This window comes from Theropithecus gelada, chromosome 3 (genome assembly GCF_003255815.1).
Source record: "Theropithecus gelada isolate Dixy chromosome 3, Tgel_1.0, whole genome shotgun sequence".
In the NCBI taxonomy this organism is placed as follows: Eukaryota; Metazoa; Chordata; class Mammalia; order Primates; family Cercopithecidae; genus Theropithecus; species Theropithecus gelada.
In genome coordinates, this window is record NC_037670.1 from 108,522,807 (window position 1) to 108,583,754 (window position 60,948).

At 38.6% G+C, this 60,948-nt stretch overlaps 1 protein-coding gene across 2 annotated transcripts; it reads left to right on the forward strand.

The window, feature by feature from the left end:
• The first annotated feature begins 29,486 nt into the window (after window positions 1-29,486).
• Window positions 29,487-60,395, forward strand: PON2 (paraoxonase 2). 2 transcript variants are annotated; one of them, XM_025378549.1, is made up of 9 exons: window positions 29,487-29,937; window positions 40,323-40,393; window positions 48,768-48,823; window positions 52,774-52,939; window positions 53,471-53,597; window positions 55,148-55,348; window positions 58,204-58,285; window positions 59,018-59,146; window positions 59,770-60,395. In XM_025378549.1, exons 1-9 carry the CDS (start codon window positions 29,801-29,803, stop codon window positions 59,926-59,928), a joined length of 1,128 nt encoding a protein of 375 aa, XP_025234334.1. In that variant the 5' UTR covers window positions 29,487-29,800; the 3' UTR covers window positions 59,929-60,395. The 2 variants fall into 2 exon arrangements, with proteins under 2 accessions (XP_025234334.1, XP_025234335.1); XM_025378550.1 differs by having other exon boundaries at window positions 53,507-53,597.
• Window positions 60,396-60,948: the final 553 nt, after the last annotated feature.

Below are 60,948 nucleotides of genomic sequence, written 5' to 3' on the forward strand. Positions count from 1 at the left end.
GGCTAAAGTGAGCTATGATTGCACCACTGCACTCCAGCCTAGATGACAGTGCAAGACTATGTCCCAAAAAAAGAAAAAGATGTAAAGAAGAACAAAATGTAAATTTTATAACTGAAAAATACAATAACCTAAATTTAAAAACACTTACTAGGTGGGCTCAATAGCAGACTAGAGATGGCCAGGAAAGAATCAGTGAACCTGGCAGCCTCTCTGAACATATCCTGGTTTGGGGGCTGCCCAATGGAAAAAAGAAAAAAAAAGAAACTTTAAGACAAATAAACAGAAAGTAAATAAACTGAGCCCTATACACCAATGAGGTAATACATCTAACATTTGTGTCATCAAAGTTCTAGAGGAAGGGAAAAAAGAATGAGGACTGAAAAATACTTAAAGAAATAATGGCTAAAAACTTTCTAAATATGATGAAAGACACAAACTTAAATATTCCAGAAGCTGAGAAAACCCCAAACACAGTAAACCCAAAGAGATCAACACCCAAATACATCACTGTCAAAATTGTGAAAACTTAAGACAAAAGAAAAAATCTTGAAAGCAGTTAGAAGAAAATGACAATACCTACAGGGCAACAATGTTCAAATAATAGTAGATTACTCATCAGAAATCATGGGGCCAGAGGAAGTGGTATAATATTTTTAAGTGATGAAAGAAAAGAACTATCAACCCAAAACTCTATATCCAGTGAAAATATCCTTCAAAAATAAGAAGAATCAATATATTTGAAGACTTAAAACAACAAAACAACAACTAAGGGTATTTATCACCGGCAGAATAAAAGAATAGCTAGAAGAAATTATTTATAGAGAAAGAAAATGATAACAGAACTAAGAACTTAGTTCTGTTGCAACTAAGAACCTCAGATATGAAGAAAGATGTAAAGAATAAATATAAGTCTAATAAATAATTTTTTTCTTTGTGATTTAAAAAATGTGTTTAATAGTTCAAAGCAAAACTTACAATGTCTGCTTTGGTTCTCAATGAATGTAGAATATTTTCAGACAACTACAAAGGGAGAGAGTAAAGTGACCTAAATGGTGGTGATGCATCCATATTCCACTGGAAGTAGTAAAATGTTGATAGTAGTAGACTATTAATTGTAACCCTTAGGACAATGGCTTAAAAAAAAAAAACTGTGAAGCGACACACTCAAGAGTTATATTGTAGATAAATCAGAATACTAAAGAAATGCTCAAGTAGCTCACAAGAAGACTGGAAAGGAGAATCAGAGAGATAAAAAACAGAAGAAACAAACAAAATAAGTTAAAAAATGGCATCCATATATTCTAAAATATTAATCATTACCTTAAATCTAAATGGTCCAAAAATACCAATTAAAAGACAACAATTGACGAAAGGATTTTTTAAAAATGACCAACTATATGCTGTCTACACAACTCACTTTAAACATAATAACATAGGTATGTTAGAAGTAAAAGGAATAGAAAAAGTTATACCATGCAAACAACTAATCAAAAGAAAGTGGAAGAGGCTATGTTAATACTAGATGAAGTGGACTTCAGAACAAAGAAAATTACCAGGGACAAAACAAGGCATTACATAATGATAAAAAGGGTCAACTCACTAATAGAATATAATAATCTTAAATGTATATGTACCAACACACACAGAGCTTCAAAATACATGAAGCAAAAACTTGCAGGAATGAAAGGATAAACAAATCTACAATTATAGTTGAGGACTTCAACAACCCTTGGCTAAAAATTGGTAGAAACGCTAGACAAAATGTCAGCAAGAAGTTAAAAGAATTGAACAATATCAATTAATAAAATCTAATTGATATTCATAAGAACACTTCACCCAACAACAGCAGAATACACATTCTTTTTAAGTATGCATGGAATATTCACAAAATTCCAGGTCTTAGATTATAAAATAAACCTTAACAAATTCAAAAAAATTGAGATCATAAAAAGTATGTTGTTTGATCGTAATGGAATCAAACTAGAATAGAACAATAGAAAGATATCAGAAAAGTCTCCAAACACTTGAAAATCAAACAACCTATGTCTAAATAATTTGCATGTCAAAGAGAAAGAGGTTAGGGAAAGGGGGGATGACAGAATGGTGGGTTGGTTATAAAAGGGCAACACAAGGGTTCTTTGTGGTGTTGGAACTATTCGGTATCTTGACTGTGATGGTGGATACATGAACCTACAAAGGTGACAAAATTGTTTAATATTTAATACACACACACACAAGCACACATGCAAATGAGTACAAGTAAAACCAGGAAAATCGAAATAATATCAATGGCTTTTATTAATGTCAATATCACGATTGTAAAATTATACTATGCTTTTGTAGAATACTATCACTGGGGGGAATCCGGGCAAAGTATATAAGGACTATATCTCTCTATATTATTTCTTAACCACTGCATGTAAATCTGTGGGATGTAGCTAAAGCACTGCTTAGGGGAGATTTATAGCAATAAAAAGCTCATCCTTTAACCCAAGTTGCCACTAATTTTTGCTCAGAAAGCTCTGACTGCAAAACCATGAACATATTAGCTGTATTAGTTGTATTCTAGACAAATAGATCATAGATTTAAATATGAAATGTAAAATTATACAGCTTTCAGAAGAAAGTGTAGGTGAAACTTTTGGTGATCTAGGGTTAGGTGACCAGTTAGACATGACATCAAAGGCATGAGTCATAAAAGAAATAATGAATTATAGTAGGTCAAAATTTAAAATGTTTGTCTGCAAAATACACTACAAAGAGGATGAAAAAAGCCCAACACTGGGATAAAATATTTGCAAATTATATATCCAACAAAGCCCTCGAATCCACAATATGTAAAGAAAATTCTAAGCTCAACAGTGACCCAAACAAGCCAATTAGTAATTGTGTAATTAGAAGGATGTGAACAGGCACTTTACCAAAGGAGATATGCGGGTGGCAAATAAATACATCAAAAGCTATTTAACAGCATTATTATACTGGGCAGAATAATGATCTCCAAAATATTTCCACCTCTTAGTTCCTAGAGCCTGTGAATATGTTGTCTTACTTAGCAAAAGGGACTCTGGAGATGCGATTGAGATGAAGATGATCCCAGTCCAATCATACGAGTCCTTAAAAGGTGACAACGTTTCCTGGCTGCAGTCAGACATACGTGAAAACAGAAGAAGGCTCAGAGCGATGTGATATTGCTGGCTTTGAAGATGGAAGAAGGGGGGTCACAAAGCAAGCAATGCTGGGAGCCTCTAGAAACTCGAAAAGGCAAGGAAACAGATTTTCCCCCTAGACACTCCAGAAAGAAACACAGCCCTGCCTATGCTGTGATATCAACTCAGTGAGACCTGTATCAAACTTCTGATCTACAGAACTATAAAATAATAAATTTGTGTTCCTGTAAACTGCTAAAGTTGTGGTAATTTGTTATTGCAGCAATACAAAACTAACACAATTAGTCATTATAGAAATCAAATAAAACCATGATGAGATACTACCACATGCCTATTAGAATAGCTAAAATAAAAATTACCGACAGTTCCAAACACTGGAGAGGATGCAGAGAAACTGGATCTTCATCAATTGCTGGTAAGAATGTAAAATTATAGGCTATGATAAATAATTTTGCAGTTTCTTAAAAAGACTAAACATGCAACAATCACAAGACCCAGCAAGTACACTCCTGGGCATTTATCCTAGAGAAATGAAAACAAATGTTTACACAAAAACTTACAAAGAATATTTATAACAGCTTTATTTGGAATAGTTGCAAACTGGAAACAATCCAAATGTCCTTCAATGGATAAATAAACTGTGGTATACTCGTACTATGGAATACTTCTCCACAATGAATAGAAACAAAATACAAATATATGCAACAACTTGGATGGATCTCAAGAGTATTATTCTGAGCAGAGAAAGTCAATCTCAAGGGAGTTAAAGACTCCCTTGAGACTCCAGTTGCATAACATTCTCAAAGTGACAAACTAAGGGTATGGAGAACAGATCAGTGGTTTCCAGTGGTTACAGTAGGGGGAAACGTATGACTATTAAGGAGTAACATGAAGAACTTTATTTGCGGTGATGGAACAGTTCTGTATCCTAGTTGTGGTAATAGTTCTTTGAATCTGTGTGATAAGATGTTATAGTACTGCCTCTCCATAAAAGTATATCCAGCATTATACATAATACCCAAAAAGTAGAAACAACCCAAATATCCATCAGCTGATGAATGGATACCCAGGTGTGGCATATCAATACAATTAAATGTTATTTGGCAATTTAAAAAATTGTGCATCCATGTTGTGTATGAAAAGGAAAAGGAAAAAAATGAAGTACCGATATGTGCTACAACATGGATGAAAACATTAGGCAAATCTACGGAGACAGAAGGTAAATTAGCAATTGCCTAGGGCTGGGGGGTGTGGAATTAAGACTAACCACCATTGGGTACTGGTCTTCTTTTGGAGTTGATTAAAATGTTCTAAAATTAAATTGTATTGATGATTGCACAACTCTGCGAATATACTAAAAATTATTGAATCATACACTTTAAATGAGTGTATTCATTGGTATATGAATTGTATGGCATATGTATATGAATCACATCTCAATAAAGCAGGTTTTTTTTTTAAGAGAATGTATATAAAAATTGATGGAGAGTCAGGTGCAGTGGCACATGCCTGCAGTCCCAGCTACTCAGAAGACTGAGGTAGGAGGATCCATTGAGCCCAGGAATTCAAGTCCAGCTTGGGCAATATAGTGAAAACCTCATCTGAAAAAATAAAACTTAAAAAAAGGAAAGAGAAAGGAGAGAGGAGGGGAGGACAGGGGAGGAGGAAAGAGAAAAGAGAGAGGAGGGGAGGATAGGGGAGGAAAGGGGAGGATAGTGGAGGGGAAGAAAGGGGAGAGGAGAAGAGGGGTCGGAAGGGAAGGGAAGAAGAAAGGAAGATGGGAAAAAAGGGTAAAAGGGTAAAAGGGAAGAAGGGAAGAAGAGAAGAAGGGAAGAAAGGAAGGGGGAAACCCTGGTGGAACCTGAATGAAGTCTGTACCTGGGCTGGGCAAGGTGGCTCATGCCTGTAATCCCAGCACTTTGGGAAGCCAAGGCAGGCAGATTGCTTGAGGCCAGGGGTTCGAGACAAGCCTGGCCAACATGGCAAAACCCCCATCTCTACTAAAAATACAAAAATTAACCAGGTATGGTGGTGCACGCCTGTAATCCCAGCTTTTGGAGAGGTTGAGCCATGAGAATAGCTTGAACCCAGGAGGCGGAGGTTGCAGTGAGCTGAGATCACGCTACTGCACTCCAACTTGGGCAACAGAGTAAAACTCCATCTCCCAAAAAAACAAAAACAAAAACAAAAAAATAGTCTGTACCTGAATTAATAGTATTTGTACCACCATGAGTTTTCTGGAGAGTACATAGAAATTCTCTGTACTATTTTGTTGCTTCCTGCAAATCTTAAGCTATGTCAAAATAAAAACGTTATTTTCAAGAAAATGGTACTGCTCGATGCACATAAGTAAAAGATATTTGAAATAGGATGGAACCTTGGAGCCTCAGGACAATGAAAAGAAAGATAGTGTGGTTATTAGAGTAGGAACAGACAAGAAGGTCAGCCACCCCATGCTTCCTTCTGCGTAAAGCAACGAGCAAAAGTGGTGCCCGCCTTTAGGCAGCAGTAACAAATGTAGGGCCCTCAATTGGAAAGGAAGGACTAGGGCCTTTAGAATAATGGTCACTCTCAGGACAATGAGGAGTATCTAGCCCAGAGACTAACTATAGGTACCCCTCAACCAGCAGCCTGTTCTGCCTCTTCCCCAAAGCAGCCAGCCACAGTCTGCTGGTCCACTCCAGCATCACTTTAAGAGTTTCTTCCATAAGCAGACTGGAGTGAATAGATTGAGCTTTCTTAGGACGGGCTGGCAGGGCCTCCCAAATATAAAAATGCACGCATGAATAATCGAGGTCAGCCAGCATCACGAGAGAGAGGCACCAAATATGGAAGAATGAATACACAAAGAAAGTTAATAGAGTAGGCAGCACTGGACTTCAGAAACACATCATCACTTCTTTCAACACATATTCCTTGAGCCTCTCTAATGTGTACTGGACACTCTTAATTTTGAGGGACACTGCAGTAAACAAAACAGGCAAGGTCTCTACCATCATGGACATTGCAATTTACTGATTGAGACAGGCAATGAAAAACTAAGCAAAACAAAATATCTGTAGGCAAAAAGTATTTTGGACAAAAATAAAGCATGGTAAGTAAGGGGTTGCAGAAAGAGAATACATATAAGGATATGAAGTGCCACTTTGGGTAAGGTAGCCAGGGAATCCCTCTCTGCTGAGGAAATGATTGTTAAACAGAGACCTGAAGAATGTGCCAGATCTAGCTCCTATCATCCAGGGGGAGACCACGGCAGCAGGGCTAGGAACAAGTGTGTGTGCTTGGAGGCTTTGAAATGTTGACCACAGCAGGGAGGCCAAAATATCTGGAGCAGAATGGGAATGAAGGAAAAAGGTCAGAGAATTCACGGGGGGCCCTGTCATATAGGCCATTCTCGGCCATTATCAGGACTTTTGATTTTATTCTAAGTTTAATTAATATAGTATGTTCCAAGAGACACAAGAGAGTGTTTTCACCACCAATTCTTTTAAAAGAATCAACCAGCAGACCGGGCACAGTGGCATACGCCTGTAATTCCAGCACTTTGGGAGGCTGAGGCAGGTGGATTACCTGAGGTTGGGAGTTCGAGACCCACCTGGTTAACATGGGGAAACGCCGCCTCTATCACAAAATTAGCTGGGCGTGGTGGCAGTCACCTGTAATCCCAGCTACTCGGGAGGCTGAGGCAGGAGAATCACTTGAACCTGGGAGGCAGAGGTTACAGTGAGCCAGCATGGCACCAGTGCACTCCAGAGTGGACGAGAGAGTGAGACTCCATCTCAGAAGGAAAAAAAAAAAAAAAAAAAAAGAATCAACCAGCAATCATGCAAAGTAAAGGTTTCATTTTTGAAATGAATCATTCGATAGATGAGTAGAATAGCAGATGGGACACCAAAAAAAGAACAAATTAGTGAGCTGTGCAAAAAAAACCAAACAAACAAAAAAAACCATTTTTTCTCAGAATACAGGACACACACAATAAAAAGATGTAAAGGAATAAAAGGAAGAAGACTTAAATGACCCATCTAGGAGATCCAAGTTTATTTAATACAAGTGTTGAAAGAGACTATTAGAAAAGTTCATTTAGGAAAAATGAAGATGGAGCAACAATATTCAAAACAATATAAATATAAACAAACGCTTGAATTTTCATTAAAATCTTTAATTTATAGAAAACAGAAAAAACTCTGTACCTAATAAAGATACAAATACTTATCAAATAACCATAGATCATTATAAAATTTGATCATATACTATACCACAAAAGAGGTCTCAACATTTTCAGAGAACAGTCATGATACCAATCATGGTTTTGAATCTTATTGCAACAAAATTTAAAACAAATAAATCGATTCCTTTTTTAAATTCCATGAATTTATAAATAAAAAAATATTCTAAATAGTTTGAGTTAATAAAATAAAATACCATTTTACATCCACCAGAATGGAAAAGGGGGAAAAAAAAAACCAAGTATGAAAGAGTGTGGAGGGGCCGGGCGTGGTGGCTCACGCCTGTAATCCCAGCACTTTGGGAAGCCGAGGCAGGCGGATCACGAGATCAGAAGTTCGAGACCAGTCTGACCAACAAGGTGAAACCCTGTCTCTACTAAAAATACAAAAATTAGCTGGGTGTAGTGATGTGCACCTGTAATCCCAGCTACTCAGGAGGTTGAGGCAGAAGAGTCACATGAACCAGGAGCTTGCAGCAAGCCGAGATCACACCATTTCACTCCAGTCCAGGCAACAGTGCCAGACTCCGTCTAAAAAAGAAATAAATAAAAATAAATAAATAAAAGTATGGAGGGCAATAGGAATTCTCATAAGCTGCTGATGGGAATGTAAGTTAGCACAGCCTTTTTTATTTTTATTTTTTTCGTAGAGACAGGGTCTCGCTCTGTTATCCAGGCTGGAGTGCAGTGGTGCAATCACAGCTTACTGTAGCCTCAGCCTCCTGGGCTCAAGTGTTCCTCCTGCCTCAACCTCCCCGTAGCTGGGACTACAGGCACGTGCCACCAAACCCAGCTTTGTGTGTGTATGTGTGGAGATGAGTGGGTTTCACTATGTTTCCCAGGCTGGTCTTGAACTTGTAGGCTCAAGTGATCCTTCCACCTTGGCCTTCCAAAGTGCTGGGATTACAGGCGTGGGTCACTGTGTCTAGCCAGCACAGCCATTTTGAAGAACAATTTAATATTATCTAGTATAGTTGGAGATGATTGTACCCTAGACTTACTCTTAGGTATATATCCTAGGAACTCTTGGTAAAGAAACAAATGGACACTTGAATAAAAATATTCCTTAAGGTATTGTTTCTAATAATAAAAGTATAAAATCTGCTTAAAGGTAAGTCAGTAGCTAAGCAGATTAATAAAGTATAGTAACTTCATAGAAAGTAAATACTGTATGGCCTATATATATCAACTTAAAAATAGTGAAATCTCACCAGGTTAGATACACTGTAACACTTACTTAAAGATCATAAACATTAAAAAAAACATAGTGCATTGTTTATGAATAAATTCATGGAATAAAACATATAAATTCTGGAAAATGATTACCTTAGGAGGGAGGGGGAAATGGAATGGGGTAGTTTAGAGGGGACTTCAATTGTATCTATATTTTATTAATTTAAACACTAGGGTGGGAACAAACCTTTTAGAATGTAAGCTTCTCTCAAGGCTATTGACTGAGTAGCTAAATCCACCTTTACAAAGACTTTAGTATCGGTATCTGAATACAGTAGTTCCCCTTTATATGTTGGGGATATATTCCAAAACCCCCAGTGGATGCCTGAAACCTTGCATAGTACTAAACACAATTGCTGTCCATTGGAATGTTTCTTTTCATGTTTTCTACCCACAAATTTAACACCTTTTCCATCTTAACTAAGCACTTATATCACACACTGTGGTCATAACTTTCACTGTTTGAGGTGCAACAGCAAAATCGGCACAAATTTTTCTTTCCTTCTTCACAATTTCATGGATAGAAGATTTTTTCTTAGTGTAGATCTTAGCAACCTCAGCATATAGTTTTCTTTTGTCCTTAAGTTGAGAACTTAAACCTTTTCACATAAAGAAAGCAGTTTACAGCTTCTGTTTGGCATAACCGAATTGCTAGATCACTACCCTTGCACTTTGAGGCCATTATTAAGTAAACTAAGGGTTGCTTGAAAACAAGTACCATGTTCCCACCACAGTTGATGTGAGAACTAAAAAGGTTACTAGGTGGCTGATGGGTGGGTAAATAGACAACATGGATAGGCTGAACCAAGGGGTGATTCACATCCCAGGCAGGATGGAGCAGGACAGCTCGAGATTCCGTGATGCTACTCAGCATGATGCACAATTTAAAACTTATGAATTGTTTATTTATTTATTTATTTGTAAGATCTTGCTCTATCACCCAGGCTGGAATGCAGCAGCACAATCATAGCTCAGTGCAGCCTGAAACTCCTGGGCTCGAGCAATCCTCCCACCTCAGCCTCCTGAGTAGCTGGGACTACAGGTGCATGCTACCATGCCTGGCTAAGATCTTTGTGTAAAGATGAGGGTCTCGCTTTGTTGCCCAGGGAGGTCTCAAACTCCTGGCTTCAAGCAAAAGTCTTTTCTCGGCCTCCCAAAATGCTGGCATTCCAAGTATGACCCACGGTGCCCAGCAAAATATTTAGAATTTTTAAACATCTGAATCCTTATATGTCAAAATTTAAAGGATGTGGCTAAAGCCATATTTACAAATTTTTAAACTCAAGAAACTGAAAATTAATGAACCAAGGTTCAACTCAAAAAACAGAGAAAAAAGTAGAATAAATTCAAAGAGAATGGAAAGGAACGTCAAAGCTGAAGAGGAAAATTTAATGGCTTATAACAAAAGAGAACCAGAGATGATCAACAAGCAAAACTTAATTATTTGAACAATATTTTATTATTATTTATTTATTTTAGAGCTCAGTCTCACAAGATTGAAAAATCTTTTAAAGTAGATAAACCTTTGGTCATACTGTTGAAGGAAACAAGAGAGAAGATAAAAGTAAATAGTATCAGTCAAAAAATGGAATGAGGCCGGGCACAGTGGCTCACACCTGTAATCCCAGCACTTTGGGAGGCTAAGGCGGGCAGATCACTTGAGGTCAGGAGTTTGGGACCAGCATGGCCAACATGGTGAACCCCTGTCCCTACCAAAAATACAAAAAATTAGCTGGGCATGGTGGCGCACATCTGTAATCCCAGCTACTCGGGAGGTTGAGGCAGGAGAATTGCTTGAACCCAGGAGGTGGAGGGCACAGTGAGCTGAGATTGCATCACTGCACTCCAGCCTGGGCAACAAGAGAGAAACTCTGCCTTAAGAAAAAAAAAGAAAGAAAACAGAAAAAAAGCCATAATCAAATCCCCATCCAACACAAGGTATGAGGTCCAGATCTGCAAGGCGCAAAGAAAATTACCTATATATTTTCCCACAAAATCAAAAGAGAAGGAAAGATAAACGGTCACTTTATAAGGCGAATATAATCTCGAAACAGAAACAAGGTAAATACTGCCCAAGAAATAAAATTAAGAGGCCAATCTCACTTAAGAAAATAGAGATAGGTTCTTATCTCTATTATCATTATATGCCAAGATGATAACCTATTATAAAAAAAACTGTATATGTAATTTGCCATGTTAGGTTAAAGATAAAGCAATATGATCATGCCAAATAAGGTAAGTAAAACTTGGGGCAGAATTCAACATTTATTTACACTTTTTATTTTCTTTTTTAGGTAAAATAAAGAAACTTACTTATTAAGGAAGGGCTCCCAGGACACCAGTAAGTGAATGTGAAAAGGTCAGGAAAAGGGAAGAAGTTGAGCAAGGGTGTGATTTCATGTGAAGTCCCAGCTTCAGCCTGACCTTAGGGGAACTCTGGAGCATAAACTACTCTTAAAAGTATACTCTTCCTCGAGGTAAGGAAGCTGGACTTTTGGACTCCCAAAGCGGTCAGTCTCTGGCCTCAGGCCAAGGGAAGTGGTAGAGTAGGGCAGAAGGTCTGGTGGCCAAAGGAGACATAAAACTCCCAGACACTGCTGGCCCTCCAGAGGGGCTGAACTGGCTCCAGTCCAAGGAAGATGCCATCCTTTAACTGCAAAGTGCTTACCTGGGGACTGGGCCCACAGAGGTGTTAAAAGATACCCATGAGGATCTGGGTGGCACACCAGCTTCCATCACAAGCTCCATATCCAATACTGCCTGCTCTCCGCTGGTATTATGGGTCTTTCATCATGTTCTGTTGCAAGAGGAAATCAGTAATATCTTTGGAAGTCCCGAGGTTCACTTTTCATCATTGAGAGACACACCATCTTCTTCTAGTGAGTAGAAGTGGTTGTCTTTGAATGCTTCTGTAAGATTGAGCAGCCATCCTAGTAGAAGATGACCTAGATGATTTGAAAGCTGCACAGGGCCTTTAGTTCAGTGATTTTCTGAGACAGGCATTGGCTAACAGATATAGTGAGTAGATTTCCAGAGGCCAGACATTACAGAGAATCTATCTAGGTATTCCTGAAGTCCATCATTTAACCAAGCGCAGTGGCTCACACCTCTAATCTCAGCACTTTGGGAGCTCCAGGTGGGAGGATCGCTTGAGTTCAGGAGTTCAAGACCAGCCTGGGCAACATAGTGAGACCTTGTCATTACAACATTTAAAAAATTAGCCAGGCATGGTGGCACATACCTGTAGTCCAAGCTACTTGGAAGGCCGAGGTAAGAAGATCGCGTGACTTGAGAAGTTGCAGTGAGCAATGACAGCACCACTGCACTCCAGCATGAGCAACAGAACAAGACCCTGTCTCAAAAATAAATAAGTAAATAAATAAAATTTTTAAAAAGTTCATCATCCTCTTCCTTGGTCTTTGGCTGGATTTTCCCAGAAGAATTAAGCCAGAAGTTCTCAAAAGTCCAGGAATTATTTGTTCAGTATTTAGCTTAGTGGTGTCTTCATGCATTCATCCTCTAATACTCTTCCTTTCTTCGTGTAGATCTGAGTTTCTTACCTATATCATTTTCCTTCTCTCTAAAGAACTTGTTTTAACATTTCTTGCAAGGAAGGTCTACTAGCAACAAATTCTCCCCTTTTAGCTTTTTTGAGAAAGTCTTTATTTCTCCTTCACTTTTGAAAGAGAATTTTGCAAGGTACAGAATTCTAGGTTGGTAGGGTTTTTTTCTCACCTCTTTAAATATTCCACTCCACTCTATTCTTGCTTGCATGGTTTCTGAGGAAAAGTCATGTAATCCTTATCTTTGCTCTTCTATAGGTAAGGTATTCTTTTCCCCTCTAGCTTTTTTTTTTTCCAAGATTTTTCTTTATTTTTGTTTTCTCAAGTTTAAATATGATATGGCTAGGTATAGATACATATATATGTGGATATATATGTGTGTGTGTATATGTGTGTGTGTGTGTATATATATATATGTGTGTGTGTGTGTGTATATATATAGGCTTTTATCCAGCTTGGTGTTCTCTGAGCTTTCTGAACTGGTGATTTAGTGTCTGATATTAATTTGGTAAAATTCTCAGTCATTTATAGCTTCAATGTTGTTTCTGTTCCTTTCTCACTTCTGATATTACCATTATGCATATTTTACACCTTGTGTAGTTGTCCCACAGTTCTTCGATATTCTAATCTGTTTTTTTCCCCCAGTTTCTTTTTCCTTTGCAATTTCAGTGTTGGTTGTTTTCACTGTCATATACTCACACTCAGAGATTCTTTCCCCAGCTGTGTCCAGTCTACCAACATGCTCATCAACGGATTCTTTATTACTGTTACAGTGTTTTTGATCTCTGGCATTTCTTTTTGATTCTTCCTTATAATTACATTTCTATGCTTACACTATCCATTTGTTCATTCATGTCATCTAGTTTTTCCCATTAAAGCCCTTAGCATATTAATCATAGCTTTTAAAAAATTTATCCTCTGATAATTTCAATGCTCCTGCCATAGTTGACTCCAGGTCTGATGCTTGTTCAGTCTCTTCAAACTACATTTTTTGCTTTTTAGTGTGTCTTGTAATTTTTGGTTGAAAGGTGTACATGAGGCACTGGATAAGAGGAACTGTGGTAAGTAGGCCGTTAGTGATATGGTGGTAAGGTGTTGGGGGCAGAAAATGGTTTTACAGTCTGAGTCTTTTGGTGAGCCTGTGCACTTAACCAGCATTTCTCACTTTTTCCCTCGACTTACGTGGAACAGGATGACTACAGTAGAGCTGTCACTGGGTATTTTTCTTCCCTCAGGTAGGTTAGGCTCTGATGAAACCCAAGTAGGTTAGGTTTTCGTGAAATAGTTTCTTCTGAGGTCACACGTTGTAAAGAAGGGTAGAATGCAATGAAGTATTTCAGAATGGTTCCTTTTTCCCTCCCTCTACCAAAAGCAGGAGGGGATTTTTCTCTGATACTCACTATGAAGACTTGTCAGAGCTCCTGGAAGTGAAATTCACAAAAGCGTGGGCATCTCCCTATGACTGGCTTTCCCTGGGGTTCGTAAACTGTCACACTTGACCTCACTGCACCACCAGCAATTGTAATTCAGGCGTTCCTACCCTGGCATTGGTCTGGAGATTTTTGGATGGTCTGGAGATTTCTGCTCTTGGGTTTCTGCTCCTGTAAGTTGTGGTGACTCTTTGTAGTTGCCTATTTCTCTAATTGTGAGGGTGGTAGATTGCCCTGTGACCTGACTTCTCTGATGGATCTAAGAAGAGTTGCTGATTTTTCAGTTTGCTCAGGTTTTTATTAATACTTCTTGTTAGAACACAGTGGCAACTTCTAAGTTTATATGCCCTATACTTTATCTTTTTAAACAGTCTTAGCATAGTAAGTATATAAGGAAACTTCTTTAACTTGAAAAAAGATATCTATCGAAAAGTTAGCCCAGGCATGGTGGTGCATACCTGTAATCCCAAGACTTTGAAAGGCCAAGATAGGAGGACTGCTTGAGCCCAGGAGCTTGAGACCAGACTGGGGAACATAAGGAGATCCCATCTTTCCAGAAAAAAAAAAAATTAGCCTGGCATGGTGGCACCACATATGGTCCAGTTTGAGCCCCAGAGGTTGAGTCTGCAGTGAGCTGTAATTGTGCCACTGCACTCCAGCCTGAGAAACAGAGCAAGACCTTGTTTCAAAAAAAAACAAAACAAATACAAAAAAAATTTTCAACTGCATTTAATGATAGAACTTCGAAAAAATTACAGTTTACATAATTGTTTCTCTTTTTACTCATATTCAATGTATCCTGGAGGGCTTAGTAATGCAGAAAAAAAGGGATACAGATATAAATACTGGAAAAGGAGGAAGAAAACTCTTTATTTATAGAAATATAATTTCCTACTAGAAAATACAAAGGAATAAACTAACAAATTCTTCAAAGTACAAAGAGAGTTCAGTAAGGCTATAAGATACAAGATCAGTTTTTCAAATAATATATTTATATATTAGCAAAACCAAAGTAGAAAATAAAAATTTTAAAGTATCCCTTTCACATAAGCAACAAAACCACAAACTAATTAGAAATGAAATTGATTTAAATTATGTGTAGGCCAGGCACAGCACCTCACACCTATAATCCCAGAACTTTGGGAAGCCGAGGCAAGAATATCATTTGAGGCCAGCAGTTTGAGAGTAGCCTGGGCAACAAGTGAGACCTCATCTCTACAAAAAAAAAACACAAATCTTTTAAATTAAAAATATATATATGAGTAAGATGTTTCTGGAGAAACTATGAAACTTGGTTGAAAGACATCAAAAAGACTTGAATAAATGCGGTTGTATTTAATATTTTATTAGAAGTCCTAACCAATGAAAAGAGATGGAGAAAACTAAGTATAAATTGTATAAAGAAAGATTTAGAATTGGTCTTCTTGCAGTCAATACTATTGATTGCTCAAGAAATTAAAGTGAATCCAAGAAGATACTGGCAAAATGTTTTCTTGAATTTTCAGCAACAGAGCCTAGATGTATAATTTACATGTAAAAATTATCTTTTCTATATTATATCAGTTAATTACCAGTTAGAATATATGTCAGAAAAAAAAGTTATTTCCTATTTGTAGTGCACCCCTGAAATTCATGTTCACCCAGAACTTCAAAATGTGACTTTATTGGGAAATAGAGTCTTTGCACATATAATTATTTAAGGATCTCGAGATAAAATCATCCTGGACTTAGGATAAGCCCTAAATCCAGTGACTGGTATCTCTATAGGAGAAAAGACATGAAAATTTTAGGGACACAGGGAGGAAGGCCATGTGAAGATGAAGGCAGAGATCGGAGTTATGCAGCCACAAACCGAGGAATATGAGGAGCCAGCAGAAACTGCACAAGGCAAGGAAGAATCCACTTTCAGAGCCGCTAGAGGGAGTGTAGCCCTGCCTATACCCTGATTTCTAACCTTTGACCTTCAGAACTATGAGAAAATTAATTTCTGATTTTTTAAGTCACTGATTTTGCGGTAATTTTGTTGTTGTTTTGAGACAGGTTCTCATTCTATTACCCAGGCTGGAGTGTAGTGGCATGATCGTGGCTCACTGCAGCCTCAAACTCCTGGGCTCAAGCAATTCTCCTGTCTCAACCGCCCAAATAGCTGGGACTACAAGCATGCACAATCATACCTGGCTAATTGTTTTATTTTGTAGAGACAGGGATCTCACTTTGTTGCCCAGTCTGGGCTCAAACTCCTGGGCTCAAGCAATCCTCCAGCCTTGGCCTCCCAAAGTGTTGGGATTACAGGTGTGAGCCACCATTCCTGGTCTGTGATAATTTTTTATGTCAGCCCTGGGAAACTAGTATGCCATGATATCACAAAAAAAAAACAAAAAAAACTATAAATTACCTAGGAATAAATAAATATGCACAATCTTTGTGAAAAAATAACATTTTTTACAGAAGGACAAAAAGAAGCACTAAACAAATGAATAAATACCAAGTCCAAGGATGGGAACATCCACAATTTAAAAAAATGTCAATTCTCCAAAACTTAATCTATAAATTCAGTGTACACCATGACTAAGGTCAAAATGATTTTTCATACTTTTACCTGGTGATTATAAAATTATATGAAACTGTACATTTTTAAGAATAACCAAGATTTTTTTTTTAAATATTGGGCTAGAACAATAAACTCATTCAACCTAATGTGAAGTTGTATTATAAATATATAGTGATTAAAATAGTGAGTTATTGATACAATAAGTAAAATATCTCAATACAAAAAAAGATAAAGATTCCAGAAACAGATCCATGAATATATAAGAAAGCCAATTGCAGAATTATAAATGGCAAATGAATATCCAAAAAGTTACTTAGCTTCACAAAAATTCAGAAGGATACAAATAAAAAGGAAAATAAAATACTCTTTTTTAATGCAAGTCTGGCAAAATATAAAATTTTTAAATTATATCTACTGGCAAGAATGAGGAGAAGAGCTATTTTCATATTGCTTATGTATTAAATTAGTATAACTACTCTGGAGAGCAACTGGCAGTACAGTCATTGATTAAAATTAGTATGTGCACACCAGCAAATCTAATTCTAAGCATTTATTCTATAGAAACACTTGTACTGTTGTACAAGAAACCACATCCATGATTATTTATTGAAGAATTATTTATGGTAGCAAAAATTAGAAACAATCTGAAAGACTATTCGTATAAGAATGTAAACTATAAGATACATCTATAATATTTTATCAGTAAAATAAAGTATGGAACACCCATGCAATGAAATATTATGCATCAAAAAATAAAGTACTATTAATAAAGTACTATTAATACTTTATTATTATTATATATTATATTAATAAAGTACTTTAATAGTACTATTTAATCAAAGAATAAAGTACCATTAAAGTGCTTTGTACTATTAAATATAATACCAAATACTCAAGTTTTAGCTATTTAGTATTAGTATTTTAAAGTACTATTAAGTACAAAGTACTATTATGCATCAAAGAATAAAGTACTAATAAAGAATTAGAACCAACAAGGATAGTATGCATAGGTAACCACATGCTCAGAAATAATACTTAAATATTTGTAAGAGTGTCATAGGGCCTTAACGAGAGACAGTATTGATAGATAGCATAATAAAATAATTCAGGTAGGTTTTAGGCAAACTCAAAAGTCTTAACAGTTAGATGGAAATATATTTACTTAAACATTTTTTTTTGAAACAGGGTCTCACTCTGTAACCCAGGCTGATGTGCAGTGGTACAATCATGGCTCATGCAGCCTCGAACTCCCAAGGTCCAAGCAATCTTCCTATCTCGGCCTCCTGAGTAGCTGGGACCACAGGTGTGCACCACCATGCCTTTTTAAATTATTTGTAGAGATGGTGTTTCCCTGTGTTGCCCAGGCTGTTCTCAAACTTCTGAACTTTAGTGATCCTCCTACCTTAGCCTCCCATAGCACTGGCATTATAGGTGTGAGCCACTGCACCTGGCCAGATTTTCTTATTTTAGCCATAGAAACACAAAATTTAATCAAGTGATGTTGCCAACTGGGTGAGGAGTTCACTTTCTAATCTGATTTAAATTATGAGTAACTGTGATGATCAGTTTTATATGTCAACTTGGTTAGGCCAGTGTGCTTAGATAGTTGGTCAACTGTTATTCTGGATGTTTCTGTGAAGGTGTTTTTTGGATAAGATTAACACTGAAATTCGTGGAGTTTAAGTAAAACATATTACTCTTTGTAATGTAAGTAGACCTCATCCAATCAACTGAAGGTCTTAATAGAACAAAGACTGACCTTTCCCAAGGGAGAAGGAATGCTGATAGCAGACTGCCTTTAGATTGAGACAGTACCTCTTCCCTGAGTCACCAGCCTGCAACCCTTCCTTGCAGATTTTGGACTTACAAAGCCTCTATAATTGCACGAGCAAGGTCTTTAAAATAAATCTCTCTTGCTATGTATATATACTCTGTTACTTCTGTTTCTCCAGATAACCCAATGTAGTGATGATATGGCTAAAATCCAGGGATGTAAGATAGGTATGTGGCTAGCTCACTCTTGAGATTGGTGCGTATCATCATGGTCATAGTGGTTCACTCACATAACAGTTTATATCCTCTGTTTGCTAGGAAACACCATCAAGCAAAGAAAGCAACCTCAAAGTTGTATAGCAAAATAAGCTCAAAAATCATGTGAGATAAAATAAGTTTTCTTTAGTAGGTAAGCATTTTTCAACCCGAAGAATATTTGAAATTAAGTATATAAATGTCAAGATAAATCTGTATTATCAATAATTTAGTATTAAGAACTTTACACATATTTATTGTCTATATACCTGTAATAATTTAGATTTGGTCTAGTAGAAGAATAGCTTATTTGAACAACAGTCTTGTGATTCTAATTTTAAATGCATTATTAAGTAATTTATTTAGACTTGTGATTTTAATTTAGTATTTTTTCTTTACAAACATTAATGGAACATAAAGAAAACTTAAGAATCACCTCTTTGGCCAGGCTTGGGGGTTCATGCCTGTAAACTCAGCACATTGAGAGGTTAAGGTGAGAGAATCACTTGATCCCAAGAGTTCAAGAGCAGCCTAGGCAATCTAGTGAGATCTCGTCTCTACAAATATAAAAAAATTAGCCAGGTTTGGTGGCAGACGCCTGTAGTCCCACCTACTCAGGAAACTGAGGTGGGAGGACTACTTGATTTTTTTTCATGTCTTTATCAGTTTATTTGATCTAAACATCTTTCATGGGGCTGGGCGCAGTGGCTCAGGTCTGTAGTCCCAGCACTTTGGGAGGCCAAGGTGGGAATACCATTTGAGGCCAGGAGTTCAAGACTAGTCTAAGAAAGAACCCATCTCGGCCAGGCACAGTGGCTCATGCCTGTAATCCCAGCACTTGGGAGGCCGAGGCGGGTGAATCACCTGAGGTCAGGAGTTTGAGACCAGCCTGGCCAACACAGTGAAACCCCATCTCTACTAAAAATACCAAAATTAGCCGGGCATGGTGGTGCGTGCCTGTAATCCCAGTTACTACTTGATTTTGTGAGCTCAGGAGGTCGAGACTACAGTGAGCTGTGATTGCACCACTGTACTTCAGCCTGGGCAACAGAGAGAGACCTTACTTAAAAAAAAAAAAAAAAAGAATCACCTTAATTTATTTGATATATGAGTTACTTAAGTACTCAAAAAAATTTTGCTAAATCACACAATGTAGAACCTAAAAAAGAAAAAGAATATGTCAGTTTTTGTGAATACAGCTTGACATAAAGAAATGTAGGTAACTACATTTATAAATTGGACTTAAGATTAATCAAAGACCTCTTATAAGTGATTGTTAAAATTTGGTTTCATAGCCTATACCTTTAATAAGCTACTAATTTTTAAAACCAAAGATAACTTTTGTAAAATATTTTCTTTCTTCTTCTTCTTTTTTTTTTTTGAGACAGTTTCATTCTGTCACCAAGGCATGATCTTGGCTCACTGCAATATCTGTCTCCCGGGTTCAAGTGATTCCCCTGACTCAGCTTCCCAAGGCATGTAGCTGGGATTACAGGCATGCCCACCACATCTGGCTAATTTTTATATTTTTAGTAGAGACAGGGTTTCACCATGTTGGCCAAGCTAGTCTGAAACTCCTGACCTCAGGTGATCTGCCCACCTGGGCCTCCCAAAGTGTTGGGATTACAGGTGTGAGCCACTGCGCCTGGCTGGTAGAGTACTTTCTATGGTGAAAAAAGTGATGCTTGGGGCACCAAAAAATTAGTTGACAATATTGCTCAATAAACACAGACACACACACACATACACGCACAGATACACACACATACACACACACAATAGGACCATGTGTTTGTAAAGGTACATATATTTTTTTAATTACATATATGAAAATAAGAGAATGATAATAAGTAAGAAAATAAGATGATAGATAAGAAAGGAATATATCTTAAACTGAAAATAGTGTTTTCTCCTAGAAGAAAGCCAGGGAGACTTTAAGTTTACCAGTAACCTTTGAATATTTTGCAATGCAAGAGCATTCATGTATTGCCTGTGTATGGAAAAATAAAGAAAGTCCTTTATCAAGTTATGTGTACCTGTTTTGGGTTCAGTAATCTGGGTCAACATACTTCTGACCCTCTATCTTGTCTCAAAATGAGTCTGTGTCAAGGGGGTTAACCTTGCTCTTTTTATTAGCAACAGAAAGCCATTCTCCTAGCACTATAGTTTCCAACCACCTTTCTGCTTGAGGAGCTTCACATAATGGGCAAAACTAAAAAATATAAACTAGATTCACAGTGCAATTTTGGCACTAATGTTGAGAGTTTAGTTTTATTTGATAATATGACCGTGGCAAGGAGTGAAACATCTTATAATCATTTAGGGAATATTAATGAGAGAAGTAAAAATGCATGCTTGAAAAGGGACACTGGGGTGGGAAGCTATTGTCAATAGAGACCATATTTTCCAAATAAAGCCAGGAGAAAACACTTGTTATTTTCAAAGAACTAAAGGTAGAAATCTTCTTGAGGAACTAAGACTCTTGTTTGTTTGCTATATGTTGGTGCAAAAGTAATTGGGGTTCTTGCCATTACTTTTAATAGCAAAAGAATCTGCAGGCAGGTTCTGTGTGAAATAATAGCCTTTGAGGCATGGTCTAGAAGAGAAAGAAGAACAGAGAGAAAGCTGAACTCCTTGCCATAAAGCTTTCATCCTAGGGCGAAACTGGGAGGATCCTAATATTGAAGCTGAGTGTTCTTTTTTAGAGACGGAGTCTCGCTCTTGTTGCCCAGGCTGGAGTGCAATGGCACAATCTCAGCCCACTGCAACCTCCGCCTCCTGAGGTAAAGCAATTCTCCTGCCTCAGCCTCCCAAGTAGCTGGGATTACAGGCATGTGCCACCACGCCTGACTAATTCTGTATTTTTAGTAGAGATGGGGTTTCGCCATGTTGGTCAGGCTGGTCTCAAACTCCTGACCTCATGTGATCCACCTCCCTTGGCCTCCCAAAGTGCTGGGATTACAGGCATGATCCTTTTAAAATTATCCTTTTTGATTTTGTCTTGAAGAAAAAATAGGCAAAATAAAGTGGCATTACTAGAGCTTGTATACAAAGGTTTGTGGAAGATGGAATATTTAATTAAAATTACAGTTACCTGTTGAAAACTTACGCTTAGAAAATTCTATTAGGTTGTAAAATCATGAGGTTTTAATTTTATTTATTTATTTTTTCTTAAGAAATAGATCAGTAATGCATATTGTCTTCCTTGATAACACTCTAGTAATTATCTGTTAGGATTACCACCTTGTTGAAATTTGTTGTTGTTGTTGTTGTTGGAGACAGGCTCTCACTCTGTCAGCCAGGCTGAAGTGCAGTGGCACGAACACAGCTCACTACAGCCTTGACCTCCCATCCGGGCTCAAGTTGTCCTCTCACCTCAGCCTCCTGAGTAGCTGGAACTACAGGCATGTACAACCACACCCAGCTAATTTTTTTTTTTTTTTCCAGAGACAGGGTCTCGCAATGTTGCCCAGGCTGATCTCAAACTCCTGGGCTCAAGTGATTCTCCTGTTTTAGCCTCCCAAAGTGCTAGGACTACAGGCATGAGCCACTGTGCCCAGCTCCTTGCTGAAATTCTGTGTGAAAATTTGCCCGGCACAGGAGATGGCCCCACTCTGAGCTGGAAACCAGAGCCAGGTGCTGAAAGTTCTGATCCAGCCTTCCTTTGTTCCCATGTGTTAAGCCTCAGAAGAACAAGAATCTCAAGTTTTCCAGGTGAGACACTCAACTGCTGAGCAGAGCTGAACTCTGCAGGACCCTCCAGGTGAGAATCAGGTCTCCTCTCCATGGCCAACCAGTGTCTCAGGGTGGCTGCAACCAAGATCACTTATTTTTCCACATCGTCAGGATGTTAGGTACAATTAATCAAGCAAAGACCAATTGGGATTATTTACAGAGAAACATTTTTCAGTGCTTTTCTGGAACAATGAGTAAATGGAAAGGATTTTGGTTTTGCCCTTTGGAGACCAAAGAGGGGGAAAAAGGTGCTGGAGAAATGGATTGAACATGAGGTTTCGGTGAGGACACAAATCCAAACCATGTCAGAATACTATCTCCAGAATGTTACTAAAAACCCGTGTTATAAAGAATCAGCATAGGCTGGGCACAGTGGCTCACGCCTGTAATCCCAGCACTTTGGGAGGCCAAGGTGGGTGGATCACCTGAGGTCGGGAGTTTGAGACCAGCCTGACCAACACGGAGAAAGCTCGTCTCTACTAAAAATACAAAATTAGTCTGGTGTGGTGGTGCATGCCTGTAAACTCAGCTACTTAGGAGACTGAGACAGGAGAATTGCTTGAACCCGGGAGGCGGAGGTTGCAGTGAGCCAAGATGGCACCATTGCACTCCAGCCTGGGCAACAACAGCGAAATTCCATTTCAAAAAAAAAAAAAAAAAGAATCAGCACCAGACAAAGTAGAATAAAATGGAGTATGTGTGTAGTGAGAGGCAACAGTTCTAACAGTTAGACATCAAAGCAGGGTCAAAAAGTTTCAAATACGGAGTACAAGAGGGAATGAGCTAAAAAAAATAAGAGGTGGTGATTGGAAGGTGAGATCTTAAAATTGTGATTTTGGAGGTGTTGTCATTACCAGTAATGGAAAAGTCTTCAAGTATAACCACAGGAGTAGGTGTCAAAGTGGAGTAGAGACAAGGTCATTGGAAGAGAGATTATGCAACTGAAAAGTTAGGTATGAAAAGGTTACACATGGATGCTAAAATCACCAGGAATTTTGATGGTGTGTTATAAAAGAGAATGACTTTGAGCCAGGAGTTAGAACTTTCTGGAACAGGTGGGAAAATGTCCTGGCATTGGGGGTCAGTAGATAACATGAAAGTTGAAGAGACTATTTAGAGATAGAGTGAATGTAAGGGATTTTGCTAATGACTGACTATGATTTCCAGGGGACATAAGGAAGGAGTTTGGGGAGTTGGGGGTGAATTGGGAGATGGGGAAAAGTACCCAACCACATGGGGAAGAGAGTCTGGAAGATGAGGGTTGCTGGGGAACCGCAACTTCTTTTGGGGACTGAAGAAATCTAGATCAAGGGGTTCCACAAATATTGGAAGTGAGACACTAAGCACTGAAGAAGAGAGTGGTCTTGCCAGAAGCACACTCCAGGGCTTGCTAGTCACTCCTGCTGCTGAGGGTGTAGAGGCCACGAGAGGGGCTGTCTTATGTCAAGCAAAACTAACTGGAGATTTCTTGCCAACCTCCTATCCTATCCCCATCCTCTTCTTTCAGTTGGTTTCCAGGCTCTGTGGAGGCATAGCAAATAAGGTTTCATTCTCCATAGACACAGAATGACTGCCTGGAGCCAGTATGAAGAATTTCAAGGTCACATATGCAGATTCAGGGGAAAGAGATAAGGGCACCTTTATGTCAGCATCTGCTTTCCTTGGTTTAAGGTGATCCCTAAAGCTCAGATCAATTTCTAATTCTCCGTTCTATTTCCCCGCCTTTCCGCATCTCCTAGCCACCTGCGTACCTATAAAGCTCTTAGGAATTCTACTTACACCACCTCAGGCTACAGCCTCAAACCTTCCTGTAGCTCATTTACTCAGATTGCTACACTCTGGGTTAATGATTCCCAAGTCTCTATCTCCAGGCAAGATCTCATTCCTGAGCAGCAGAAACTTGGCTGCAAATGTTTACTGAGCCTTGAGCACATCAAATGTGCTATGTCCCAGGCCGTACTCACTATTTTGTCCTGTCCCTGCCACCCCAAACTGTTCCTCCCCCACCCTAGTTACTCCCATTCACTCATTTCCTTCCACATTTTTTTTCTTTTTTTAAAAAAACTCTAATCCCATAACAGATTGCACCCACATTAAAAGAAGAAAAAAAAAAAAAAAAAGAGTCTCCTTATGTTGCTGACACTGGACTGGAACTCCCGGGCTCAAGTGATCTTCCCACTTCAGCCTGCAGGAAAGTCTCCGCCCACCCCCATTTTATTAGCCATTTCTATCCATTCAACCTTCAAAATTCCTTAAATCTGCTCCTCTCTGCCATCCCCATACCTCTGCCTTGTACACATCTGTGTCTTCTCTTGAATAGACTCCAGCCCAGCTTCTCAATATCCCCATACCTATCATAGTGACCTTTGAAAACACAAACATGCCTCCCTTCCTAAAAAGTCGTTAGTGGTTTTACATCACACACAGGATAGAGATCAAAGTTCTGAGCCCCTGATACAACATTGCATGTTTGTCCAACTGCTTAGACTCTGACCACCACCGAGGCAGGGAAGGTCTGCCTAGTTTTAAACTCTCCTTCATGCGAGTTTACATGATGTAATTTTCTACAACTCTCACTACCAGCTCATTCATCTCTGCTCTTACCAAGAATAGCAAAGAAATAGAAATCTGTTTTTATTTGACAATTAACAAAAGACAACCAAATGGTTGTTAAATGAGGCAGTGTATGGAATAAGAAGTGCTCAATAAATTATACCTGTGGTTGTTACTTCAGTGGACTCCTTCATTAAGCCTTTTTCATTAAGGCTTCTAAAAGGAGTAGAACATATGGTTCATTCATGGAGAAGTACAAATAATGCTGCTTTGGACAATGGAAAACATGCATGCATTTCCTAGAAGAGGATGTAATATGTCTTTACTTTTTCCATAGAGTTCAGCCCATTCAAAGTCAGCCTCAGATGGAGGTTGGGGAGTTTTTGTATCTTTCTCTCCCTACTCCCCTCTTCTCTCCCAGTGTTTTCTCCCTCTCTGTCTTCTTCCCCAGGGTTCAATGGTTCCTGGAAGAGAGGCAACAAAGCCTATAGCTCTCCAAATAAATAGGCTTGGGTCTCATGGGGACGGGCAAGCCAAAGTTTACAAAGAGCCTTAAATGTTGACTTTCAACATTATCTCAGAATTCATTTATTCATACATCATAAAGATACATTGACACAACTGAAAAAACTCATTCATTTTAAATTCAGTTCTACGACTGGACCACTCTTCCTATAGCAAACCAGGAATAAGTATTTTTTATGAATTGCATAATTATTCTGTAACTAGCACATTACATTGTGTTTTATCTCTGTTTATGAATTTGACCTCTACAAACAACAAGTTAATATCATTCAACCTATTATTTGAAGATGTTCATTTGTTGAACATAAATATTTAAAAAAATCTTTATGTTTCTGTTATGGCATTTCTTCACTTTTTAATATGCTGGAATTCTCAGAAAATGGCCTGGCTGGGGGGAGGTTTCCTTTACTCTTTGAGAAGCCACGGAGTGAGGCATCTAAAAGGCAAATCTTTCTTTTGCTGATAATAACCATCTTTGATAGCATGCCTTCAGTGCATTTTTGCTCCCTTTTTAAAACAGAGGTAAGGAGAGGAAGGGATAAAAGGAATATGGAGGGTCCAACTCCCCATCACACATTATATAAAATTACAATAATCATGAGTCACCTATTTCACAAATTACTGTGAACATTACAAGTAAGAATACAACGCAAAGAACTTTAAAGGGTTAAAAGTACAATTATGAAAGGCAGTGTGCTCCATTGACCATTTTCAGTCTGTGAACTCTTTGTTTCTGGTCCATGGCTAGTTAATTACAAAAAATTGAAAGTAAGCATTTAGAAACTGTTACAGAAATTTGACAAGTCATTTTATGTCTGTTGAACCAAATAATAAAAGATTTGGGCTTGTATTTTGTATGTCTGGTTTTTTTTTCACTTCATCTTCCAGTAAGTCATTTTCATTGTATTTTACAAAGGCCAAGAAAAACCCGTCCTTCACTGCACATAGTTTGAGAAGCATTGATAAAAGGTATTATTTCTGAAATTTTGCTTAAAACCCACTAAATGTCTAATCATAGTCAGAAGTCATTATTTGAGAAAAACTGTTTCATACCAAGTATAAGGAGTTGCCAGCACACAAGCAAGTTCCAGAACAAGTTTGTTTTGTATTAAGTAACTTGGTTATTTGGTAGTCAGAAACCACTTTCCCCAGGAAAGAAACATAAACCAGGGGTTATGTTCTTGGTGTAGCCTATACATCCTACTTATCTCAAAAGACAACTAAACTATACTATACAATGTAATAACCACTATAACATTCTTACAATGGTTTCTGATTTCCTAATTAGAAAATATGCCTCATCTCCATCTCCATGTGAGGAATGACAATTCCAGCCCTAGGATGGTGGTGGGGCTGGGGGAAAAGATGGATACTACTTCTGCAAAAGTTGTTTCAACAGCAACATTCAGAAAGAGAAAGAATATGGGGGTAGAAGATTCCTCACACAGATTATTGGGGGAACTCACTGGTCATGTTAATTAAGTTAAAATAAGGTTTCTGTTTCTCTGATTCTCTGAGGGTGAGCTTTGGTGGACTTGAAAGCCCTGGCTCATTATCGCAAATGCTTCCATGCTAAATCCCAGAGCATTGTTCCCCCTGACCACCCAGCACCAAGATGGCAAATAGGTTTCATCCTGAACTGTAATCTGTTCCCTAGCTCAGGGATTCTTATTTCCCTTTTGTTGTTGTTTTAACAAATTGTGAGGACAAGTCTGGGTGTGATGAGACACTTTGCCAAAATCAATCAGTGACACCTACCATGGGCCTGGGAAGAAAAGAAAGTCAGCACAAAAGCTGGTTTTGGTTGTTGTTGTTGTTGTTGTTGTTGCTATCCTGAGACTATCCTAAAGATGTAGACCTCCAATCCTATAATGTCACCTGAAACCAGGTTGAAGAACATGACTATTAAGAACATGACTTTTTTCTCTTTTTTACAAATTGGGAATAGCAAAATGGAAACAGACATAGAGAATAGGACATACCTGGATATTCTTATTTACCATCTGTGTGGTTTTCACAGTTTGTGGAACCTGTGGAAAGACACTGTAGCCTGGCTCCTGACCCAGAATCCATGAGGCATAGTTGTACGTACTTCCCTCAGGGCCTAAGAGATTAAGAGAGAAGCCCAGGCAATAGTCCAAGGCCCCTCTGCTTTAGGTCTTTCTTCTAAATTCTGATTTATTTATTTTTGTTACTTTTAATGTTTTTGTAGAGATGGGTTCTCCCTATGTTGCCCACGATGGTCTTGAACTCCCCACTTCAAGTGATCCTCCCACCTGGGCCTTTCAAAGTGCTGAGATTATATGCAAGAGCTACCTTGCCAGGCCTAAATTCTGATTTTGTATCTGAGGCTCTTCTCTTCCTCAATGATTGACAACAAAATAGTCCTAGGAAGGAGATTCCACCCTTCTCTAAACAGTCATAGCCTTAGCCTATGTCAGAGTTCTTAACCCATTGATAATTCATTGATAATCCCATTGATAATTCAGAGGGATTAATGACCTCAGATAAAAAAAAATGTTGATTTCAAATGGAAGTTAGTATTTTCTTCAACTACAAAACTAGCAGACAAACCTCAGAAGCATTTGCAGTACTCGTGACTGTTACTAATGGAAATGACAATTATTTTCATTATTTAATTACAGTTGTTTTCAGTATCATGAAAGAACATTTGCGCTCATTATTTAAAAGGATGTTGCTAGATCTTGTTATTTACTATGTTAAATAATGTTGCACACATTACATTACCACATTACTATAGCAAAAATTATGTTTTAGATATTTTAACAATTACATTTCAATTGTCAACCTTTAATTTTGAAGCTAAGGCAAAATTAATGTAAGTAGAGAGTTTATCTGGGCCAAGTTTGAGTACTGCAACCCAGGAGCATAGATTCAAGTTTCCCTAAATATACACGCTGATTAGCAGTAGTTACACATAGATTTTTAAGGGGAAGGAAGAGGCAGTTCCTAAATTCTTTGCGTTAAAATAACATAAGCTGTGGATTGGTTATACTTTATTCTTGGTATCATAAATTTCAGGAATTTGAAGATAATGGGTGGGACAGCTACTCGGGAACAAAATATCTTTAAACAACTGTCCCCAGGCATGGGTGTTGGGGCGTGACTGAAATCCCATACTCATGTCACTCTGGGCCTGATAAATTTTGCCTACCTCACAGAGTTCAGACTGCTCTGTTATTTTTTTTTCTTACAATATAATTGATTTTCTTTGCAATCTATACATTTTATTCACTTAAAAAAATTATTTTTCTTTTCTTTCTTTTTTTCATGAAACACACAGGAGAAAATCTATGCATTTTATTGCAAGCATTTATAAACATTATTCTGAGAAGTTAACCACAGGCTCACCACTGCCAGAAGGGTCCACGACACAAAAAAGGTAATGCCTCCTGAACTTTCAAAGGACAACTTCTTACTTCTCTTTCTACCATCCAGTGTAATCCAATATCCCTTAGGACTGAAGCAGAGATACACACACATAGAGGAAGAGAGAGGTTTTTTTTTTATTTTTTATTTTTTTTGAGTGAGAGGCAGGTGGGAAATTGGCATCTACTTTTATTTACTGGTTCTTCATAAAACTGATAATTGTTGAAAATTGTCAAGTGTGACCATTTCTGCCTACATTTTGTAGGGTGGCAATTAAATACTAAAAAGCATTAGAAACTTATTTCAGATGTACTAATATATTGTAATGGTATCAATCTTGATGGGTAAGTTTCATTTTATACTTTCAAAATTGTATTTTAAATTATTCCTTCATGTTACGGTTGTCAAAGTGAAAAAGGAAAAGAAAAAAACTACACTTCTTCCCATTAAGTTGAGTTTGGATGAAAAAGATGTGTCTAAGTCCTTAAGTCTGTAGTCTAGAAGTATTAATAGAGGCTGGGCATGGTGGCTCATACCTGTAATTCTAGCACTTTGGGAGGCTGAGGCAGGAGGATGGCTTGAGTCCAGGAGTTTGAGACCAACCTGGGCAACACAGCAAGACTCGGTCTCCACACACACACACACACACACACACACACACACACACACACACAGGATGGCTTGAGTCCAGGAGTTTGAGACCAACCTGGGCAACACAGCAAGACTCGGTCTACACACACACACACACACACACACACCCCCCACAGACACCTTACACACACTTAGCTAGGTGTAATGGTGCGTGCCTGCGGTACCAGCTACTCAGCAGGCCGAGGCTGGTGGGTCCCTTGAGTGCGGGAGATCTAGACTGCAGTGAGCTGTGCTTATGCCACTGCACTCCGGCCTAAAACACAGCGACACCATGTTTAAAAAAAAAAAAAAAGTATTACGAGACACAGGATTTTTATTTCTTTGCAACTACGTCCTGTTATAAAAAGTAGTGATTCCAAAGTGAAATATTTACAAGACGCATCCCATTACTTTCCCTCCCTTGGCCACCGTCCCCAGCCCCCAAAAGCAGCTTTCTCTGTAAGTTTCTCACTGGAACAGCGAGTGAGAAATGTGTTTGAAGACTAGGGAAACGAGAAAGGTATGCGGGCTCCTAGAGGGTTTCGGGTGAGTTGTTTGAAAAAGGAGGTGAAGGAATTCAAAGTTTCACGTCAGGAGCCTAAAGTAAGGCGTGTCAGGGCTGTCCCGAAGCTATCTGGGAAAATAAGTTTGTGAGGACAAAGACCAGCGCCAGGCCCAGGGCGGAGCCTCCGCGGCCCCGGCGCAGGGACTCGACCTAGGCGGAGGACGGGGCGGAGCGCGGCCGGCACTGTCGAGCCAGGAAGATGGCACCGCCCACGGAGCTGCCGGCCAGGCCCGAGCGAGGCAGCGCGCCCGGCTTCCGCGCCATGGGGCGGCTGGTGGCTGTGGGTTTGCTGGGGATCGCGCTGGCGCTCCTGGGCGAGAGGCTCCTGGCACTCAGGTAGGTGGGACTCCCGCGCGCCCCTCCTCGCCGGTCCCCAGGCTGGGGGTGGCCGCGTGGTGCGGGGAGGGCATAGGCTGGGGGAGGGATTCCTGCGGGACCGGCCCTGCGGCCGGGGTTGGAGAATTTTTGATTGCCGTCCCTCCCCCAGCTACTTGAACCCCCATCACCCCGACTCTCCTCTTCTAGTGAAAAAACTAGCAAAGTTTGGAGTGAATCGCGACACTTTCTTGAAAGTTTATAAGCCCATGCTGCTAATAAAGTTCTCTTCTGCTTAGGCTGACAAGAGAATGCTTTACAATTACTCAAGGGCCAAACCTGAAAACAAAACGACTACTCATGCATTGAAACTTTAATTATGAAGATTTATTTCAGGTCATTGGTGCTGCTTCTCCTTGTTGCCCAAACGAGCCCCGTCTTTAATAAAGTTGTTTTCCACCCATTTCTGCATAGTTTGAGAAACACTTCAGCTGTAGATCAAAGACACTTGAAATATTCAGCTACTGTTCTTTCTTTTATTTATTCACAAGGGGAGCCTGAAGCCAGAATGCCAGACAGTGCAGACACTATTCCATCTCGCATTTTAGTTTTAATGAAAAATCTCGGCCGGGCGCGGTGGCTCAAGCCTGTAATCCCAGCACTTTGGGAGGCCGAGACGGGCGGATCACGAGGTCAGGAGATCGAGACCATCCTGGCTAACACGGTGAAACCCCGTCTCTACTAAAAAATACAAAAAACTAGCCGGGCGAGGTGGCGGGCGACTGTGTTCCCAGCTACTCGGGAGGCTGAGGCAGGAGAATGGCGTAAACCCGGAAGGCGGAGCTTGCAGTGAGCTGAGATCCGGCCACAGTTTATAAATTGCCAACTCAAAGTTTATTTTTTATTTGTTTTATTTTATTTTTTGTACAGATGGGGTCTTGCTATATTGCCCAGGCTGGTCCGTAACTCTTGAGCTCAAGCAATCCTCTGGCCTAGGCCTCCTACAGTGCTGAGATTACAGGTGTGAGCTGTCCTGCCCTGCTTCAACCAAAATTTTATAGGCCTCATGCAAAAGAGTTCCAGAAATACTGAGCGCCTGGTATGTGTGATATTCTCTCTTAGGCTCCTGTAGTAGACTACGACCCTTATGGAGTTTAATACAGGGGAAGAGAGAAATAAAATACAGTAAATGTATAAATTAGGATGTCCTAAGGACAGGCACAAACGAACCCCATAGGCTTAAAGAGGAAAGATTACATCCCCTGAAGGTGGAGTTCCAGGAGGAAGAGACATTCGACCTGACCGTGAAGGGTGGATGCAACACATACAGGCATGAAGGGGCCCATGCCAAATGCATAGTGCAGCAGGAGCAAAGGGACTAAGGTGGGAAGTTGGAAGACTAGCAAATGGGCCAGTTTGAAGGGAGCATAAAGTCAGGAGATGAGAATAGTAGGGTGGTGGGAAGGATAGGTTTTGAGGCCATTAAATATAAGTTGAAAAATGGGGCCCCACTTTGATAGGCCCAATAGTCCTTCAAAAGGGAAATATTGGTGGGTTTTGCTTTTCAACAAGAACTTAATATAACTAGTTGTGTTTTATAGAGATAAGCCTGGAAGGGGGGATTGGAATAGAGCAATGGTTCTCTGTACATTAGAATCTCTTGGAGGGCCGGTGTCTGGGTGGCACCACCAAAGATTCTGATTCAGCTGATCTGAATCAGAATCTACAGCCACACGTGTAATCCCAGCACTGTTACAGGCCTAAGCTGGAGGACTACTTGAGCCCAGGAGTTAGCGACAGGCCTGGGCAGCATAGCAAGATCCCATCTCTACAAAATAAATAAATAAATAAACAAAATTTGAGTTGGTAATTTATAAACTATGGTGTCTACCTACCAGAGATTTTTCATTATAACTAAAATGTGATATGGAATAATGTACTGTTTGGCAAGGTGGCTTCAGGGTTCACAGGTAAATAAGGGAGTACATAATGTAAGAACAGTGGCTGACAGTAGCAGTGGTATTTTTTATTTTTAAAAACACTCCTAATAATTCTAATGAGCAGTCAAGGTTGAGAACTACTAGAATAGAGAGCGGACATGGGGAAGCTGGTTAAGGTATTGCAGTAGGTCAGAGACGATAACAGGGACCCAAATTCTGGAACCCCAGGGATGAGGGAGAAGTCAAAAGTACTACCAGAGTTTGTGCCACAGCCCTACTGTCCCATGGTGTAGTTTCATCTACTGATAAAGCAATGCAAAGAGGAAGAGTGTGGTGGCTGAGATGGCAGTGAGAGTTGAGGAAAGAATGCTCATGGGTAGGAAATGGACATGTTGACCTTAATTTTCATGTTAGGTAGTGCCCATTGTGCTCTACAGAACATTCATGAGTTGGATGACTTTGTATATGATCTGTCCTGCTCTCCGTTTCAAAGACAAGACCACCAAAATTTACAAGCTTATTATGTTGTCACTAATGTGTAAGCCACCAGTTTTTCTGCAAGTTGGAAGTTTTCTCAACAGTCAAATTTTTCCCCTTCTCACTAATCTTAAGGTTTTAAAGTTATAGCTGCAAATCTAAAAAAAAAAAAAAAATGAAAAAGCAAGTAAAACTTATTGACAGATGCACCGGATAGTTTATTTACAGGTTTTTGTTTGGTTGGTTTTTGCTTTTCTTTGTTTTTTATTTTGAGACAAGGCCTTGCTCTGCTGCCCAAGCCAGAGTACAGTGGTACATCAAAGCTCACTACAGCCTCAAACTCCTAGGCACAAGCAGTCCTCCCTCCTTAGCCTCTTGAGTAGCTGGGACTACAGATGCGTACTACCATGCCCAGCTATTACTTTTATTTCTTGCAGAGACAGGGTCTCACTTTGTTGCCCAGGCTAATCTCAAACTCCTGGCCTCAAGTGATGCTCCCGCCTCGGCCTCCCAAAGTGATAGGATTATATGCATCAGCCACCACCCTCGGCCTACTTTACAATTTGATGCAACTTTTCTTTATGTGACTGTGATATACCTTATTGGGCAGTGACTTTATAAAGTGGTAACTTTATTGGATATGTGAAGCCCCAAATGGGCTGACGTGAGAATGTTGGGTGGCTGGATTTAGCAAAGAAAAATGTAGGTTACCCAGTTAACTTTGAATTTCAGATAGATAATTTTTTTTTAAGTGTAAGTATGAAATACTTACCATACTTTTAGCATAAGTGTGGAATTTGGGACATAATTATACTGAAATATCATTCATTGTTTATCTCAAATTAAAATTTAACTGGGTACCCTATATTTTATCATATGGTAGACTGCCTTCTGTTTACAGAATTCGGTGAACTTTAGAGTCTGTTTTAAAAAGGAGCACGTTCAGCCGGACACGGTGGCTCACGCCTGTAATCCCACACTTTGGGAGGCTGAGGCGGGCAGATCACTAGAGGTCAGGAGTTCAAAACCAGCCTGGCCAACATGGTGAAACCTGCCTCTAATAAAAATACAAAAATTAGCCAGGTGTGGTGGTGCATGCCTGTAATCCCAGCTACTTGGGAGGCTGAGTCAGGAGAATTGCTTGAACCCCAGAGGTAGAGGTTGCAGTGAGCCAAGATTGAGCCACTGAACTCCAGCCTGGACAACAGAGCAAGACTCCCTCAAAAAAAAAGAAAAAAAAAAAAAGCAAGTTCCCACTTCCTCATAAGGAAAGGCTCTTCAGAGGAAGTTGAAGAGACAGAGGCTTTATGTTTGATTTTTTGCTTTAATCTGATACCTACTGTTTGATTATTCAATATTTAGAGATGGTGCTTTGGCAGTTTCTCTCCCCAGACAGACAGTTATTTCTCTCCCCAGGTTGCCCACTTCAATTTGTAGTATAAGGATGTCCCAGAGGGATAAATGTCATCAAAGCTGTCTTTCTTCTTCTAAACTGTAACTGGGATTCCACACCCTCCTTTTCCACCCCTCCCTAGTTGAGCAATAAAGGAGAAAATAACAGTATACAAATATTCCCAGGCCAGTTCCTGGTGTCAAGGTACGCAGCTGTGGATGAATCGTGAGGCTTGAGTGCATCAGAGACCTAAGCGTGGGCGGGAACCCCCAGAGTACCCATGTGAATGTTCTACTTGCTGCCTGGCACCTTTTATGACAATTCCCACAAGAAGCTATGTGGTCTGTTTCTACTTCTGAAGCAGCAGTCTTTTTTTTTTTTTTTTTTTTTTAAACCACCATCCTTTAAATCATTTATTAGGTGACTCTTGTGTGCTGGTCAGTGTGTCAAAAGTGTAAAAACTTCTTTATTTTTTTTTTAATCTATCTTTAAATTTTTTTTTTTTTTTTCTTCAAGGCAGGATCTTGCTCTCTCTCCCAGGCTGGAATGCAGCAGCACAATCATAGCTCATTGTAACCTGGAACACCTGGGCTCAAGTGATCCTCCCACCTCAGCCTCCTAAGCAGTGAGGACTATAGGCATGCACCACCACACCTGGCTATTTAAAAAAACACGGCTGGGCACAGTGGCTCATTACCGTAATCCCAGCACTTTGGGAGGCTGAGGTGGGCGGATCACCTGAGGTTGGGAGTTCAAGACCAGCCTGACCAACATGGTGAAACCCCATCTCTACTAAAAATACAAAATTAGCTGGGCATGGTGGCACATGCCTGTAATCCCAGCTACTCAGGAGGCTGAGGCGGGAAAATCGCTTGAACCCGGGAGGTGGAAGTTGCAATGAGCCATTGCACTCCAGCCTGGCGACAGAGTGAGACTCTGTCTCAAAAAAACAAAAAATACATTTTTTTTGTAGAGACGGGGTTCTTGCTGAGTTGCCCAGGCTGATCTCAAACTTCTAGCCGCAAGTGATCCTCCCGCCTCAACTTCCCAAAGCACTGGGATTATGGGTGTGAGCTACTGAGCCCTGCCAAATTTCTTTATATTAAACCAAAATATACATTTACTGACATTTGGACAGAAAGCTCTTTTACTTTTATGCCTTCATCCAGTCTTCATAGATATCTTCCCCTCTACATTATAACTGTAAATACTGAAGTTAGAGAGGTTAACTAGTTAGTTCAACAGAATAATATAATTATTCAATAATATAATTAATGAATGATTAGTGCTGAACCTGTCCCCTCAGCCAGGTCTCCTGATTCCAAATAAGTTGGCCCCAGCTCCCCACAGTCTTCTAGCTTCTCTGCCAGTGGAGCAAATTTTCCCTAGGTTTACAGGCCCAAGCACAAATTCCTAGTAACTTAGTGCAAGTATTGCCAGAGTTCAAGGGGTGAATTCCAAAGGGTTTTTACAAGGCTATACATAAAAGATAAAGCCCTGGCTTCTATATCACTTGCACATAGGAGATAAAGCCCCAGCAGTTGTGTGTAAATTCAAAACCAGAGAAGTATGGCACAAAGAAACTCCTGATAGTAACACTGTGTTCCCACTTTGCTCAGGGGCATGTTGGCACCATAGCATGGTGCACCCTTACTGCTACCTGCCGTGAGACCAGATAATAGCTAGCAGCCCCTGGTATCATTCTCCTCTGGAAGGGTACTGCTGTTTCCTGAATGAAAGAAACTGAGATTGATTTCATGCTAATGACTGTTAGTTAAGAGTTCATGCTTTGTGAACAGGTAGCCTGAGTTCATTCATAGCTCTACTATTTACCTGAAAACTTGGACTGATTATTTCACTTTTCTGTGCCCTGGTGTTCTAATCTGTAGGATGGGGAACTACCTGCTCCACAGTGGGACTATGAGAATGCTTGAAACAATGCCAGGCACACAGTCAGCTCAATAAATGTCATCTATGAAGACAATGAAATTCAAGCAAAATTCCTTAAACCTTTGTGCCATACATCCTTTTGGCAGTCTAGTGAAGCCTTCATTCCTTCTCAGCATCATGTTTTTAAATGAGTAAAATAAAATATGTACGATTACAAAGGAAACCAATTATACTTAAGTACTGCTACTAAACTATTTTAAAATCTATGATATAATATGCTTTTTTAATTAAACCCTTAAATGGATCTAGAGGTAGGTAAATGTCTAACAGATATTTTGAAGTAGCTATGAATGTAAATAGCACTTTGAGCTATCTACAACTGAAATGCGATAGAAAAGTATCTGTAATTTCTATTAGTGACAGAGTCACAAATAACTACTAATAGTATTGTGGTTTGTTGTGTACACTCATCATCAAAGGAAATACTCAATTTGAATTAGAGGTTTAAATAAAGATGTATTTTTCCCCCATGCAAGTTCATGGTTCCCTGAATTCTACTCATGGATTCCTTGGTCACTGGACTCCATAGGGGTCACTTGGGGAATGATTGTGACACCAATGAAGGAAGCCAGCAGATACTGTTTCCTGTATTTTACCTACCATAGGTTTGTGATTAAGAAATAATTAATAAATAACTGTAATGAAGAAGAAAATAAAGAAAAACAAAAGGAACCTAAAATAGAGAAGGCAAATAGCTTTCCTTTTGAGTGTCAGGTTTTTTTTGTTTGTTTGTTTTTTGTTTTTTTTTTTTTTTTTGAGACGGAGTCTCGCTCTGTCGCCCAGGCTGGAGTGCAGTGGCCGGATCTCAGCTCACTGCAAGCTCCGCCTCCCGGGTTCACGCCATTCTCCTGCCTCAGCCTCCCGAGTAGCTGGGACTACAGGCGCCCGCCACCTCGCCCAGCTAGTTTTTTGTATTTTTTAGTGGAGACGGGGTTTCACCATGTTAGCCCATGTTGGGATGGTCTCGATATCCTGACCTCGTGATCCGCCCGTCTCGGCCTCCCAAAGTGCTGGGATTACAGGCTTGAGCCACCGCGCCCAGCATTGAGTGTCAGTTTTAACAGACTCCCTGTGGTTGCGAAACAGTGTGTCTGAGGCTGGCTCTGGGTTAAATGGAGAGTGCTGCTATTGATTAGTGATGCCTGCCTGACAGCAGAATGGCAATAGCCATGCATCTCTGACCTAGCACAGTCATAAGCATGTTATAGACATAAAAGTGTTAGGGAATAAATAGGCTCTGGCCGAAGTAGAGCGTTCCTCCTCTCATATCATCACTTATATGTGTTTATACCATTTATGTCGTGCTTTTTTACATGAATACTTTTAGGCTTATTAATCTAATCCGAAAAGGTTTGTATAGCTTTCTCTATATTGAGAGAAATATGTGTATTTCTTAAATACACAAACTTCTTAAATCTGATGCCAGTGAGGCTTGCTTCCAGCCACAAGTAACATACATCAGATTAATGGTAGTTCATTCGAAGAGGGATTTATTTTCCTCACGTGACAAACACCTCTGTAGGTGACCCAGTATAGAGCTTGCTCGTTGAGCCAGTGATTATATCAAGGAACTGGGTTCTTCATATATTTTCATTATTTGATCTCGCCCTATTGACTTTATAGCTGTATCTTTCTCAAGGATGCAGAATGGCTACTGCAGTCTCAAGCACTACATGTGTGTTTAAATCATGAAGAAAGGAGACAGAGTGATGCCAGCTAGCTGTCTTCTCATGACTCTCCTTTGTATCCAGAACACAGTATCTTTCCCCAAAACCTGGGTCATATGATTACATCTCAATACAGGGGAGTCTGGGAAAGCAAATATTTGCTTTGCCCACCACTACAATGGAAGCAGCAAGGGAGAAAGAAAGGGGGGTGGGAATGGCGTTAATTTTGTCAGCCACGACGGTCTGCCACCCAGAAAACAGAAGTCCACTAACAAGCAGGGAACTGATTGTTCTGCCAGGGAAAACGTCTGGCAGTTTCCAACTGAAGAAATTTGGAAGTCTTAATGGTCCAGGAAGGATAGAGGCAAAACCCCCATTTTCTTTTATCAAAAAGGAAAGCCAAGAAAAAAATCAGTTAAGTGGAAGTTATGCACAACCCTCACGTAACTCTTCCATGTTAATAGCAGGTAGGCTGCATATCAAAACATGATCTTGTACAAGAAAACTAGTTGAAAAAGATTGCCCTATTTAGCATCAATTATTTATGCAAACCTAAGTTGACTCTGAAACCGGAAGCCCATATTAAACTTTCCAATCACATCGGAATGTGTTACTTTGAACAGATTGTATTTAATCCAAAGAGATTATCTTTGAAAAAGGTAGATGGTAAACATCGTTATTCCTATTTTTGTATAGTCAAATAGGCATAGTAGTAAGTTGTGTAAAATTGACATCCAAACCAATGCTTGATACTAAAACTTAGTGTACAAACAGCAGTTATAACCTATTGCTTTGTAGCTGCATCTGTTTCTGGAGTCATATAACATTAGTAGAATCTTGGAGGTGTTTTAGGCTCACGCTTATTTTATCCATAAAGAAGACTGACACCTATAGAGATTAACTGACCTGCCAAGGGTCATGGCAATTTCACTGCTAAGACAAGAACACAGATCCTTTTACTTCTTTCTGAGAAAAGTACAGAGTAGTTTAAAGCAAAAACTCCCCTGCTTCCAGCACTTCTGGCTAAGTTGAGCCTTGGGAAAATTGTTTTGTCTGATTCAGTTTTTTCATCTTTAAAACTGGAATAATGCTACCTAATTTATAGGGTTGTTTGAAGAATTAAATGAATTTATAGGGTTGTTTGAAGAATTAAATGAATGCATGGAGGTAAATCACTTAGAACAGCGGTAAATTATACGTGTTTTGTTATTTATTTCCTTTGACTACCCATGATTATCACGAGTGTCATCGTCGTCATCACAATTAAGATTACTACCACATTAGGCTACATAAACTTTTTTTTTTCTCTCTCTTTGTTTTATAATTTCGATTTTTTTTTTAGATTCAAGGGGTACATGTGCAGGTTTTACATGGGTATATTGTGTGATGCTGAGGTTTGGGGAACATGATGCCATCACCCAGGTAGTGAGCATAGTACCCTATAGTTTTTCAGCCCTTGTCCACTCCCCTCCCTTCCCCTTCTAGTAGTCCCCAGTGTCTACCATCATCATCTTTATGTCCATGTGCACCATTGTTTAGCTCCCAGTTAAAGTGAGAACATGTAGTATTTGGTTTTCTAGTTTATTTTTCCTCTCTTGAATCACTTCTGTGACACGTAGGAGTGAGATTTATTGTATTTTTTAATGCTTTATTTAAAAATTTGTGTTATTTAATACATTTAATGCATCATATTTTTATTATATTTAAATATTGATTTATTTATACTTTTTGCCTTATTGCTATATTGTTTCGAAAGATTTAATATTATTTAAGTTACATGATTTCAAATACATACTGATTAACATTTTAATTAGAAACTTTGTGTATGATATGAATTGCCAAAATGTGTAGTTGGTACAAACTATGAGTAGTTCTGGGTTATCTAGAAGAAACCGGTAGCCTGCGCCATACTCTAGAAGCCTTCCCCAGTGTCTAGACCTCAGAAACTGTCAGGGATATGCACAGGAGAAGAACACACGGCAAATAGCTATTTTGTCTCTTAAATGTATGGTATGTGGGAACCACTGAAAAATGTGAAGTTTCTATAAGGTGCTATTTTTATTATTTATGGCTCTAGAGAACAGAGAAGGTGAAAAAATGTAAGAGGAGAAGGGAAAGCCAATAGTATGTGGCGTTCAAAACCAAAGATCCCACAGGTGTTGCCCCAAACTGCTTCCCGGCCCTTTAGAGTGGAGAGGGAGGGGGAAGATATCCTATTAGAGTTCAACATTCTCTTATTATTTCCTCCTTTTAATTTTCTGGATATACAACACTTTTGCTAAAGTAGTTACAAAACTAGTTGGTGTTCTCCATCCTTCCTACTCCAGTAAATGCTGTCATGGATGGGTACACTAAAATCTCAGAATTCACTGCTATATCACTCATCCATGTAACCAAAAACCACTTGTACCCCCAAAAGCTATTGAAATAAGATAAACAAATTCTTATTTAAAAAAATACTGTGATAGGGATGCTACCTTCTCTTTTTTGTTAGTTAACTATTTGTGGGATGTCTTTGGTGTGTCAGGCTCTGAGCAATGCCATTTTCTCTTGGCTTCTTTGCAGTCTCTGTGTGAGACTTAGAGTCATTTTTCATTGTTTGACTCTTCAGAAGGAAGACAGGGCTTCTGGTTCTACATCTGGAACTCTTTTCCCATAACACCAACACTGTGAGAAATGTGAGCTGGTGCTGTGTTTACATTTGGATAGGAACTTGCATTATAAGGTTTATTGGTTGAGTTATTGGCTTTAAAATTTAAAAAAACCCGTATCAGTATATAGAACTTTGCAATAGGCCTTTTTGTTTTAACTTCATTTCTGGTGCAGTTTTATGTTCCTACCCTTGTTTTTCTATTTTCTCTTTCATCTGCTTTAGACTTAAAACGCTGTGTTTTATGTATTGCTGCAAGCCTCTTTAAACCCTTTCTAAAACAAAGCAGGGAATACATAAACAAATATATATATATTTTTTTGTAACAGAAATCGACTTAAAGCCTCAAGAGAAGTAGAATCTGTAGACCTTCCAAACTGCCACCTGATTAAAGGAATTGGTATGTATGTGAAAATGCTTGTTGGGAACATTGCATTTTTTGGCCATTAACATTAAAACACTCATTAATGGTATTTTAGCATGAAATTACTGTTTTCCAGTGGATAAATCACATTGGATCAACAAAAACCTCTTTGGTCAACCTCTTGATCTCATGCACCCTCTATTCTTCTTTTCTACCATCACTGTAAATTATTCTTTTTTGTGTGTAATTCTATGTTTAGCATTTGATTTCTTGCTTGTTTTGTGACTTCTCTGAACTATTTTTGTCAAGTCTGTATTGTTTGTCAGGTATGGCCGCTGCAGTCTGTGTTCTGTGAGCCTCGTGATCAGCTAGTGAAGGAAGCTTTATGTAGGCAGTGACAGCATTTACCCTGCTCACTACTCTGTAACTAGGATCTTATCTTATGGCTAACATGTAACTGACCAATATGGTTTGGCTGTGTCGCCACCCAAATCTCATCTTGAACTGTAGTTCCCATAATCCCCATGTGTTGTGGGAGGGACCTAGTGAGAGGTCATTGAATCATGAGGTGGTTACCCTGTGCTACTGTTCTCGTGGTAATGAGCGAGTTCTCATGAGATCTGATGGTTTTATAAGGGGCTTTTCCCTCCTTTTGCTCGGCACTTCTCCTTGCTGCTGCCATATGAAGAAGGGTGTGTTTTCTTCACCTTCCACCAGGATTGTAAGTTTCCTGAGGCCTCCCCAGCCACAGGGAACTGTGAGTCAATTAAACCTCTTTCCTTTGTAAATTACCCAGTCTCAGGTAAGTCTTTATTAGCAGCGTGAGAACAGACTAATGTACCAGCACGTCACAATATGTATTGTAAAAACTTGTGTTTATTTTATCTTCTAAGCTGTCACTGCAAAGGGGGAGAGTCTCCCTCTTCCCTTGACTTTATGTAGGATGTATTGTGGAGCCTGAGTCTTTGAGGAGGGGCTCCTAAGAGCAAGCCCTAGTTTTGCTATAGATAAGGAGGGATCTGTCCAGATTCTTCTCCAGCACTGAGGGTCTCTCTGGCGTGTTTGCAGTTTTTCTCCAAAGTAGAGTCCGTGTCTTGCTGTCTTTTACCCTTTGTCATCTACTAAGTACATATCCCTAGTACATAATAGACTCATAGTAACTGTTTTTAAATTATCAATGAACAGTAAATATTGGCTTTCCTTTTTTTAAAATTTTCTTTTTTTTTTGATAGGTGGCCTCACTCTGTCACCTAGGCCGGAACGCAGTAGTGCAATCTTGGCTCACTGCAGCCCTCACCTCCTGGGCTCAAGCAATCCTCCCGCCTCATCCTCCTGGGTAGCTGAGACTACAGGCACATGCCACCACTCATGGCTATTTTTTTATTTTTGTAGAGACAGAGTCTTCCTGTGTTGTCCAGGCTGGTCTTGAACTCCTGGCCTCAAGCAATCCTCCCAACTTGGTCTCCCAAAGTGCTGGGATTACAAGCATGAGGCACTGAGCCCAGCCAATATTGGCTTTCCTTAGATATGGTTCATGGTATGATTAGAAACAAAAAGAATTAGAAGTCAAAATATCTAGTTTCTAGTTCTATTCTGCCACAATGTGACCTTAGGCAAAGTTGGCTTTTGTATTTGTCACCTATAATGATGAGTTTGTGATTAGACTGAAGGTTTTAGACTTTAAAAAGCCTGGGACCATTTATTTATAATCTTACTCTGAGAGCCACAGTGTGGAAATAACTACACTGTCATTGGGTCCCTTCTAGTCCTTTATAATAACATCCTTCTCTAGAGGTAGGAGAGACAATTTAATATTTTGTTTTATTCTTTAGAAATTAAAACTCAGGTTACATGGCAATGTTCTCTCGGAATAGGTAACCTTGTTAAACAAGTTTTGAGTGTCCTTCCATCTTTTTCTGTCTTTTTATGAATACTCCTATACATAATTTTTAAAAATATAAATGGGGTCAAATTATGCATAATATTTCAAAACTAGCTTTTTGTCTTTCCTGATAGTTTCAGTCATATGCAAACAAATATATTGACTTTTTTTCACAAATAGAATTTTAGTGTAAATATTTCACAACCTGCTTCATTCCTAAAACAGTGTGAGCAGCTTTCCACATCAGCATATATACTTTGTTCTTTTTAATATTTTCACATTCCATGATTTATTTAACCAGTCCCCTTTTAATGTACATTTGGGTGGTTACAGTTTTTTGCAGCTATGAACAGATCAGTGAACATCATTGCTATTGCATTTGTTTATCTGTAGAATACATCCTTAACAATGGGATTGTTGTTCCCTTAGGATATGTGTTTAAAGTTTTGACAGTCATTGCTAAATTGCTCTCAAGTTGGCAACAGTAATAAACTCGGTATCTCTTTTTTTTTTTTTTTTTTTTTTTTTTTGAGACGGAGTGTGGCTCTGTCGCCTGGGCTGGAGTGCAGTGGCCGGATCTCAGCTCACTGCAAGCTTCGCCTCCCGGGTTTACGCCATTCTCCTGCCTCAGCCTCCCGAGTAGCTGGGACTACAGGCGCCCGCCACCTCGCCCGGCTAGTTTTTTGTATTTTTTAGTAGAGACGGGGTTTCACCGTGTTAGCCAGGATGGTCTCGATCTTCTGACCTCGTGATCCGCCCGTCTCGGCCTCCCAAAGTGCTAGGATTACAGGCTTGAGCCACCGCGCCCGGCCTGGTATCTCATAGTTGTAACCACATTCACTACAGACAGGGTTCTCATCACTCTTTTAGTAAAAACAAACCATCACTTGACAGTGCAACCTTCAGAGTTTCTCTACAAATCCCTTGCTTGCCTGCCTTGTTTTCTTCTTTTAAATCAGCTTCCTCAGGTTGCTCTGCCTCTCATTCCTTAGGCATCTGTTTCCTATGTGTTCTTTCTCCTTTTTTTCATTGATACTTTTGTGTTTCCCCGGTTCCACCTCCCATCCCCTAGACTGGCTGGCTGTCCTGGAATTTCCCTTCTTTCTTTCAATTGCCCAAACACTTAATGGGAGGAGGCAAACTCATAACAGATAGCAGATTGACAACATCTGTGCTGGATCCTGCAGACAGTTCAAGAGTCCCAAGTAACTTAGCAGCTTCATCTTGCCTTCCAGCTGCAATCAGGAGGAGACCTCTCAGAACTGGTCACTCAGCAAAAGCCAGATGGCATAAGTAAAAGATGTTGGGCAAGGGGGGAAGGTTGGACCAGTGATCTCTTAGGTTACTTTTGCTGCTGAGTTAATAATTGTCACATTATTAAACAGCCCTTGGCCCCGGGAAGCCCACCTTCTGTGAATACAAGTCTCAGAGTAGACAATAGGGCACAACCAGCCATGTTACATGACAGACTGCCAAGTGCATTCTTCTTACAACTCACTGGGATGGAGCACTCCTCAGAGAAAAACAAGCCCAGCAACATTTGTATTCTGAACAGGCATCTGTCTATGTTTGTGACCTTTATGTTGTGATGTGTGTGAGCTGCTGTCTGGAATTGGAAAGAATGAGGAAATATGTCACCTATGGCCCCTCTTGTGAAGTGTTAAATGCCTCTGAGGCACTTCAGAAGGCAACAGAGCGGAGAGGATGAGTGATTAGAAGCACATTTGGGATACATTTTTAGATCTAATTAGAATTGTGCTTTTTTTATTTTTTTATTTTTTGCTTTTTTGCTTTTTTGCTTTTGCCCTGTGGTTAGCACACACCATATGAACATTTGTCAAACGCTATGTTAGTGATGCATAATGGTTAATAATAACTTGTGGTTATATATCTTTAACAACAGTTACTTATTCACAAGTCTTTGACAGTAAGGAATAACAATGTGCTGGACACACATTTCTATACAGGCAAAAGCAACTTTTTATGATAGAGAGGGCTGTTTCTTATTTTCTGTTTTGAAAACAGTAGTAGCTATGCACTTGAGGCCAACTAATCCCTCTAAGAGGAGAACCCTCCTTCCCCCTTGCCCTTGATTCCCGTCAACACACACATACATATGCACACACTACAGTGCTTCAGTCACCATCACTGGAAGTGAACTATGTGCAGCTTTTGGGTGCTTTATATATATCGTATCATATTGTGTCTGTTTTAATAAATCATAATTATTGACTACATATCATACAGGATGTGTGCCTTCTGTGGGGCAGAAAGTAAATTCACTATTTAGTCCTTTTTAAAAATTCCTTCCCAGTGTATCTTACAGACAGAAACTAAGCTTGTATCTTACAGACAGAAACTAAGCTTTTATACACCCAAGATTTGCCAGATTAACACCTGCATATTAAAAATTAAAATGTCAAGAGCTAGTTTATTTGAGGCTTAAAAGTTAAAAAATCTTATTTTCTAAATGTCTGGCCTTCAAAATTTGAATGGACTGTCTTTCTCAAGATAACTAACAATTTTATGCACTTGGCAATCAAGACCTTTACAATAACTGCTGCTTGGGAGATTGGGGGGAAAAAAGCATTAAAGTCTGTAACCCTTATAATCAAGTACTTTACAGTCTACTGATGGGAGAAAAGGAAAACAAAACAAAACAAAACAAAAAACCACTGTGAGATATAGATACGTCTTTTCTTTTTCTAACAGATAAGGACCTAAGGCTCAAGGAGGTTAAGCAACTTTTGCAAATTCACTTTCCAATATAGTGTCTTTTCCCAGGGTGGTTAATATATATACTTGATGAGTGAACCAGAAAAGTAGAAAATAATACATTACATTACATATGGGATACTCTGTTGGGTATAGTAAAGGATGAGTTGCTGTTACAAAATTATAGTGGCTTAGAAAATAGATAAGTTTATTTTTATTTTTCTCCCGTCAGTCTTAAGGTAAGCGAATGGCCTAGGGTAGTTGGGTGACTGTGTTCCATGTGGTCATTCAGCGGCAAATGCTGATGAAGCAACAGTGCTATCTTCGTCTAAGACTAGAACTCTGCTTGTTGCCATTTCCCAGCAGGAAGGGGTAGAAATAAAATTTATATAGATTTTTTTTCTACCCAGTAGTTGCATATATATTGTATTCTCATATCCTATTGACCAAAACTTAGACATATGGCCACATCTGTCAGCCAGAAAGGGTGGGATATGTTATCTATAGCTATGTTGCTACATGCCTATTGCTAAAAAGGCTAAAAAGGAAGAAGGGGAACATGGATGCTGGTGAACACTTGGCCACCTCTGACACAGATAATTGCTAAAGTAATAAGATACTGAAACTAAATGTGATAAGCTAGGAGACTTTCTAAAGAAAGGGTTTGGCGTGCTGCGCTGTGCCATTCGTGGGTTTTTGCTCACGCTGTTCCTTGTGCCTGGAATTTCTCCCCCTAATTCCCCTGAGCAGTGGATGCAGTAGATGCCTTTCCCACATCCCCCCAGCTTCCCTGAGTGTTGGCTACCAAAAGCTCTCAGTGCACCCAGGGAGCTAAGTCCCCTGCCCACAGGCAATAACGGACTGACATGGGGTAGATTAAAAGAAATAAGAGACACATCCATCAATTGAAATGTGTGGGACCTTACCTGGACTCTGAATTAAACAAACTGTAAATTTTTTAAAGCTACACCTTTTAAAAATGATTGGCTATTTGAACACTAACTAGATTTCTGATGATATTGAGGAATTATTGTGAATTTTTAGGTGTAATAATGATATTGTGGTTTGTATAAATATATTTAGGGATAATACAATGCCTGGGATTTGCTTTAAAATAACACAGGATGAGGATAAGTGGTAAGACTGCAAGGGAAACAAGACTGGCCATGAGCTGATAACTGTTGAAGGTGGGTACTGGGTATATAAGAGTTCACCACACCATTCTCTCTATTTGTGTCTATTTCCCATAATAAAAAGTTTAAAGAGAGAGAACCAATGAAGGGGAGGGAGAGAGTCAAGCACGCAATAAGAGTGACAAACAGTGCCAAATCAGTCCACATTAAGTTTTTACATATTTACATAAATATCAACTGGAATGCAATGTTGAAATTAATGTATATCACTAGAATAAAAAAGTAAAGATTTATTAAGTGTGTTTTGAAATAAGGTAAGTTGAAATACGAAAAAGAAAGAAAAGGTTTTGAAAGAGGTTTTAAAGAAAAGTGCAAGATATTCATTGGTACAGATGTTGGTGAGAGGCATGGAAGCAAAACTTTAGGGGAAAAAGACAACATATGGAATTGACACAATTGAATTTACGAGGAAGTGGCTTTACAGAGGAATCAGGGGATGTTTCTGACAGAGGAAATTCAGTAAATTCTAGCTTGAATATTTTGTTTGCTTTTAAGTCAGACCAAAGGCTTTGAGTTCCAGCTTCCCAGTTTGTGACCTTGAGCAATTGCTTAACTTTTCCAAAGCCTCCATAGTCTTACTCTAAAACGAAAGATAATCATACTGGCTCTTAGTATTATGAAATCATATGAGATATTGTATGCAGGGTATTTACAAGGAGCCTGGTACTTGGTGTACCTAAGTATGATAGTTATTATCATTAAATTAGAGGAGCCAAAATTTCTCTAGCATTGACTGCTCTTGACGTAATCACAAAAAATTGGGGATATGCAGTGATAAAACATTCCTGCAGTAGTGGCTATAGAAATGATGACAGGGGAGCAGATCTGGAAAGTATTCCAAAGCAGGCTACAGATGGAGACATTTTTTTCCATTGGAATTAGACAATGGAGTTAAACAGAAGTTACAATATGGTTGAAATAAATGTATTCTTTTAAAAAAAGATTTCTCTTTCCTTAATTATTAAAAAATATAAAATTTTGTAGAAAACTTTAAACAAAGGATAAAGAAAAATAAAAATAATTCGTAATCCTATCACCCAAAGAAGCATAGTTAATTTTTTCTATATATCCTTTCTTTTTCCATGTGTGTAAGCATTGTATACATGGAAATTAAATTTTTTAAAATAATTTTCAGGAAAAACAAATTTCAATTAATTGAGCTTCTACTAAATAGCACTGAAAAGCAAAACCTGGACTAGAATTCTCTGTGTGTGTGTGTGTGCGTATGCATGTGTGTGTGTGTGTGTACATGCGTATGTGCTGTGTATACATGTGTATGTAGTGTAGTGTTCCCCTGATTCTTATTATCAGTGGACAACCACTGTGGAACTAGAGTCTAGTCGTTCTGAACCTTTTTGGGGGAATCACAGTCTCTTTTTTGAATCTGATGAAAATCAGGGACCCTTTTAACAGAAACATTCTCATGTGTGCATACATGAGACATTTTGCGTTGCATAGAATTTCAGAGGGTTCACAGATGCTTTGAAGCCCAAAAGGGATCCACAGACCCCAGACTGAGAACCCCTCCACTATGCCATGCTTAAGCTTATTTCTATGTATCTTCTTTGTGAGGAGCAGGCAGATGGGTCATCTTTACAATGTGAAGTTCTTGGCATTTTTATTTTGTTTTGCTTTTCTGCACTACGATGGAGGAAGCAACACTGGAGGCAACTGGCTAAATGCAAACTCACGAAGCAAGACCAAAATGGCTGGATAGATAGATGCTGTTTGGTTTTGACAACCTAGAAATAATCTTGAAGAAATCCTATGGAGAAGTCTGAAAGAGGAAGATTGGATTTTGTAGACTCAAAGAGTGTGTCATGGTTTGGCTTAATCCAGGCCATTTTTATTCTTCTTTTCTTGTGTTTGGGTCTGTTATCTGTCTGTAGAATTTATACAGTGAGACTGCTGGGAAAGTCTTATGTCTAATTATTTGCTGTGCTGTGTGGAGTGTACTGCAGACAATCAATAAACAATCAATAGTAATTGCAGCCTGCCTCAGAGACAGTAGTGAGAAGCTTCAACTGGCTTAGGTGCATGGTATTTTTCATTAATTTTCTTCTGCTAGTTTTTTCTGTAAAGCCTAAATTTAAAGATTAAATAGAAAAGCTTTCTTTGCTTATGAGAACAAGTAGGCACTGTTTTTAAAAGAAGGAATATATAATCCCAGGTGTTTTACCTCTGTTAATGAGAAAGATGTCTGTTTGCTTCAGATTGAATGAGCAAAGAAGAGGACAAGGATATTTGCATGGTTAAATGCCTATGAGCCCTTCCTTCAGAAAGTAATATTCCCCTGATGTCAATTACTTTTATACGGACATCTGGATGTTTATCATAAGAGTGTACAGATGTCAACTTTTTCTGTATTATAGCTGGAAATGTGGTGATAACTTGACTTTGATTTGAGTAAACATAAAATATCTAACATTTAAAGTCAGAAGTTCACTTCAGGAAGGGGTTTAAACTGACATTTATTAAAAAGAATGGTTCCTTGGAAAAAACATCAGAACCATCCCTAAAGATACAGTCACTCTGATAAAGTAAACAAAGTCCCAGTTATGCTCTATGTAACAAATAACAGAACTTGAACATGACATTTATCTGTTCCTTAAACCTACAGAAGCTGGCTCTGAAGATATTGACATACTTCCCAATGGTCTGGCTTTCTTTAGTGCGGTAAGTGTCTTCTTCCTTCCCCAAATTCAGCAGAGATACAAGGGGATTTGATGAGGGCTGCAGAACAGTAACTTGCTTTTAAAATTCATTTTCCAAGATGCATTCTGAAGAAAAGAGAGGTCAAACAGGATCTTGGAAAACTTCCTCCAGCTTTTCTAAATGTAGAGATGAAGACTTTTTGCCCATTGAGATAGTGTTCTTTATTTCCCCACTGTATTGCACTAAAATATTCCAACGCAATCTGTGTTTTGTTTTCTTTTTCCTTTTTAAAATTTTTTTATTTTTTACAAAAAACTAGCCGGGCGAGGTGGTGGGCGCCTGTAGTCCCAGCTACTCGGGAGGCTGAGGCAGGAGAATGGCGTAAACCCGGGAGGCGGAGCTTGCAGTGAGCTGAGATCCGGTCACTGCACTCCAGCCTGGGCGACAGAGCGAGACTCCGTCTCAAAAAAAAAAAAAAAATTTTATTTTTTGAGACAGAGTCTTGTTCTGGTTGCCCAGGCTGGAGTGCAGTGGCACGATCTCGGCTCAATGCAACCTCTGCCTCCCGGGGTTCAAGCAGTTCTTTTGCCTCAGCCTCCTGAGCAGCTGGGATTACAGGCATCTGCCACCATGCCCGGCTAATTTTTGTATTTTTAGTAGAGATAGGGTTTCACCATGTTGGCCAGGCTGGTCTCCAACACCTGACCTCAGGTGATCCACCCGCCTCAGCCTCCCAAAGTGCTGGCATTACAGGAGTGAGCCACCATGCCCAGCGCAATCTGTGTTTTAAATGTGCGTTATTAAAAGGGATATTTGAGGTCTTACTGTGGATACTCAATACTAACATTATACTATTTTAAATACAGCATCTACTCATCTTTCTATTACATATTCAACTTGAAGCAAATATTCTTGCCATTATTATTTATTTTCAAATATTATACCAACCTTGCCCTTTTGCTTTCTTTCTTTTTTTCCCCTGAACAGTCAATCATAAGTGGAAAGTCACTAAGTTTATTTACACCCTTCACTTTGCCTTGATTCTTGTAAGCTGAAAAACAATATCCTTTCTGGGTATACAATAGAAAGACTTTAAAATTGGCTTGTGAATATTGCTGTGAATATTGTTGAAACTAGCTTGTAACAATATCCATTCTAATTGGGAATTCAGATAGGGGGACAGATGAGGAGGTTCTGACCACCTACCTCCCTGGCTTGGGCAGACATAGGAGTTCTTGGCATCTTCACAGGTCCAGTTTTTTTCTGGAGGAAGAAGTAACCAACTCTGAAGCCTGACTGTAATTATTCTACTTCCTCTCAACATCCATTATTTTCAGGCCCTGAGACTCAAGAGGGATGTGAAAAACTGGGAGATACTTAGAAGGGAGTCACCACACTAATAAAATAGTTGTTAGACTTATGAGAAAGGTGAGAGAACTCAGCTTGGAGTAGAATGAGAATTAGAACACTCTTCAGGTTCCTGATGGTTTTTATATGAAAGACTGTGAGCAGCTGGTTATTACCACTGAGGGAATAAAGAAGTACTGTGGGCTTTAGCAGAAACACCAATATATATATTTAATTTTAAAAATAAGATTTTAAAAGGAAGATTTTATTTAATTGCCCACACAGAATGAATAAAGTGATATTTATAGTAGGACTCTGGGTCTGTTTAGGAGCACATGCTTGCACATGTGTATATAGGCTTAGGAAAAAACACTGGGACCACTGGTCCCAAATATTCATAAGTAAAGATGCAAAAATTCTGAATAAAATAGAAGGCAGTTGCACTGATTTTTTAATTTGTTAGTTTATTTGTGTTTTTTGTTGTTGTTTTGCAAGGATGTGTTCTTGGAGAGTTTTATAATCTAGAATTCACCTATTTCAAGATTTCTCTCTGGCCCCCTTAGTAATAAATCTGAAGTAGGAGGGATGAGGTCTCCAAGCACATAAATCTACAGCCATTTTAGCTTGGGGGCGTATTATAGTTACAAAGATCTTATAGCCACTTCAATAGAATTTTTCGGCTTTTTTTCTGTTATCCTCCTTTGGTTATTTCACTTTTTTTAAAATTTAGAAACATTCCCAGGTTGCTGCTGTTTTTCATTTACTTGGCATTGTCTCTAAATGAAACCCGGAGTGTACTCTCTTCTAAGTGAAGAGGTCCTACATTGTGGAGGTTGTTCATTCTTCTTCCTAGCATTTTAGCTCGTCTAACCCAAGGTATTTTACAGTTATGGGTTGTGGGTCACCTCAAACTAATGTCATACTTCATGAAGAATTGGATGACATAGAATAAAATATAAAAAATGTAAACAATATGAATGTACTTAACACCACTGAACTGTACACTTAAAAATGGTGAAAGTGATGAATGTTATATGTATTTTATCACAATTAAAAATAAATTTTTAAAAAGAGAAAAAATACTTAAATAATAAGGAGTGCTAACATAACCATGACTAGTTATCACCATCTGATAGTGCTTCCTTTGCATGTAAATCATGCTCTTGTTTTGGGGACATTCATAAAGAATAGAAATTATTAAGAACTGAAGTGGCACTGCCATGTAACAATAGCATAATTCCAGTTTGTTCTACTTACCAGGCCTGCCCTCCATGAAAGTATACAATTGTAGATAATCTTTTTTAATTGGAGAGATTTCCTATTATGTCCAATTTTATACAGAAAGTGAGACTTTTTTATTGTGTCCCTAATTATGTGTAAATATGACTGCATTGTATTAGTAAACTGAATAAGGTAGTGCATTCACATAAAATTTAACATCACCAAGAAGGCTTTACCTTAAGAATGTAATGATGAATCACCATTTTAGATAGACTGATAGGTAATTTATTAACTGATTTAAAAGAGAAAAGACCTAGATCATCTTAGTGAGTACCAAAAAAGTATTTAATAAAATTCAATACTCATTCCTAAAGTTCCAAGCAAACTAGAAAGAGAAGGAAAATTCCCACAGAACTACAGCAAACATCATTCTTGATGGTGAAGCATTAGCTGCATTTGCATTAATGTTCAGGACAGGAAGAAAATACCCAACAATACCATAACCATCAGTAATCTACTAGAGTTCTTAGTAATTCAGTAAAACGAGAAAAAGAATGTGAGATAGAAAAGAAAAAAGACAAAACTGTCATTAGAGACAGTAGGGACTGGCTCAGTTGCCCAGGCTGGTGTGCAGCAGTGCAATCATAGCTCACTGCAGCCTGAACTCCTAAAATCCTGTGCTCGAGAGGTCCTTCTACCTCAGCCTCCTGAGTAGCTGGGATTACAAGTGCTCACCCCAACACTTAGCTAATTTTTTTTTTTTTTTGTAGAGACAGGGTCTTGCTATGTTGCCCAGGCTGGTCTCTAACTCCTGGCCTCAAGCAGTCCTCCCACATCAGCCTCCCAAAGTGCTGGGATTATAGGCATGAGCCACCAGGCCTGACCTAAAGCTGTAGTAATTTAAAAAGTGTTATATTGGCACAGGAATAGACATGAGACATTAAAAGAACAAAACAGAGAGTCCCTAAACAGACCAATGTGTAAATGTCAGAGATCCAGCACATGATAAAGGTGACATTTTGAATGAGTGGGAGAAGGATGGGCTATATGCCAGGCACTGGGATCTAGCAGTGAACAAACTTTCCACAGTCAGTATGTAGATATCACTTTTCTCCACCCTCAGCTCTCCCTGGAATCACCTAGTCCACCAACCTTCTGATTACCCTATGAAGAGAATAAATCCCTGATTTTCTGTATGAACTAAACAAAATCAGTTATTTTCAGGCTTTCAGTGTTCCACCTCCCCGTTATTATTTTTTCTATTTTCTCTGTTTTTTGAGTTTTTGTGGCTTTATGCCACTACTTTAACCACAATCTCTATTTATCCTTCATGTACAGTTCCCATGTTAGTCCATAAAATTACTTAAGCTTTTGTATTTAACATTTTTCACTGTTTTGGAAAGGGTCTGAAATTCCCAGGACTCCACAGCTTTGCACCAGATAAGCCTGGAGGAATACTAATGATGGATCTAAAAGAAGAAAAACCGAGGGCACGGGAATTAAGAATCAGCCGTGGGTTTGATTTGGCCTCATTCAATCCACATGGCATCAGCACTTTCATAGACAACGGTAAGAGCCAATGAGCTACCAATGTTCAGTAATGTGTGATAGTTCACAAATGACTGTGAAAATAGATTCGAATCATATTTATAGGAAGAGAAGAACAATTAACTCATGAATGATTTCTGTATTCTTCATTGCAAAGAAGTTGTTCATTTGCCTCTTCAGCTGGCAGTAAGTTATGCTACATTTTGAAATTTCTAACAGGTAACATCTGAAAGAATGTTTATATGTCATAATCTTTTCATATATCTATGATCATTGCATTTAAAAAAGAACTGTATTTTTGAATTAAACTAGAAACAGATTATGCATGAATTCTGTATATGGAGTAGGAAACACTTTCTTAAAGGTCAGGGAACCAATGATCAGAAATAACACCAGACAGACAGCAATAGGAAAGACAGAGAATGATCTGTTAGGTCGTCCAACAGCTTATACATTCAACCTTTCCTTGCCTGTGGTATTTAAATGTCAGTGTCTGCCCAGAGGTCCCGTGGTTATGTCTTGTAAATTAACTCTGTTCTTTCAATTCTTTAGATGACACAGTTTATCTCTTTGTTGTAAACCACCCAGAATTCAAGAATACAGTGGAAATTTTTAAATTTGAAGAAGCAGAAAATTCTCTGTTGCATCTGAAAACAGTCAAACATGAGCTTCTTCCAAGGTATTTTCTCATTTTGTTCCTTCTCTAATTTATCCCCAGCATTTTCAAACAATCCCCATGGTGGGTTGTCCTGCCATCTTTTATAAGTGCCAGTGTATATATTAGCTAATATGTAAGAGCTAAAGAGCTTATATTTCTTTATTTATATATGTGTGTGTATATAGTTTCCTTATAAACCAGGGCGAGCCCGGCATATGAAAGTTGATGTCACTCATTATACTATTCACTGTTCTATGCTAACTCCTTTGAGAAATAATGAAGTGCCTGACTACAGGGTGATACTCTTCAGGCCCATCTTGAGGGTAGAAGGCAAACCCTAACATTTTTTCCTGCTGTCACCCTCCATCTTAGATGACTTATCACGCAGATGAGTGTCTTGCCAAGGAAGAGTGGCCTCTTTTTTATTGGGTTTGTATGCTTTGCATGGGACTTTATACCAATTGCTTTCATAGGGTTAGCGGTGGTTGCATGCTAGTAATCCCATAGAATTAGGGCCACTCAAGTTGAGAGTGGGTCATTACACTTCAAGAACATAAAGCTGGTTGAAAATGTGGCTAAAAGAGAATCATGTGTACCCCTACTCCCAGTTCAGTGTATATTAGCCTACGGCTTCTTTTACTTTAAACTCGATGAATATTTTTAATTTCTAATTTCTAATGAAATTAAAAATATTGCCTATCTAGGGCCTATCTATGCCTATCTAGGGCATAAGCATGTAACTTTCAATCATTCCTTCCAAAAATGCACTTGATAAAAAAAAAAATAGGAGCATACATACCATCCAAGCATTATGGTGCTCTTTTAGAAAAAGGAGACCTACCTTCCCCATAGCTCTGTATTTTTCATTTAGCAAAGAATAAAGCAGCTCTTTCAGAAATTTTTGCATAGAGTAATTGGAATTTAAATTTAATAAAACCCTCGCCTAACTGGTCTTAAAAATGAAATTGTTTTTAGCATATAAATCTCTCACCTGAAGCATTGTACTATGGCAATTTCATCATCCATCTCTCTGCAGGTGTTTATTGAGTGCCTATTCATTCTCGGCATGTCAGCTTTGTGAGGCAGGTAGAAATTGAACAGTCAACCTTAGTTTGACTAATAACTAGGCAAGGGAAATTAGAAAAATCCAGGAACTGAGTGAATGGAAGCTAGGTAAGGGTTACTGACTGCCTAACCAGCTCATCAGCCAATCAGGCTGTCTCCAGCTCTGTACTGTGGACAGCTCTGTCCTTACATGTAATTGTTAAACTCTACATTTCTTGCTGTCAAAAAACATGCCTTGATGGCACTAAGTTCCCTCTTCTTTTATAGTAATCCTGCCATAATTGCTAAATGACCTGTGTTCAGATTACCTGGTACCATACAAAATTGTTCTCTGGCAACAATATTATAGTATATTGTATATGAATATATTCATGTGATTTCAGCTCATCTTTTCCTCTTACCAAAAATTTAAAGCACATGTTGTGTAAATCATATGAGTACTTAATATTTAATATGGAGACTAACAGGCCTTTTATTTCCTCTCACATGCTATTTTTCTTTTTCAGTGTGAATGACATCACAGCTGTTGGACCGGCACATTTCTATGCCACAAATGACCACTACTTCTCTGATCCTTTCTTAAAGTATTTAGAAACATACTTGAACTTACACTGGGCAAATGTTGTTTACTACAGTCCCAATGAAGTTAAAGTGGTAGCAGAAGGATTTGATTCAGCAAATGGAATCAATATTTCACCTGATAATAAGTACGGCCCCTTATAGAATATCTTCATTTTTCTTCAGTTGTGGTGCTGGCCAAATTCTTTACCTTGCTTTCTTTGTCAATGTGAAAATAGTTTTCTTGACATTTATGGTGTATTATACATATAATATGTAGATACACTATATATATAATTATGTATATTTTGTATATATATTTACATATAATATATACTTAGTCACATTATTTATATGCAAATATAATACCATATATGTAAGTATACTATATAATACAATAATATATGTGTATTTACATGTAATATATAAAGTTTGGAATACATCATTGTCAAATTTAATTTTATAAATATAAATTTTAAAGTGTGATCATACTGATGCATACATATTGAAGTATCAGGTATTTCCTTTCAAATAAATGTGTTATTATTTTTGTTGGCTATATATTCCATTATATATATATTATTCCATTATAAGGATGATCTTAAACTAATTTAACCAATTCTCTATTGATGGATATGTGTATGGGGGTGGGGAGTTCTACATAAAAAAGTTGTATACTTCTTATGTACCATGGAAGTTTAAACAGGTATTTTTTTTTAAAGAAAAAGTCCCTAAGATAGGGTTTTCTTTTTTTGGAGATGGAGTCTCACTCCATCGCCCAGGCTGGAGTGCAATAGCGTGATCTCAGCTCACCACAACCTCCGCCTCCTGGGTTCAAGTGATCCTCCTGCCTCAGCCTCCCGAGTAGCTGGGATTACAGGCATGCGCCACCATGCCTGGATAATTTTGTATTTTTAGTAGAGATGGGGTTTCTCCATGTTGGTCAGGCTAGTCTCCTAGTCTCGAACCTCCGACCTCAGGTGATCTGCCAACCTCAGCCTCCCAAAGTGCTGGGATTACAGGCATAAGCCACCGCACCCAGCCCTAAGAGAGTAATAAAACATAATGGTTAAACTCGCAGATTTTTGACTCATACAGGCTTGGGTTCAAATCCCACCGAAGGCACTGGCTAAATGGTTCTATGAGCTAATTTTCTGTAGAACAGACCCCTAGAAATAGAACGATTTTCTCAAAGAGTGTGATTCTTTTAAATGTTAACTTTAATAGATATTGCCAAATTGTCCTCCAAAATTCTCATTATTTTTATATGTGCAACCACAACCTATAAGAGAAGATATTAAATTCTTTATTAGCTTTCTTATCTACTGCCTCAGCACACTGAAAAATTTAAACTACTACAAATACAACATAAAATAAATTTGGCACTCCTTGACAACTAAATGCCCTTATTTTTGTGATCCAGTTTCTCCTCCTTTCTTGTTGACTATAGAAAAAGAATGTGGAATCATTTAATTTAAATTGTCTCTAACTGACCTGATCCAACCTCTGCAGCCAAGTCTGTTTTTCACTCTTATATTTCCATTATGAGAGTCAAACTTTCCAGTCACCCAATCTAACAAAAAAATAACAACAATGAAAAGGGGGATTCAGCTTTTACTCCTCTTTCACTATTCCTGTCCAGCCTGTAGGCAGGTCCTGTTGGTTCTACCTGTGCCTCCTTCCTCTACCCCCAAACTCCTTTCCCTTTGAGACCTGCCTAGTTTAGGTTCTTATCTTCTCTGACTAGCATATGAGACTTTCTTCCAATTTGTTTTCTGTCTACTTGGATTTTTTGCACTCTTGCCAATTTTTTTCTTTCTATGTCTATCAGCCTTGAAGGGCTCCCCAAAGGGGGAACTCTGTCTTCCTCACCTTTGACCCCTCATGCCAGCACAGTGCCAGGCACAAAGCAAATGCTCAGAAATTGTGGAACAGAACTGACCATTTATTGCCACTTTATTATTCTAAGATTTCAGTGGAATCCAATTGCTTTTCACATCAAGGCAGAGTAAAGGGTTGAACTTTCATAGGCCAGCTCCAACTTCCCTTTTTACTGTTTCCATGCTTTCTATGCTTTAGACAAAGAACTCATTGTTTTAAACATTCCTTCATCTTGTTGCTCCTGTGATTCTGCTCTTGTGCTTGCTTCTGCCTGGAAAGTGCCTCCTCCGTCCTCATCTCCTCAAATCTCGTCTCTCCTTACATAGCCACTGCAGATGCCCCTTCCTTGGTGAGCCTTTCTGTGTCCTCAGAAGTTAGCTATTTCTAGACCTGAACTATTTCTCATGCTTATTAGGTGTTTAATGTGTACAAACCAGTGAAATTGTTCCAACATACTATAAACTTTCTAGGAGAGAGGCTGTGTCTTCTTCATGTTTATATCTGCTACAACACTTGAGTTCATGGCTTTTTACACATGATAATTGCTCAATAGAACAGGTGCCATGAAACAATCAATTCAATGAATAAAATTACCTCAAAATAGTCCATTAATTCACTCACCTTTGATGTAGACAGATTATTCTGAACTGATACTTATCTCTTACTCTTAAAATTCTCTATGTATTAATAAATATTTTATTGAATATTAAGGAATAATCACCATTTTAATAAGAGTTTCTTTACCATATATTTCTATATGTACATGATATTTAGAAGTATTAAATTATATTGTGGAATGTAAAAGCTTTTCTTGTGGAAGCCAAGCGTTTGTTTTATTGTCATTTCAGTGGCAAATACAGACTTCATATTCAAAATGATGTTCTATATTACTTTTCCTTACAAGCTTTTTGAAAAACAGTTTAATAATTTCAGATTGTTGTAGCACCACTGAATTGATTCTGAAAGCTTACTTTTTAAATAAAAATTGACCTTTATCAAGGATTCCTTGGGGGCCCATGATTGATTAACTTTTTGGCAGGTTATTAAGACTTACTCTTTCATACTGTATTAATGAAGCTTTATATTGGCATGGAGCTCTAACCAGTGTGTCCTTTCTGCAAAGGTATATCTATGTTGCTGACGTATTGGCTCATGAAATTCATGTTTTGGAAAAACACCCTAATATGAATTTAACTCAATTGAAGGTAAAATATTTATTTTTACCTATAGACAGTAATCTGTTGTGCTTTGCAATGACATGGTTTTTCTATAAGAGTACCACATGTAGAACAAAATATGGATGCCAGGGTAGCTATTCTGGGTTTTTAAATACTCCCTACAACTAGAGAAAGCTCCTGTTTCCAGCGATCACAAGGACTGACCATGATTACATGCAGCAGCAGGTTGAGAGTGATATTTGCATCAGATTTAGGGCCCATTCCATGAAGTATTGATGGCAGTGGAAGAATTCCAATAAGAATTTTCACAATTGAAAACTCTAATAGATGCATTCTCAAATGCAGATTTATGCACAGTGTCAGTTCTTTCAATAATAAATGAAGGTAGAAATTGGGTTCCACACCATTATTATTTTCTTCCTACTCAACAACACATATTTTAGGGTAAGAATTTCCTATCTTGCTTTGATAGAGTTCCTTGAGCTAACCGATCATTGTGCATCTTTTAAGGGAAAAGGAGTTCAGTTTTTAAGAGACATTTTTAGAGAGACTGATTATCACCCTAACTTTCTTAGTTTCAGGGAAGAAGCGACTCAATACCAGTTTTTAATAAGTTCCTTTTAAGCAATATTGGTGTTAGAGGGTGGAAGCAGGGCGATGTGTAATTTCCTCACATGTATAGAGGCAGGAAGGTTACCTCTAAATTACTTAATCAAGTTTCTCATGTCATTTAGATATTGACAATTTCTCATTTGGAAGGTACTTGAGCTGGATACACTGGTGGATAATTTATCTATTGATCCTTCCTCGGGGGACATTTGGGTAGGCTGTCATCCTAATGGCCAGAAGCTCTTCGTGTATGACCCGAACAATCCTCCCTCATCAGAGGTTTTTATATTTTTAGTTTTTCAACCTTAATTATTCAAGTCCTTTTGAACTAACAGTACAATAAATTGTCACAGGGATGATTTGTTTAGTTATTTTAAAGCAATAATAAACTTATGTCGTGGTTTTGTAATTGCTTTAAGCCGATAATTGACAGAATGTTACATTGTTCAAATACTTTAAGAAAGGTAATCTTTTGATGTATTAAATTATGGTGGAAACTAGTCAAAAGGCATTTTTATAAAGACATGTGCCCTTCTTGGGTGGTATACTGACAATTTTTAAAATATCTGATTTATTGTCAGCTCACCACATGATGTGATATTTGTTCATGTTGAAGTAGTGTGAAAGTAGGCATATTAGTATGAAAGTATTTCTATTAAAGCTGAATTGCTATAATAACACTAAATCCTGTGTTGGCATGGAATAACTAGATGGTTTAAGAAAGTACTTTCTTTGAAGACTGGAGAAAGTACTTCAATTTAAACATTAAAAAATTGGTAACTGCTATTTTCAACAGCATGTCCCCTTAATCAGTGTGTCATTGTGGAAAACAGGGCTTATTGGTGATTGAGTGACATGCATGTACGGTGGTCTTATAGTAATACTTTGTATCCCCTGAATAGGTTCTCCGCATCCAGAACATTCTATCTGAGAAGCCTACGGTGACTACAGTTTATGCCAACAATGGTTCTGTTCTCCAAGGAAGTTCTGTAGCCTCAGTGTATGATGGGAAGTTGCTCATAGGCACTTTATACCACAGAGCCTTGTATTGTGAACTCTAAATTGTACTTTTGGCATGAAAGTGCAATAACTTAACAATTAATTTTCTATGAATTGCTAATTCTGAGGGAATTAGCAACATTGACCCAGAAATGTATGGCATGTGTAGTTAATTTTATTCCAATAAGGAACGGCCCTTTTAGTTCTTAGAGCACTTTTAACAAAAAAGAAAAATGAACAGGTTCTTTAAAATGCCAAGCAAGGGAGAGAAAAGAAAGCTGCTTTTGAATAAAGTGAATACATTTTGCACAAAATAAGCCTCACCTTTGCATTCTAACTGCCAGAACACGGATTCCACTGAAATAGAGTGAATTATATTTCCTTAAAATGTGAGTGACCTCAGTTCTGGCACTGTGACCACTATGGCTGTGTAGAACTACTGATAATAACGTATTCTGATGTTTTGTACTTACATCTTTGTTTACCATTGAAAAGTTGGAGTTATATTAAAGACTAACTAAAAATCCCAGTTTTGTCTGTGTTTAATTCTCAAGGCATATGCCTAGGAGAAATGGGAAAGCAGCTGCTTCCTTACGGAGTTTGGATAGTCAGGCATGGCCATATTAATTTCTCTTGTGGAAAGCCGAAAGTGAATGGACGCTTAATTTGACATAACAACAACAAAAATCAATGACACATTGCAACTCAAATTCCCAGTTCCTAAGGAGGCTTCCATCAGCTGTCTTCCTTAATGGGAGTCCACTTTAGATACAAAGAGGAAATAAGGGTTTGGACAGGAAGGTCATGCCACCTCCTCATTGAACAGAACTGTGAACTAAAGTCAGGAGAGATGAAGTCAGTTGTCCGTGACCACGTGGTTAAGCAGCAGCAATGCTAGGATCAGGGCTGCATGCCCAGCTCACAGAAGGAGAGTTTTTCTGCTCACTGTACCTCCTATAAAATCATCATGAGCCCTAGAGAGAGACTTTCATGTGTTTCTTTCCATTGTAATTTATCAAAGTACTTCATTTCTCATACTTTTTCCCTATCATCATCATGAAAATATTTGTCAGTTAATTACG

Coding starts and splice junctions, on each gene's coding strand:
- PON2 (XM_025378549.1), top strand. CDS start 29,801: ATGGCACCGCCCACGGAGCTGCCGGCCAGGCCCGAGCGAGGCAGCGCG. Junction 48,824..52,773: donor GTCTGGCTTTCTTTAGTGCG/GTAAGTGTCTTC, acceptor TGTTTTGGAAAG/GGTCTGAAATTCCCAGGACT. Junction 52,940..53,470: donor CAGCACTTTCATAGACAACG/GTAAGAGCCAAT, acceptor TCAATTCTTTAG/ATGACACAGTTTATCTCTTT.